Consider the following 70,251-nt stretch of genomic DNA (forward strand, 5'->3'; position numbering starts at 1 on the left):
TACATTTCAGCCAAATATCATTTTACTCGTCCTCACATAACCCCCCGGAGAGTTCACAGTCATTGTGTGCATGACAAACAACTTAAAGTATGCTGTCGTTGGTCTCCTGCTGTCTGCTTCTCAGAGGGGAGCACAGATGCCCCATGAGGCGGTGCCCTCCACCCCTCTAATGGCCCTACAGTGCACTCCAATGACTCAGCTTAGACGACATACCCTCAATGAGCCTAACTAAAGACAGTGATGAGTCCACACACAACTAATGTTTGTGTCACTGATTTCAAGTCTTTAATCCTCAGTATTTAAAACTTTGAAGTCCAAAAGACAACAGGAGAGGACGTGATCTCTGCTAGAAACAAGATTAGTAGACTTTAACTTAAAGGGACAGTTCACCCCAAAATCAAGAATACATGTTTTTCTACTTACCTGTTGTGCAATTTATCCAACTTGTTTTGGGGTGAGTTGTGGAGTTTTGGAGATATCGGCGATTGAGATGTCTGTCTTCTCTCGAGTATGATGGAACTAGACGGTACTCTGCTTCTAAAACTCAACAGTAATGTCTCTTTACAACAATCATCACCCAGTTACTCAAGATAATCCACAGACCTTGTTGTGAGCAGGTTCATGTAGGAACTATTTTCTTTCTACTGAACTATATCCCAACAGTATCATCGCACAGAAGAAAGCATCCCTCCACTCATGGACAAGAGGTTTGTGTTCGTGACAGCGCAGGATGGAAACATAAATGACTTCCTCCCAAGCCCCCAGAAAGAGTGCTAGGCTTTGAAGCCAGTTGTTGTAGTGGCCAAGCCATGTCATTACATCGTCACTCCACGCACTGTGGCCCAGAAAAAACTTAAATCAGTGCATACATTTTTCCTCTCAGCTCGTTTCACTATCATAGCTTGATCCATTTGGTCCAATAACATTTGGAGAGTCTAGAAGAGTCAAACGCTGCAACTTAAATAAAAACAGTCTAGATGGATAAATAGCAGTATAGGTAAGAGGAAAAATATGTACTTCTTATTTCGGGGTCCATTTAAAGGTCCAATTTTTAAGAGAGTTGATTTTTTTTAGTCTCATTCCCAACGCGTCAAATTCTGATGCTTTTGGATTGCAGGTCGGGTCGGCTTCCAACCCAAAGTTTCAGTATTTGAAGTTGAGAATGAGACTCAAAAATCGACTTTCTTACAAATTAGACTTTTAAACACATTTTTCCTTGAGCACAAGTCCAAACAGCAGCATGCTTATGTTCACAATGAACATAGGTCGTTTCCTCTTCAAGGGTTGATCTCGAACAAGTCCACTTGAGTTTTGAGAGTATTGGAACAATACTTATGGGAGATTCAACATGGGCTTGTTAAATCCCTACAATAACACACCACTGGACTTTGCTTGAGATGGGTGGGTCATGCACAGTCACATCCAAACACTTGAGGCAGAGGACCACAGAGACATGGGAGTATTTGACAGCATTTGGTTTAGTTTTTGCACTTTTATGACTTTATCTCTGACTTGCGTCTGGATTTCCCCGTGCATATCTCATCAGATCATTTTTATAAACTTTGAGATATGTCTCACACACATGCAGCCACAAACACACACATCTCTTCGTCCATACACACAATGTATCTCCCAGTTAGCACATTAATCAGCTGGAGTGTGTGGGGCAGTTAATTGTGCATCTGTTTCAGTACAAAGACCTTCAAAATGCCTCCATGAACTGATTAAAAAGGGAGTTTTGGCTTCACAGAGAACTGGGACTTCAGCCAGAAGAATCTTGTCATGATCCTGCAACACATTTATCATCCAGAGAAACTGCATACACTCCCATATGAAAGACGCATACCTTCTTTCATCCTCATCTTCTTTTATTTTCTTCACTTTCTCTTTGCTCCAATTTGATTAATCCAATCAACATTTATAAAGAAAACAACAATGATTTATGACAACTTGTGTTTTGCTTCTTTTATCCTCACAGTGTTCAGAAACATGAGGCCTTTTGGGGTCCTCTTGCATTTGATCGCTCTGTAAATAATGTACTTCTCTGTATGTGTGTATTCTAGCAAACACATTCTCTCATTACTTGTCAGGGTCAGAGACGGGACAGCCAACCTTCAAAGTATGTGAAGTCCTAGGACAAGGACAGGTACTGACAAAAAACATGAATTTCCAAAGCTTTTCAGAATCTAAAAATATCATTTTATCATAACAGCCATGTTACTTTGCCTTTTAAGAAGAAAACTTCACAGTCAAAAAACTTAACATGACCTAGCCTGCTTTATTCTCTCATAGACTGCACTGAGTAAAGATGAGGATTCTTGTTTGTTGCAAACTGCATCGAAGCCCTTATGCAGGTTACATGCTAACTACAGTAGTTACTTAGCGATTAGCTTCTCTGAAAAGTGCACAGTCCCACATTGATACACTGTGCCTTGTGACCAAACTAAACGAGAACCACAGAACTTTGTTTGTTTACTTATCCGTTTTCACTTTACAAAATAAAAAATGAATGTGAGCATGAAGGGTTAAACCTCAAGAAACACACACACAGAAACAACAGGTGTGCAGGTAAAGCCAAAAAAGAGGCTTATTGCGTTTGATGTTTTGAGGGAAATATATTTTAATTTGCTGTGTGCCTTGACCAAATGTTTTGCTGGGGTCAAGTCAGTTTTATTTATACAACCTGAATCTCGTGCAGCATACACGGTGTATGCTAAATGACATAAGGCTTTGCTTGTTGATTGTAAGTTGATTACTGATGCTAATTCCTCTTTTTTTTAATATAAAATACTTAAAGGGACAGTTCTTCCCGAAATAAGAAAATATATTTTTTATTGTCTGTAGTGCTATTTATCATCTAGATTGTTTTGGTGTGAGTTGCTGAGTATTGGCGATATCGGCCGTAGAGATGTCTTTTGAATATAATGCAACTAGATTGCATTCCGCTTGTGAAGGTTCCCCTTGTGCAACCAAAACAACTGTATGTTGGGGGGTGGGGCCTCCATGGATCAGACCTGCTCCAGCACATCTTACAGATGCTCGATCAGATTGGGATCTGGGGAATTTGGAGGCCCGGTCAACACCTTGGGCCCTTTATTGTGTTCCTCGAGCTGTTCCTGCGCAGTGTTTGCAGTGTGTCAGGGCACATTGTCCTGCTGGGGGGCCACTGCCATCGGGTAGCGTTGTTGTGATGAGGGGGTGTAGTTAGTCCACAACAGTGTTTGGATGGGTGGCACCCAAGGTTTCCCAGCAGAACATCGCATTGTGATGAGATGATCAATGTTATTCACGTCACCTGTCAGTGGTTTTAATGTTGTGGCTGATAGGTGTATATATATTTGAAAAACTTGAAAAATGTCTCTTCCCAGAAATCATGACCGGGTTCCTCAAGATAACCCACAGACCTTGTTGTGAGCAGTTTCATGTAGGAACTATTTTCATTCTGTATCACCACACAGAAGGAAGTGTGCATCTACTCATGAACTAGAGGCAAGCTGACCAAGTTAGCTGACGTTACAACCCCACCAAGAAGGAAGCCATTAATGTCAGTGATGACGATGTCTGGTCAATGAGTAGATGCAAGCTTCCTTCTACAGCATTTTGGTAGAAAGAAAATAGTGCGTAGGAAGCACTTAATTCCCCCTGATGAGCAGCCGGCCTCTACCATCAGTGTATATGTGTAAATATTTTATTGACTGAATATGTTGTGGGTGAGTACATACAAATACCAAAAACAACCATATACTAGGGAAAATAAAAGAGCAACAAATATGAACTCCACAGACTGAGGACAGTACACACCAAAACATCCAAGTATGCTTCAATAACACTTAACTTGTAAATTCAATCTTTAGTTGCCGTCACATGATGAGTTACGAGGGTTGAGGTCCTGTTTAGTTTGTGAGGTACCGATGTTCAAGTGCTGCTGTAGGCTCCACTGCTCATCAGATCATGAACTGGGAGCCAGAGAGGTAGTGGGAGTCTTTCCAGATGTTGGTCTCTCCACAGTTGGTGGTCCTCCTCTTACACTGGCAGCAGCGCCTGTACTCTTCAAGCTTATCTACCAGGAGCTGACCAGCGGACCTGACCACAGGGAGACAGAACAAAGCAGGAAATCATGTCGTCCTGTATGAATGACGAAGGCCGTGATGTACCATCTAAGTCAAAGTACAGTAGATCGCAATCAGATGAGTGTTGTGGCAGTTCTGACCTTCAAATTTGTCTTTTGAATTTGAACTTTGACTTTTAATTACAGCACTATGAATAGATGAACAGATGTAAATGCATGGGTAAATGCTGATGGTGGCTCAGGGCGATCCTACATCCACACACCTCAGAAAGCGCCTCTCCTCTTCCTCTCGTTGGTGTTTGAGCCTCGTAGTGCGACTCCACTCGTCCTCCAGTGACTTACTGATGTCCCTCCTCTTCTCAAAGTGATTAATGCGATCCAGTAGTAACCTGGACAGGAAACATATCAATCTACTATAGTTTACACATTCTCATTGGTATCTCTTTCACTTCCAACTTTCTTTACTCACTCCATTTTGTTTTGTTTCAGAATTTCTCTCGCCTTCTCCAGCTGCTCTTGACGGTTGTAAAGTTCTTCCTTTTTCCTCTGAGTGGCAGCACTGAAGTTTACCTGGAAGAGCTACCAGCATGTAGAATGAAACCACATCAATTTAAAGAAGCGTCTTAGTGGCCTGAAAATATTTGTTGGCCTGTTAAAGTACTCAAGTACTGTACTTATGCTGCTTGATGCTTCAAGGTCACAACATCTCGGAGTGAAATATTGTACCTTTTTTTTGTATATTGTACTTTTTGCTCCACTAAATGCTGGTTAAGATTTTATACAAAGCTCAGATAAATAAAATCTGATGGACGTTTAAAGATTAAGCCATCCCTATTGCCAAACCTCAGCCAGATACAACATGAAACTGCTGCTTACATGTTGATGCATCAGTGCTATTAATAGCAACAATATAATACATATAATAATATAACATGGTTGGCATAGTTTAATGTTGCTTTTGATACTTTTACTACATTTTGTTGTTATTACCTCTGTACTTTTAATTATGTAAAATTTCAAATGCAGGACTTTTACCTCTTAGAGTATTTTTACACTGTAGTTTTACTGCTTACTTAATTTCAGTTTAAAACATTTTGACATTATGTTGAGTTCATGGTTACTCTGGTGATATGCTTTTTTGAGTATGAAAAATCAGTCAATTCAGACATTTTGCACCTTTAAGTCAGGGATCCCAGTACCTCTTCCACTACAAAACAAAGCCGACACTTTCAATATAATTAAACATCTTTGACTGTGGTTATTTCTGACATCTGGATAAGGCTATGACTGAAAAACAATGTTTATGGCAGCAATCAGAAACAGAGGTGACCTTCTGCGCCCTCTCTCGGCCCTCGGTGTTACTGGCTGATGTCTCACTGCGGTTGAACCCACAGTTGTCAGCCTGACACTCTGGAGGGTCTGTGTACTTCTTATCTCCCACCTAAAGGACAGAACAGATTCATTTTAGATGTAGATTAACACAGAGCGGATCATGCAAAAAAACTCCCCCTGTGCTGGATGTGGCTTTTCTCACCCAAGAGATCAAAATAAAGCCAAATGAAAATTTTGTTGCTGTTTGTTGATATTCCAAAAAATATTGAGGAATTTTGTAAATCAAGTTCTCTGTGAAATTGATGAGACACACGCAGCACCTGAGCATGTTGAACATAGGACACAAGCATCATTTTGGTCCACCAGTAGAACAGCTGGCATGAATTTTATTCACAACGGACAGTAAATGGACATTAAAATCATTGCAGCACAATCCAATACATTGTTTTTATATAATGCATTCTTCTTCCTCAAAATCTGGAGCGGACATTACCCACAATGCAACTCCACCACCAACAGTGCAGTCAGAAGTTTGGGTTTGTTATGTTGGTACTGGTTTATGTATCCTTCAACCGCCTTGTGCAAAGAAGCAGTCTATAGAAGACCAGTAACTTCCCTGAAAGCCCTGTTGTTGTCGTTCAGAGAATTTATTTCTTCTTTCTTTCTTTTTAATGAGTTCTGTTGCCAGAACAAGATTATTTAACAGGAAGTTTAAGAGAAGCAATGACCAAACTCTAACACAGTATGCTGCAATAAACCAAGTAACCAGATCCTGTTTCACAATTTTCATAGTAGAGTTTAATGTTAAACTTAGAACCTAATATGTGACAGATCATATAAGACATACAGTATGTTCTAGTATTCGCGTGAAGGGCAACCCGCCTGCACTCCGGCCCTTGACTGGCAGGATGGGCGGTAGCTTTACTCTGCTGCCTTCCTTTGACCTACAACCTTCATCAGCCTGAACAACACAACAGCACATGTGGACATCCTTCATCATCCATATTTAGAACTGAGATTCTTCATAAATAAGCACTGTCAGAATATATATTTAAAGTGCCAACACCAGGCTTATTTTGTTAACCAAACAATAGTTATGGATAAAACATAAAAATGAAAACGAATCACTGTGTATTCTCCAATACTTGCTGCAAATTACAGTAAAACATGTTAATATTTAAAGAAAAAAACATTAAAGGAATAGTTCACTCTAGAACGAAATTCAGCCATTATTGACTCACCCTCATGCCGATGAGAAGTCCGGTGTAGTTTCTTATTCCTCAAAGTGCAGCTGGAGACCCGCGGGGGTACCCTCCGGCAGCAAAAATCCATATAACGGGCGTAAATGGTGTCCGAGACGAAAAGGTCCATAAAACTACACAAAAACTTTATAATATTCCTCCATACTGCTCGTCTGCTGCAATCCAAGTGTCCTGAAGTGACGACATCCAGAGTTTACTTGAACCGACGTCATTTAGTACATTTTTCTAGCCTAAACAGTCACTATACTATATCTGCCTGGAGGCATGCTCTGCGTTCACGCGAGTCTCCCTCACAGCCGATTGCACTACGGAAGCCGCGCCGGACAAGATGAACGAGACTCGCGATAGATACACACCGGTATTTATATCCTGCTGTGAGTGTCAAAGTTTCAAATCACTAGTGCAGGCAGATCCCTCTTGTGTTTGTGTGTCGCTCGGTTGCTCAAAGCAGGAAGTAAATACCGGTGTGTATCTATCGCGAGTCTCGCTCATCTTGTCCGGTGTTGAGATACAATAGTTTTTCTCCACCAGTCATACGCTACTTCACATTGTTCACTTAATGATGTCCCCATATAGAGCTGTACTTATCCTGTTGATTGATGAGATTGATACAAGCATTGACCCCATGTTATGAAGGGTTAAGACATTGGAGAAACAAGCCAAGACGAGAGAGAGAACACAGCTGCCTTTGTCTCTGTAACAAAGTTGCCTGCACATGATGACCTTGTAGTGAACGCTATCTGTCTGTGGAATGATAGCAAGTGTGACTTAGAGGAACTCAAAGTACTGCAGAGCAGTGCAGGATGAGACAGGAAGAGAACAGGAAGAGGGAGGGTCTTTCCACAGGGCGATGTCTTCACGGATTGGAGGAATCGTGTTGCCAAGAGGCTGGGACCCGCCTGTGCACCAACAAAAGGAGAGCCAAAGTCTAGACCACGGCCTCCTCACCTTTTTGACCAATGAGAAGTTACAACACCTCAACTGCAAAATACAACTGTTATTGTAAAGTGAATATCTCCATCTTTTTCTGGGCGATGGGTTACAGAGTAACAGCAATCTGCTGACTGTGATTTGTCTAACAGAGAAAGGTCCATGATCATGCTTGCTTAATGATACAATTCTAAATAAATAGTTAAACGGAACGTCGTTGTATGTCTTCACTCAAACAAACGAACACGCTGACAATTTTGGTGACCCCGACGTGATTTGAGAAAAGGAGACCCGACGTGATTTGAAAAAAGGAGACATGATCCACATTGGGCCTGAGACGAGCAGACTTTTCCGCCGTGTCAGAGTCGGACGACCGGACTCCTCAACACTCACAGGGGGCCCCAAACTAAAGGTAAGCAAGCAGAAACCTGTTATTATACTAAACCAAATTCTGCATATTGGCAATAAACAAATCAATGTGAGTGAGGAGGAGGTAAGGTTATTTGACATAAAAGTATATCGAAATTATAGAAAGCTATGCTGAGTTACATGTTGAAAGAATTGTATCATTAACGTCCTTAATGCCGAGAAAGAGTACAGGGCAAAGGTCCTTGAGTTTGAATCTCTAAAAAATTAGTGACCAGGTAGTCCCATTCGGGAAGTAAAACAGATTAGGTTTGAATTTTCCTCAGGGTGGAAGTCCCAAAAAATTCAGAGAATTAAGTTTTAGGTAGTCCCGTTAAGATCATTAGGATCTTGATAGGAAGTAATCAGATCAAGGTTGAAATTCCTCAGGGTGGAAGGCCCAAAAAGAACGAAGGTTTAAAGTCCCTGAGTTTGAGTCTCTAAAAACTAATCAATAGATAAGTAGTCCCGTTAAGATCATTAAGATCTTGACAGGAAGTAAACAGATTAGGTTTGAATTTCCTCAGGGTGGAAGTCCCAAAAAATTCAGAGAATTAAGTTTTATGTAGTCCCGTTAAGATCATTGGGATCTTGATAGGAAGTAATCTTTTTCTGGGCGATGGGTTACAGAGTAACAGCAATCCGCTGACTGTGATTTGTCTAACAGAGAAAGGTCCATGATCATGCTTGCTTAATGATACAATTCTAAATAAATAGTTAAACGGAACGTCGTTGTATGTCTTCACTCAAACAAACGAACACGCCGACACCGGCGCGGCTTCCGTAGTGTAATCGGCTGTGAGGGAGTCTCGCGTGAACGCGGAGCGTGCCTCCAGGCAGATATAGTATAGTGACTGTTTAGGCTAGAAAAATGTACTAAATGACGTCGTTCCGAGTAAACTCTGGATGTCGCCACTTCAGGACACTTGGATTGCAGTGGACGAGCAGTATGGAGGGATATTACAAAGTTTTTGTGTAGTTTTATGGACCTTTTCGTCTCGGGTGCCACTTATGCTCGTTATATAGATTTTTGCTGCAGGAGGGTACCCCCGCGGGTCTCCAGCTGCACTTTGAGGAATAAGAAACTACACCGGACTTATCGTCGGCATGAGGGTGAGTCGATAATGACTGAATTTTGTTTTAGAGTGAACTACTCCTTTAACAACTAGATAATTACTCTTTTTGTAACAAAAAAAGTGTCACACCGCGGTGAGGTTTGTCTTGTCTTGGGTTTTTTGTCTCGTTACTTCCTGTTTTATTTTGAAATCTAATTCTCCTCTCGTTTCAGGTCACTTGCTCTTCCTCATGTGTCACCGGTCTGATTGTCTCACCTGATCCCTGATCGTTTCCACCTGTTCCCCATTTCCCGCATGTGTTTATAGTCGGCGTCTTCCCTTTGTCTTGTGCCAAAGTGTTTCGTCCTAGTCCGTGCACCCAAGCCCTGAATCATAGTCATAGTCAGTTTTGCCAAGAGAATTTATTCTTCACGTAAGTTGTTTTCTGCTTCCTCTTTAAGAGTGATTTTTTGTTTGATAATATTTTCTAGTTTAGGGTTTGTTTTGTATTTTGTTGTAACTGTTTTCTGTCCTCCCGTTTGGAGTGATTTTGTGTTAGATAGTGTTAGATAGTTGTAGAGCCTCCTGTTTTGGTGAGCCGTTTTCTTTTGTCCCTTTTATCTTAGGTTTGGTTTTCCTCCTTCGGGAGCGTTTTGAGTTTTGATCTAGCCTTTTGTTTTCCTCCTTGAGAGAGTTTTTGATTTATAGTCTAGTCTTCTGTTTTCCTTGTTTCTAGTGTTTATTGTCCCTCCCTTTTATGAGTGTTTTCCCTCCTTTTGGAAGTTTTGTTCTTCCGTGATTTTCTAGCCAGGCCTCAGAGATATAGTAAGTGTTTCATAGCATATTCATTTGTCACTCTTCAAAGAAGGAGCCGAATTCAATAAAGTGTGCTTATAAGTGATATCCTCTGCATCTGAGTCCTCATTTTCGTCCAGGCCTGACAAAAAGTAACCAATCCCAGACTAAAAAGATGGCTGTGTCTTCTTTTCAATAATAATTCGAAACTGGTTTACCTATAACGTTGAATTGACAACTATTTTCTAATTGTTCTCTGAGAAATAATCTAACATAACCTACTCTGCTCGTACTGTCACTGGTGATCAACAGTGAGCGTATGGGAACACCATCATTTGCAAAATGTCAAGTCTGAAAGTCAGCTTTGTGTGGCATATTCTTGCCTGAGTGTCCAGAGCCCTCTTGTAGTGCTTAGTTCTCTCGTGTTTCTGCTGGAGCTTTTGAGCCTTCTGCAAAGCTAACCTAAAACACAAACACACACGCACACATACACACACAACAGATGACACACTAGTTATCACCACAGATGATTATCTGAAATGCCTGAGCAGTACCGTTGTCACAGACTCACTCCTGGACCAGCTGGACCTGGTCTAGATGCTCCATGAGGAGACGGGTCTGCTGGTCTCGAACCTCGTGTTGCCGCCGGCTCTCTATCTGACTCTGAAGCTCGTTCATGTAACGATGCTGCTGAATCCTCCTGACAGGAGTAAGGGGCCGAGTCGGGAAGATGAATGAAGTCTGAACACATGAAGCCCAGAGAAGACACTGAATTTTAACAAGCTGCTGTTACTCTAAAAAGATGCAGTGAGTGACAAGAGTTTTAAAGTATGGTTTAATGTTTTTAAAGTAATTTTACTATTAACCCTCGCACAGACTATCAGAACTGTATTCGGTTAAATCAAACATCCCACTGCTGCTTCTTCACATTCAAAGAGCTCTCTAGTATACACCACACAATCACAACAATTACCCAAATTCAAGCAATCCTTATGACCAGCGCAACCTTGTCATTTTGTCCGATCACTGCAAATTTGACCAACAGTCATAGCTTCCCACAAGTTTTTCCAATCATAGCGGTCCACCATGCAAAATGTTCAGCCATTCATGTACATCACCACACTCACTTCCTTGTTTCTGCTTGTGACGGTGCAGACATGAAATGAACGCCTGACATTTGCCAACGAAATTACTGTCAAAGTGACCATGCAAGGCAAGTCCATGATGTTCTGCACGAAAGCAGGGGCTTTCCATTGCGTGCATGCTACACTTATCTACCTGACTGACATTTGACACCGAGGTTAGCAGCAGCATGATGGTTAATCAAAAATGTGTTGTGGGACAGTTTTAAATGTTTCAGGAAGTATTGGAACAGGAAGAAGAAACCACATTTAGTTATTAGAAGCACTTACACTTCTCATTGCTGAAAGCTATTTGCACCGTGTGCAGCATGAAATATAGTTACAGGAAAAGGACAGTTGGCTTCTTTTGTGTTTGGCTGCACTGTAAACAGATAAAACAGTTGCTCTTCTGTTGAAAAAGACTGAAACTTGAATGTCCAGGTTCTACTCACAGGGTAAAGAGGACAGTAAGTCTTCTCTTTCTTCTCAGACATTTGCAGGTTGAATGTTGCAACCTGCTTTGCATGCTCACGCTGCTCATTCAGCATTGCCTGCCAGATGAACACAAAGAAACAGGCTCCTTTTACTCTATTTGTATTCATTCTAAGACATTGAGAACATAACACATCATCACAGGGTAAACAAAATGACTCTCTTTGGCTCCTTAATCAATTCTTAGGGACACTGATTTGTTTTAGAGGCTGTTTTATTGAATTTTGTTAATGTTGGCAAAAACAACATGCACTTAAAGTTGTTTAATTTTGAATGTATAATGTTCCACATGTTCCTCACTTCAGTTCTCACAAGGGGATAAAGCTGTTTGCTCAGCTCTCTGGCCCTGACCAGTGTGGAACCACCCTTTACTCCTCAATTTTTAATATGTTTAATCTTTTCCATTTTTGTTTGGTTAAGCAGTTTTTATGGCAGCTTTTACTTTTTCCTGACAAATCCCAGGGCACTCACAAACCACCTTTAGTAATCTGCAGCAGACAGCATGAAATAGGTCCTTACAAAGAGCCTATAAAAAATATAAAAAGGTTATATTTATTCAAGCATTTTACAATCTTTTAAGATATTTTTTTACGGTGAGAAAGTCCCTTGCCCACTTGGCAAACATAATTATAGTTTTAACCACACTAGCAGCATAGCTCTGGGGATGCTAATGTAGTTACATCTTCTGGTCAACTCTGGTCATCCCCATACTTTTTGTCGCCATCATCAGATCCAAATGTATTTTTATACAAAGGTTTGGTGTATGACCAAATGCCTGCAAAACTACTTACATTTCTACAGCACTCAGCTGTAGGCCTACTTGTGTTTGCATTAATTACCAAATGTTAGCATGCTCAATTTAGATGGTGGCCTAAATGCTAATATCAGCAGGTTAGCATTGTCATTATGAGGATGCTACTATGCTGACAATGGCATTGTTGACCCTCATCCTCCCTGCTGCCATTATAAGTGTCACTCCAGGTGTATATAACCCACAATGCATTTCCACTATAACAGCAACAAGCTGGTGATTTACAGTAGTTAAATGAGATGTTTGATGTCATGTGAGTATTTTCTGCAATCAAATTTTGTAAAAGAAATTCTATTGTTGTTCCATTAGGCACTGGTTTTTGCTTATACTCCTTAAACGCTTTATATTTTGTATCACTTAAATTTAAACTGGTCCCAGTGTGTGACCCTCACCCAGGGAACCCACTGGTTGTTACTGGTTGTACTACTGTAAGTTTTTTCAGAGCGGTTTCTGGCACAAGCATTTACTTAATGTTCCATCTATCTTACCTGTTCTTCGGCCATGTGCTGCTTGTCTCTCAGTTGTTCCTTAAGCAGTAAGAGTTTCTCCTGAGCTTTCTCCTCTGCCTGCTGCTGCTCCCTCAGGTACACTGGAGCATTTTTTTGGGCCCGCTGCATACACAGGTAGCACAGCTCCTATGAAGGCCACAGGAAAATTATAATTATAGTGGTTTAGTTATTTTTTATTATTTTCTGCACAGGCATTCTAATATGAATAATTTGTAGAGAATGCATTTGTGTGGTTACATCCCGACAGCTTCTTTGACAAAGACCTGTGCTCCTGTAAAAGCAATAAAGCTTTATCTGGCATTGTACTGTCAAGCTCTACTTGCATGGTCTCAAAAGGATGGTGCCTGTCAAAGCAAAGAGGTAGGTAGACCCAGGGCAACGTTATACTGGAGTAATATCAATAAAATCTCATTCTAATCACTCACTTTGAGTCTATTTTTTAAATTTTTTTTTAGAGTCTATGCTATCAAAGATAGATTGGATCTGCACTTGCACACAGATATATGACTGCACCTACACACACACACTCACCTGTCCAGCTCGGGCGTGGCCAGAGCAGCTAACACTCACACGAGGTGCCTTCAGTTTGGGAGCGACCTCTGTTGGTGAGATGGAGGTGCTGGGCCTGTGAGTGAGAGATTCATTACCACTGTATACTGTACATGTACAGTTTGGTGTCATCTTCTTTAGTGATTGAATGTAACTAAGTACGTGTACTCAAGTACAAGTACAATTTTGAGGTACTTCACTTGAGTATTTCCATTTTCTGCTACTTTAAACTTTTTACTCCACTACATGTATTTGATAACTTTTGTTACTAGTTACTTTGCAGATTACATGCTGCAACAGAGCCAAAGTAGCACTTTAATTATTTTTTTTAATTAAATTAATATATTTGATCAACAATCAGATAAAAAACACTACTTCTGATAATCAGTTGTCCCATAGTATACAGTGTATATACAGTACATAATTAACTTTACTTGTACTTTGGATACTTAAGTACATTTAACATCAGACGCTTTAAGACCTTTGCTCCAGTATGACTTATGGGTACTTTTTTTACAACACTGTCAGTTTATCACAAACATTTAACTTCAACACATCGGCAGGTGTGGTCTTCACTGGGCAGGAAGGTAATCTGAAAAGTAGCTAAAGCTGTCAGACAAATGTAGTGAAGTAAAAGTATAATATTTACCCCTGAGATGTAGTGGAGTATAAGTATAAAGTGGAAATACTCAAGTAAAGCACCTTGGGGGAGGCTGACGGTGCAGGCAGGTGATGACAGAGGAGAAATCTGTCCCACAGCCTGTTGTGCATCATTGATGGGGCTGGAAGCGGCCTCAGGCCAGTAACAATACAAGACCACCACTGAGCTCTCAGTTCTCACTGACTCATCCACCTGCAAACAACAGCTCTGTGCACTGCAAACTGAACCTCTCTGTTGATTGTGTGTCCTTGTCTGTCTCTCTGTGTGTGTCTTTGTGTGTGAAGTACTTGTCTGTGGCCTCCATTGGGGGTTTTGGATTCAGTTCTTTAGTCAGGCTGACAGCTTTCATCTTGGCAGGCTGCGGAGTCTCATGGGATTTAGATTCTCTCTGTTGGGGAACTTCTGTAGAGACACACAACACTCTGAGTGGGTTCACTGCTCCTAAAAGTAACTGCACTTATCTCGCTCTTATCATGCTCCACATCCATCATCACTGATCCTTTCATTCCTCACTCAATAGTTACACTTTCATTTCTGTATCTCAACCTGCTATATTGTGCTACTTATGTTTTGAAGAGAGAGTTTCAGTAGCCAGCTCCAAGTTGGTACAATGTTTAAGCCTTATCTAATCTCTTATCTAGCTTTCACAATTACCAGCTTTTTAGATGCAGCAAATAGAAACTTAAAGCTTTAGTTATGGTTTGTTTGAAACAGGGCTCCACCCCAACCTGCTGGTGCAACCAGTTCATCTTGAACTGCAAGATCACAGCTTAAATGAATAGTTGGCAGTGTTTCCTCTGTAATTGTTTTGCAGCAGTACTGGCAGGAGATACACTTTTATTTGTTCTATGTGTGTTTTTTTGTTTTGTTATCTAGATTGTACTATTCAATTTCCCATTTTATCTAGCTGCTGTGGTAATGCTCTTATTGTGGTGGTCCACCACTCCTGAATGAATGTAGAGGAAACACCGGTTTGACACTTTGGAAAATATTTACTTTCCTGATGAAGATAGATTACTGCCTTCATGAATGTATGACAAATGTAAAGCTATGGCAAGGAAATGGTTAGCTTAGCATAAAGGCTAGAAGTAGGGTAAAATAGCTGACCTGTGAATTCAAAAACCTCCTCGAGCCTTATCTTCAAAGAACCAGCAGTGACAAAGGCTGACTGTTGCGTCGCCTCATGTCACCTGTTCCTCGGCCAAATTGCTTCACTTAAACACACCGCAAAGACGACAGCTGAAGACCAACTAGCTCGTATCTTCTGCGCCTGCATGAGAGGAAATACCTCCGAAACCACCAGGTGGCAGTAGTCAGTATTCGTCATTCAAAAAGTGAAAAGGGTGGGCTCCGGATTACTGAAGCATTAGCCACTTGTTTCACACTAATCTCGCCACACAAACTGGGGTCACAGATGTTCCCCGACAGCCCCGACATTGGCCGACAGTCAACCGTTGGCCTGGTGTGTCAGGGCCCTGAGAAAAAGTTCTGCACATAACTCCCCGTAAAATCACAAATCGTCTTATACACTTATTTTCTTGGTACATATTAAACAAACAAGATAAAATTTCTTCATAAGCAAGTATAAAAGAGCTAATAGAGGGATTTTGTTATCTGTGGACGGAGCCAGGCTGGTTTTCCCCTCCTTCCAGTCTATGTAAAGCTATGCTAATTGGCCCTTGGATGTAGGTTCATATTTTAAAGAGAGATACCAGAGTCAGCTAACATTTCAGCGAGAAATCAAATAAAACTTATTCACCAAAATATCGATAATATCCACTCCTCCAAACAGCTAAAGCCCTTCGCACATATGGACATATGAACATGAACTACCATTTCCATCACATCATGCTTATTTCAGCTTCTACAGCCACTGCTGCTCAAGATCATCCTCACAGTGAGGAACAAATTACTTTTTTTCTTTTGCAGAAAGTTAATAAGAGATTTCAAAGGGTTTGGATTTGATTCAATACTTAATTTAGATTCATTAAAGTACAATCAAATCCCAAATTGTCAGCCTTGTGCAAAAAGCTCTCACCTCCTGCATTCCTCTGGTCTGGAGCTGGTGACAAGCTCCACAGATCTTTGTCACCAGCTTTGTTGTCTGGCGGAGGAGAGCAGACAGTTGGCAGGGTGATGGGGTTAGTAGTCTGTGGCCTCTGAAGCCTCGACAGTCCACCCGACATTAAAGACACGCTGCTGCCAGGTCTCTGGGGGGGCAAAAGTACACATGATCTGCAATAACACTTACTGTACATTCAGACAAACACACGCATGCACTTCTTTATACTCACGTTGTTAAAGGCTAACAGCAGTTTTCCAGTTCCATCCATGGCATTTATAAAATCTCTGTTGAACTTCATCCGCACCTTTCAATAACATCACATGAGATTAACGAAACAGCGGTCATAGTCGAAAACAATGTGAATCACAGCATGAGAAATACAGTATGAGCACCTTGTTGTTCTTAAAGGACAAAAGTCCGATTCCCTGTAAGGTGAGGAACACGTTTTGTTCAGAGGCCAAAGCTCTGAAGAGGAGTAGGAGAGTTTCTCTAACGCAGCCCTCCACCACATCTCGACTGAACGGAGTCTCTCGTGACACAGCTGCAAAGTTCAATTGCACCACTGGTAGATGTGTTGCTGCAAAGGAGACACACACAGTTAATGAGATTGATCCACCTCCCTTTAAGATTCATACAATTTCAAATGAGTATCTATTGTCATGAGGGCAGCTATGATTTTCCAGCATATCCTCCCTGTTTATAGTAAATGAAGGCTACTTATTTCCCTGTAGTATTACATAACATCTTCAGTTATTGTCAAGTAAGTGTGTAAAGGTGCAATAGGTGAGAATTTGCCACATGTTGAATCCATACTCAAAACAAATAGGGGGCAGCATATCACCAGAGTAACTGCTAACTGCTGCTAACTGTAGCTGCCGTTAGCTCAGAAAACAACACTTACAGCAGCTTCCAATAAAAAGTTTGACATTTAGCTTTAAATCTATTGAAGCTCTGCTCAGCTGGTCCTGAACCAGTTAAATGGTGATTTGGTGTTTTTAGACTTTGGTTTTGCACAGAATTGACAAACAAGAGACAATGCATTTATTAATAAGTAATGGTAGGAAGATTTTGTTATGTTTGGACCGTGCCAGGCTAACAGTTACCCCTGGTTCCAGTTTTTATGCTAAGCTAAGGTAGCAGGTGTTAGCTTAGCATCATATTTACCTTACAAGAAAGATATCAATCTTCTCATCTAAATCTCTGCAAGAGAGTGAATGACTGTATTTCCCAGAATTTTGAATTATTTATTGAAGTCCAACTGAGGGCTTTTGCCATGATGCCATCAACAGCTGTAAAGGGACACTGAAACATTTGAATTCTTAATAAGATTACCATCAGCAACAACAATAACTCCCCTACCAATTTTCCAGACAGGAACAGGGTCACCTAAAGCATTTTAAAACATTATTATACAGCCTAAATTACAATATATATCACAACATAGGCTGTAATTTTTTGCTTTTGTTATTGTGGCTCTTGTTTAAAAATGTGCTCACCTGCAGCCAGAGGTCTGACCTGCTTCAAACCCAGAGACTGGACCAGCTTCCCGGCCAGGAGGAAGATGGGTCTCTGGATCATTGTGAACTTGTTTCCTGTGTCCACCTTCTGCTGAGAGAAGGTGAAGGTCCCTAGTCCTGCCAGGTGGACCCCCTAGTACAAGGTAGGTAGGTAGGTAGGTAGTTAGACAGACAGACAGACAACTAGATAGATAGATAGATAGATAGATAGATAGATAGATAGATAGATAGATAGATAGATAGATAGATAGATGGATGGATGGATGGATGGATGGATGGATGGACGGACGGACGGACGGACAGACAGATAGACTAACCTTCTGTACGGTCATCTGACGTTCAATGTAGCCGGATACATCGCCCCAGATACAGTTAATATCTGAAAAAAACGCATGATGTTTGGTTATTTGGCGACATGGAGACGTCGTAAAAGGCACATGCGCACTTTCTTGGCTCTGTATACACAGAATATAAACTAGCAGCAGGTGGACGAACAGGTAAACAAAGTGTCATTGGTTTACAGAAGACAAAAGTTTTTATCGGACCGTTTTCAGACAGCTGGGAAAGAGTCGGTAAAGTCCGTCTGTCCGCCTCTGATACCAGCCGCAATATGTCAGTCATCTCTGTAAAACTCGTCGGAACAATCCTCACAGGGTGAAGCACTTCAAAACGACTCTCTGCTGTATTTGTCCTGCTTGTCTACAATCTCCGGAGCACCTGAGCGCCTCGGTATCCCTTAGCAATGCAATGCAATGCAGGGCTCTCCAGAGCGCACCGGTGCGTCGTAGAGTCTCTCTGTCACTGCGGATACAGCAAAGCTGTGTGAAGTACCCAGAAGTCACAGTGGAGTCACGGTAAAGATATCGTGTTAAAATATTACTGTGGTAAATGTGAAAGTCACTCATACAAATAGTACTAGAGTAACATTCTTAAAGCATCTGTTATTAAAAGTAAATTATGTATGGATCGATAATTGGCATGGCCAATTATCAGGTCCGATATTCAGCATTTTTCTTCTGATTAGTGGAATCAGAGTTTTCTTTTTATTCTGATTGTCGATAAACATGCACTCATTTGGCACTGATGCAGCATGTAATGAGAAAAGTAACTAGTAACTAATGTAGTGGAGTAAAAACTACAATATTTGCCTCTAAAATGCAGTGGAGGGGAAGTATAAAGTAGGCTACCAGAAAATAGAAATAGAAGTACAAGTACCTCAAAGTATTATAGTTAAAATTATTATTATAGTAATTATTAATGAATGAAAATAATAATAATGGCAATAATAATACTTATTATTAATAATAATAATAATAATAATATAGTCATTACAGGAACGTAATAATAGTAAATAAAGGAAAGTACCTTTACTCAAGTACTCTTAAGTACACTTCTGAGGAACCAGCTTGTCCTTAAATTGAAACTTCACTGGTTTTACACATAAATGTTATTGCATCATGTTACTGTCTGTGAGGGCAGCTGCATGTCTTCTACAGAACTGTCTGAAATCACCCAAAATAACCCATGATGATGATGCTCACCCTCATCATCATCATGGGTTATTTGGCAACCATTAGTCAACCATTGAGGAAATTAGTGGTGCTGTCTCGGAAGTGGCGAACCAGGTTGTTTTCAGGGGGTTACCCCAGCAGGGATAAATGTATGATATGGAGCTGGAAGGAGATGGAGCAGCTGCCAAACACTGCTAAGACACTAACAGCTTCCTCTTTACACGTGCAATATTCAGATACCATGAATGAAACTTTACATGAGAAAGGCGTCTTTGTTCATTAATGCTGAGCTATTGAGGCTTTTTGATGTGTTAGTGCCTGTTTGTAAATGTTTAATAAACACTACGACATTTACTGTAAACATAGGACAGGACATGTTTCTGAAGGCTTTTAAACTCAGTTGAGCAGAGGGGGAATGTGGTTGTGTGTGTTTTCTCTTCTACTTTCAGTTTCATTATCTTTCCAGCACTAAAAGAAAAAGAAAACAACACAACCTTTCAGAAGTGTGCCAGCTGGTTTGTTATAAAAGGCACGCCTCTTCTAAGCAAGCTCAATGACTCTGCTGGTTCCCTGCTGTGAGGCATCATCATGATGGCAGCAAAATTACTTCTGGCTCTTCTGCTTCTCCTTCTCACTTTACTGACAGGTAAGTGACTGACACCTTCATCACAGCACGTCATAATTAGACAGGTTGAATTCTGTGTAAATCTCTCAGCTGTAACAGGTGGCGAATCCAAACTATTTATGGTGTTAAATATTCAAAATTTAAAGTGGGTGTTAATAAATGTATAGTCCTATATGAATACACTTAAATATAAATATTCATTCAATATTCATTTGGCTAAACTTTTTAAGGTACTTATACTTTACTTTTCATTTGTATAGCATTTTATTCTACTTCTGAGAGGGAAATATTGTACTTTTTGTTTCACTACATTTATTTTATTAGTGTTGTTAGTTACTTATTTGATTAAGATCTTACATAAACATCATCACATTGTTAAAGATTAAACCTGTGGTTCCCAACCTTCCAACTCATTCCCCATTTTCACATTTCTACTATTTGTTTTCATTTTCACCAGAGAGACATCGCCCCTCTTATCTTCTCACATTGTAAACAATTCACCCAGACACACGCAGGGGAGTAAATGGTCAATCTTTCAAAGAAAAGCAGAGAAATGAGTAGATTTATGCAGCAGAACTTAGTTTTTTCCTCTTTCTACCCCTCGTTAATCATCTCACAACCCACCCAGTGTTATCTATCACTGAACCATTCAGCACTGTCCGTTGAAAACCACTTGACTAAAGTAACTTTATATAAGGTAGTTAAAACCGGCTCTACCTGGACTGCAACAGTGAAATGCTACTTACACATTGTATCAGATTAAAAGTCTGGTGATACATCACCGGCAGGGGTGAATTTCTTGCGTAATGACTTTAACATTTTGCTGTGACTTTGATGTAAATAGTAGTTCTGAACTTATAATGGAGTCATTTTTCATTCTTTTAGTATTTACCAGGGTATCTGCATCTGAATTCAACACTGAATTCAGTTCCCTTGAAAAATAGGCATGATGAGGTATTAAAAAGTCTTGAATTTACAAAAAGTCTCGAATATTTTTGGTCTGATACAGATCCAAATAGAAATCTGGATCTAGCAGATGTAATTATGTTTTATTTGATATTGGTTTAAGCCTAGTTGAATTAAAGGGGACTGTTGGCAGAAGTATGCTGTCCACTCAGTGCCATTCCAGTTTGATAATAACACAGATATTACACTGCAGTCATTTGGTTTAAAAAAAAAAAAAAAGTCTTAAAAAGTCTTTAATTTAGTGAACACTACAGACCCTGTTTACTTAATTACAGGATCTGATTACTTCTTCCACCACTGTAAGTGGATTATAATAATACTAATGTAGTAATAATACACTTAAAAAGGACTAACAATCATCAATTTTATGTGACAGAAACAAACTTTTTATTATGAAAGAACAGGCATTAAAGCAGATCTTGTGGTTCTGAAGAATGTTGAGCCAGAAAGGGGTTAAGAGGTCATCAACTATAATATGACAATATCAAGAAAAAAAGGTGTGAAATTAAAATTCTGTTGACGATGTAACTATAGCGCTATTGCTATGAATTTCAAACTAATACACACAATATCAACAACCCCCCATTGTGAAATCTCCATGTGGTAATGCAGCACGTTATGAGACGTGTCAAATAACATGAATAAGAGTTCCCTAGTCAGAGTACTTCCACATATGTTGACCTTATTCCAATCACATTGGAAATCACAAGACCATTAGCCACTGGAGAACAGGGATGTGGTCCCTTTGCTCACAATGTTTCCTAATAGTCACATCCTCATGGTATACTTTCACAAGGGGCCAACCTACACTATTCAGGGGCGGAACTAGACTTTTATACAAGGGGTGGCCAGAGGGTGGGCAAGGCTTCATCAGGGGGTCCATATACTAATGAAGGAAAATATTATGTCACCGTTAGTCCGGGGTCCAGCTACTGACCTCTCGGAGCAGTAGCACCTCGGCAATTGTTTTTATGTAACTTTTCTACCCTCATTTAAGGTGTCCAATATTCATTTGTTACTCTCAATGCCCCTTTTGGATTCACTCCAGGCATACATGGCATTCATGTGATGTTCTGACTTTTTGTGAAGTTTAAACCCGGCATCTTCAAACAAGACTTTTTTCCAGTTGTAAAACCCTGACTCGGACTCCAACCATGGATTGTCCCTACACCAAGAACTGTTGAATTCCTTCCTTGTTCCATGTTGAGTTCTTGGGAACATTTTCAGACATGGCTGAACAGGACCCTCCTCTCTGGATCTTGACATGTCTAGAATACATATTAAGTATTTATGGACACACATCTCAAGGGATTAAATACTGAAGTACTTAAATACAAGATAAAGTACAGTGGCTAACAGTGGCTAACTTATAGGCTTATGTGTAGACCATTTGCACAACAGTCATTTTGACATGAAAAGCTCCTGTTCATTTAAGTGAAGCTGAATCTGGACCTTAGGCTAATTAATGCCATTAGTAGCACCTGTGTTTGCCATACTATGTCATATCAGAATAGCTGCTGTTAAAAAGGTTCAGAGATAGGTAAGTAAGTATGGGCCTACCACTTGGTCTTTTAGGTGCACAATATGTGGTGCTTGATGTGGATGTGGGGGGTTCGGTGGCATCTCCTCCTAGCAGCTCTGGCTCACTGTCTTCCTCCTCAGAGGCAGACGTATGTATGTCACTAAGCGTTTTTATACTGGACAGCAACCCGCCAATTTGGCTGTCCTTTTTGTGGCTAGGTCCATGAATTTAGACATACCGCGGTATATTGGGAGTCTGTTTTGGTCTGCCAGTATGACGCCTAGGAGGGTACACTTTTTGCCACCTCCATTGCTATGTAAATCAAAGTCATTGATGTCCCTGCAATTGCGTGACATGGGCTGAGGTGTCGATGATGTGCACTGTCGTGCGACCCACAGCCAGGAGTTTTAAAAGCAGGAAACAGCTGATCACAGCAGTCAGTTCATCACTTCATCCGCGGACGTCAAGATGAGCAACTGGAAAGCCGCTGAGATCCGGGAGATGCTAACCATCACAGCCGAGAGAATCGTCAATAACCAGATCACTCGTCACTGTTCACGCCCAACTTCGTGCTTCACGTCATGTCACATGTTTACGCCTACCCCAGTGGCGGCTTTTTTTGAAAAGGAGGAATATTACACCTCCGTTTCACATAGACAAGATGGCAGATTGCAGCCTTTACCTGGCTGCAAATGTGGCCATTTTCTAACTAAAAGGGGCTACTCTCAACAATTGATGAAACTGCATTGTAAAAAATAAAGATACAGTCAAAATAAATAAAACAGCAACAAAATAACATCACACACAAAATCATCTATCATTACAAGCTGAATCAACATTCAATATTAGGCTTAATCTGTCAAAATCACCCTTTGTTACAGTGTGAGGCTACACTTTTCAATGTCTAAACTGGGCACGCAATTTACTGCCCTGTATGCTCTGACCTGGTGGTGGTAGACTGGGTCCTTGCGTCTGACCACATTGACTTGCCTGGCTAGCTCCAGGTTCGGAGCTGCCAGGGCTGCTGACATTGGCTCTGTCTGGGCCTGATCTGTGCCTTATTTGTGCTTCTTTAAAAAAAAAAGCCTCAAATATCTCCCTTCCTCTTCATTGTTATCTGTCCCTATACAAAATAAGACAGCCTGGTTACTCCTCAAGATTGTGATAGGCATAATCTTAAACTATTTGTCCCCATTCTCGTGCTATAGCTTAGTTTAAAATCAACTACCAGCCTAGCTACTATAAAATTAAACTGGATCATGTAGGCTAGTCAGCGCTAAGTAACTTGGTTATAATTTAGACCTTCACAATAGCAAACAAGCTACATGACATTGACATAATCTCTCAGCATTCATTACAGTTTATTTTGAGCTCTAGTATGAAATTCTTGCGAACTGAGTTGATTTAAAGTCCCTAAATACCCTTACTGAAAAACTAACTATGACGTGGTTTCCCCACATTTTCCTAATCTAGTGCTACGCAGCTGCAGGCTAACGTTACGTTAGCCGCTAACCTACTGTGCGAGTAGGCTAACAGTTAAAATCTCTTCTCTAAATGTGCAGTCAAATTGTCAATAGTTTAAAACAATTGCTCATCAGGAAACCACTTTAAAACTAACTTTAAAATCATGTATTTAAAGTAGGTCCTCTCCATCCATTCGTGTTTTGAAAGAAGTTTATTCTGCCTCCTGCGTTTGCCTTTCTGTAATGCGCTTCTTTCAATGAGACGTGCAGTGACCTGTCAATCAACTGGTGTCCAATCAGATTCCAGAGCTACCCCTGTAACTCCGCCCCTGATACTTCATGAGAATTCTTTTTAGGCCATCTCAGCCAAATGGAGGCCAATAATTTGAAAAGTAAAGCAATTTCAAAAGAAAAACCTGTGTGGTGACTGGTGAGTGAGTATTGGTTGTGATTGTGTGTCAAGCATATTAATTGGCAAAAAATTGGTCTTTAAATAAGTCTGGAACTCTTCGTTAAGCTCCTATGGGGTTTCCCTATCCCCCACCGCTGGGTGAGCCGTGCCAAACCCATGCCACATGGGACCCAATTCCCATGTTGCGCTGGGGATGAAATAAGATAAATCCAGCGGAATGCAGAGGCCGACCATGTGCTTTGCATGCCGGTACTGACTGACGGCCGGATGTTAAGTATCCAGTAGAATTGTTAGGAGGGGACATGAAAGAGATCACTCCTAACTGCTACTAGTGCAGAAAAAGACCACAAGTCTTGCTCTATAAGACCTGTTACGTGTAAACGGTTCAGAGGGGCGAATAACTTTTTTGGGACATCAGAAAAAATGATGCATCTGGAGGGAGAAGGCGACGCTAGATCTTCCGCCCCTAAAATTAGAGCCTGGAGGCAAGTACCCTATACATGTGGCAGGTGGACATAACTACGCTGACACTAAGAGCGCCTAAGACACCCCTTCTTTCCACAATAGGGGGGTCATCATTGGCAAAGGCCCAGCGGTTTAAATAGATGCAACTTCAAATGTTCGCAGACACACTCAGCCATTGACAAACGAAGGTTGCTGGTTCGCGTCCAGACAGGGACGAGACCGTTTCTGACCACAAGTTGTGCAGTGCCTGTGAAAGAGTCACACATATATTGGCTGTACAATATTCATGCAATTTAGTGAAAAGAGTCAAGTTTTTGGTTTTTTTTGTATTTTGTTTGAAATGTGTTTGATTGATTGATTGATTGATTCATTCATTCATTCATTCATTCATTCATTGATTCATTCATTCATTCATTCATTGATATGCATTTGTTGTAATCAGGTACAGTCAGAGCAGCTACAGTGTCTTCTTGATGCTGCCACCAGGGGGCAGCAAAGTCTATCAAGTGTAAATCTAAAGGCCTTTACGCACTGCCTTCAGTTTGTTTGTATGTGTGCACATAAAACAGACAGACGCCTCGTGCTCTGGCTTGAATGACTGTGATAATAGTATTAATATAAAAAACAAAACAAAAACATCACAATAATATCGATAATAAATCATCAGCATCATGACATTTGATGTTTTTGTGATAAAATGCTATAAATAATAAGATCCACAACTGCAACCAAATACAAGTTTGAATTTAAAAAGTGCATATCCTATGGATACGTCTATTACCTGTGTACTAGTCTATTATCACTTTTGTGTTGCTGAAATGTGAATAATGGTGATCAAACCTTGTACTGACTTAATCAAATCGAATCAAATCAAATCCATTTTATTTATACAAAATCACAATCATATTGCCTCAATGGGCTTTACAATCTGTACAGTGAACGACATCCTCTGTCCTTACACCCTCGATTCGAGTGAGGAAAAACGTGCCACGTTAATGGGAAAAAAAAGAAGATGGCAATAAAAAATGTAATAAATAGTAATGTTTATCAGAGATCAGGAGTGCCATTCCTGCATGCAGCATCTTGACAAACTGTAGCAACTGATTTAAGATGAAAATGTCAGATAGTAATATTTTTGACATTTCATTCTCATGACCACAAACCAGTTCATGTTATATTTTTACACAGTAACATGAACCAAAATATGTGACCTTTATTCACAGGTGTGTGTCCCCGGAGACCCCAAGAGAAATATGTCAGGGCAGGTGAGATGGTGGCGCTGCAGTGCCCCCGTTACAGAGGGTACGATCGTGGTGATGGCAAACTGATCTGGACCAGTCACACCACCCAGGAGATGGATCTGACCAGCAACATGTCATCAGTGGAGCAGATGGAGATGGGAGTGCTGGTTCATGGAAGGAGTCTTGTGATCCTCAATGCTTCTGTAAACCATCAGGGGAATTACTCATGCTCTCAGGGGTAAAGTACAGACATTCCCAAATAGATAAATACCATTCCTCTACTACAAGGGAGATAATATCTCCAGAGATTTCAACTTCAGAGGCTTTTGTTACTTTGTCATAAGCTAAACAAGACTATAAAAGCGGCATAAATGATTCAGATTAGGTTCCTTCAGCTAAAAGTTAAAGTCAGAGCACAAACATGCTAACAATAACAACGCTAACATGCTGATGTTAAGTGGATAATGTTTACAAAGTCTATCATCTTAGTTTATTTAGCTTTTAGCCTGCTGACTCACAAAGTACAGCTGAGGCTGAAGGCAATTTTGATTTGCAGGTATTTGGTCAAAGTATTGGAAAAATTAAAAATTTGATCTGATGATGAAGCTACTTGAATGAAAAGTAAGGGATTGCAATTCATCCTAATGGGGACTAATGTCATCGCAATTCTCCCTTACAGAACAAGCATATTGACATAGAATGAAAAATATGATGTAATATATTAAAAACTACATTTTAATATTTTAATACATGGAGTTTTCTCATGTGTTTGACAATACATGCTATACCTAATATATTTAGCATTAAAGCATGTAAGCCTATTCTAGTAGTAACCCAAAATAAAATTGTGAACCTGACAAAAAAAATGCCATTTAGGTCTGTTCTAAAATTTTGTTGGCAGACATCTACAGGTCTTGAAAAATAATACCAAAACTATCTGGATGTAGAAACAGCTCAGGGGCGAAGAGGAATTTTATTTTGGAGACTGATCCTTCTGTCTCTACTTCCAGGTTCAGAGCACCTGCAAAATGTTTAAAGTAACATGAACTCTTCATATTAATCTCTTCTTTAATGACATAACAGGAATGCCAGCAGACAGTTCTGGTTCAAGCTGATGGTATATACAACACAGACCAGAGAGTATGAAGAGATGACAACGTACCCAATGACGTGTTACACACTAGAGTCCTGCAAATTGACATGCCCTGATGTAAATACACCTTCTGAAAACATCAGGAATATTACCATCAACAGCATTATATGGCACAAGGTATTTAAACACAGCAAATTGTTGAGTGTTCATGAGAGTAAAAGAAGCTTATCTTGCATGATACATAATTTGTTTATATAATATTATGGTTTACCATAGTTTATGTAGAAATGAAAAAGCTGTTTTTTGTCAATTTTTTCATCTTGTAGGAAGGAGTGTCATCCCCAACAGCTAATTACTTCCCGAGTGTGGAGGAGAATGACCGTGGTGTCTACACCTGTACCAGATCTTACCTGTATCGTGGTCAAATATACAACATGACCTCTACGGTGGAGCTTGATGTCCAACCAAGCAGTAAGAGAAACACTTTTTGGTTTATCTTGATGGGAGTTTATATTTTCAATAAAAAGATGGATGTAAAGTGTTTTCTCTTTTTTCACACAGAAAAAAATGAGAAATCTGCAGTGATCACTTCACCGCACATGAGTGACGTATTTCCTGTAGATCTTGGTGAGTTTTAATCTTGTAGCGTAAATACACATACAAGCATTCACTACCTTTGTAAATTACTACTGTTACATCTCGTGTGTCTGCTTTTTCTAGGCTCAACGGTGGTGATTGATTGTCAAGCTGTTGTGTACTCAGAGTTTGATGAGGTGTTCTGGTTAATGGACAAATCATTTGTGGGGAGAAACGACAGCTTACCAGTTTTCTACAAATTCAAACAGTAAACACTTCACACAGATGTTCCAGCTCTTACAACTAATACTAACACGGCCACATCAACAGTCAACAGTATAGCTTACAGTTGTCCATCTGTATCTTCCCTTATCCTTTCCTTTCCAGGGAACGTAATGCTGAAGAGATAAAGCTGACGGCATCTCTGGTGTTCAATAAAGTGTCAAAAGAGGATGTAGCAAAGACTTACACCTGTAAACTGGAATCTGAGTCTCAACCCTCAAGCTTTGTCACCATCACCTTGGCCCAAAAAGGTATACAAGATACATGGATAGAGCTTTGGTTTACTAATGTTATTCTTATCTGTACATTCAAGTAACAGGGAACTTTCATCTGGCGCCTCCTACTTCAAATAAATTATCATTTTTAGGGATCCTTTTCTTTTATGTCCCTACAGCTTCTTCTTTCTCCCTCATTCTGGCTCTCAGCATTGTGATCATTGTGGTCGTGATTGTTCTTACAGTGGTTGTTGGTGTGAAGTTCAAAATGGACAATGCTCTTTTCGTGCGAGACACTCTTGCTTCCAATAGCAGCTTCTCAGGTGGGATTCATGATTTTGGCTCGTCAGTGAAGTCCTCTCTAGCTATATCAAAATGTGACAGCAATGTTGTTGTTTTTTGTCATTTGCTTAGATGGGAAGAGCTACGACGCCTTTTTGATGAGTTACAAGAGCGACACAGATGCAGGACTAAATGAAGATGACAGAAAACATCTGGAGAGTGTTTTGGAAGAGACATTTGGTTACAGTCTCTGTCGTGACATCTTACCAGGGAAAGGTACGTGTTTAAAATACACTTTGAATAAAATCTACCTAAAAATCTAAATGAAATAGTGTATAATCTGGACTCTGGTTGGTTGCAGCTGCAGAGGAGGCTGTGTTAGACTGCGTACAGCGGAGCCGGACAGTGATTCTGGTTCCCACCTCTTCAAATCCTGGTCCAGGAGCTGGAATGCTGAAGAAAATCCAAGCAGTCCTCGTGAAGCAACAGACTGGTTTGGTTTTTATCAAAACTGAGGCAACAGCGGCGTCGAGGTCAGGTTCATTATCAGAGGCCTCACAGCTTTTCGACAAGACTGGAAACTGTGTCACCTGGAGAGGCAAAAGCTCCATGTCGTCTTCCTCCTCCTTCTGTAAGGAGCTTCGGTCTTACCTACCTGCCCCACAGCATGCAGTAAAAAATACACTTTTACCTCAGACAGCTACCCAGGGTGATAACTGTTAAAATATTAAGCAATGCCACAACAACTATATCAATGTTTTTAGTATGCAACTGTAATTTATATACTGAATATACTGTTTTTAAGCTAAGTCACACTGCAAGATGGTTGACCTCTTTGCTATGTTTATAACAGAGAATTATTATTTAACTTTAAGATATAACACGTACATTTCTGCATTATTGTTACATATTGTTATGAGTTATGTGAGGTCACGTGTTTGAACTCAGATCAACCTCTTGCTGAATTAAGCACTCACCAGAGAATCCCCTTCTCTCTCTTATTTTCCCTCTCTCCTCTCTGTAATGTTCATGAAATAAAGTACATTGAATTAATCGTTAATGAGTCATTTCTTAATAACTGTGATCCGAGCACTATAAAGTAGATCATAATGAGTTACTAGAGAGCAGACTGGGAGATACTACATTAATGAATCATTGGATAATGATTAGTTCATAAATATCTGTGAATCGACATGTTGTTCCTGATTAATTATCAAGAACCCGCTGACTGGCACAAACTAGTGACGACTCACTAATTACTAAATCATTACTGTTTTCTTGTACCTTCAAGTAAAGTGAGACATGATACTGAGTAGATACCCAAATAGACTCATTAAATACTAACTACTTAATCAGTAGTTACTCTTTTTGTGTACATTCAAGCACAGTAATACTAAGTAGTTACCAAGTAGAATTTTAATTACTAATTACTTAATCAATAGTTACTATATTTGTGTCCCTTCAAGTAAAATGAAGTATAATACTGAGAGTGATCCATGTTACCCATTTACCAGCTTTGACCCAGACATTTTGGGGAACAACAACTGAGCCAAAAGGCCGGTGAGTATTGAACTTCTCTTCATCAGGTGACTGGAAACATGTTGTTGCTACATGTCTCCTGAATAAGTAGGTCATCAACTTTAAGAACCTTATAAGCAGATGACATGATGAGTGCAGTTTATATGTCAGCTTATTTGATGTTTGTCTGCCACCTAGTGGAAGAATCCATAAGTGCAGCTACAAAGAATGGATATTCTTTGAAACACAGGATATCCAGTTCATTTCAAGGATACATAGTAAATAATACATCAAAATCAAAATCTCCTCTGTCACAGGCCCGCACAAACGCTGAGTAGTTTCAATCCAACTCCTCTTGATTTAGTCAGGAGGGCTAAGCCTTTTTTTTCTTGCTGTGGGGAGGGTACCTGTAGATGGGCCTAGTTGGTCCATCCTAAATGATCAGTTTATATAAAAAATGTATTATTATAGATTTAACTGCTACTACTACTCCTACAGTGCGACACCACGGTCGTAAATACAAACCTCAGGTCTGGAACAGTCTGTCAGAGACAATGTAGGTGCTAACCACAAACAAAACTCTCTACATCATAACAATGTTATGTGTTTAAACTTGTATATTGAAGTAAACATGTAACGCTGTGATCCTACCCTCTCACTGAAGTTACATAGTGCAGAAACAAGTGATAGAGACGCCATTCACCCTGTTACAAGACACACTAACATCAAATTGATTTTGCAGCTGTTATTTTAAAGGGAAAAAATTACAAAATGTTGCTTTAAGTACATTTTGCTGATACTACTTGTGTACTTTGACTTAACTAAGAGTTTGAATGGAGTATTTTTTGAGGTTGTGCTTATTTCACTTACATTAAAGACATCAGTCCCTCCACAGCTGTATGAACGACATAGTATAGTCTTCTACCCCTCTCTATACTGGAGCCCCTTTCACGGACTGACTGCCACGAAACTACAACAAAGGAGATTTTATGAGTTCGACTTTCACTTTATGTCATTCATCGTGGAGGGGAAACATCGTTATCAAGAACGGTATATTTGAAAATAATGTGCCATCAGTCTATAAATAGGTAAGATGACTGAACTGATAGAAAAGAAATGTTGGTGGGGGAATCAGGGGGTGTTAATATTTCAGCGAGAATATGACGCTCTTCCTTAAGTTTCAATTTTCGTCATCACCACCCCATGTGGTTTCACCAGATTGGGGAAATGTTCCACTTTAATTCCGCGGAACTGCATCTGGGGATCGTGTAGCGCATTTCTGACGACGCTCCTGAGAGTTTGGTGTGCGGTGCTGCAGGCTGACATGATGGTGGCGATCCCTCTGCTTCTCCTTCTTGCATCTGTAACAGGTAAGAGAGTGCTCTTCGTGGTGTTAAAGGGAGGAAATGCAGCGTTTTGTCCGAGTTGATTCTGTCGTAAAAAAAAAAAAAAAAAAAAGAATTTAAAAAAAGGGAAAAGAAGAAGAAAGAAGACGCATTTGACGCACTTCTCTATGGACACAGCAAGAAAAATAGGAAGAAGGAAACCAAAAGACAGATTCAATCCAACATTGGAAATTACATGAAAATATATAATCCACTATAGACTACATTTAAAACAGCATTATGCACTACCAGAAGATGATGAAATAAATACACACGTTTCACCACAGTATAGAAATACTCTGTGAAACTACATAAAGTCATAAATGTAAAAGAACTAAATATGCAGAATGACCCATTTCAGAATAATTCACATTAGAGTAATAGATTATAGTTGTTGATGCATTAACGTTGCTTTACTCTTGCAAAACTGATAACAAACACACAGACTGCTGCTTCTATGCCACATTGTGGCATGAAGATATAATCACCAGCTCTAGTATATCACCACATGGAAACTTAAACACTCAGCACAAAGTCGACTCATTTTTTTCTTCGCACAGAAATCACAAGACGAGAGGCTCCTAGAAATTAGGATGTGGTTAAGAACCCCCCCAATATGCTTCTGACAGTGGCTTCTGCCCAGCTCCTTTCACAGATGACCCACTTAGTTCTTTCAGTCAGAAAAGAAATTGAGTTTTTGTTTTATTTCTTATCAGCTTTAAGTGTATTGCACATCTTAATAAATGAAGATTTATTTGATGTGAACATTGTTGTAAAATGTACCCAAAAGTCATATTTGAGTTAAAGTTAGTATATTGTGTTAAAATCTTAAAAGTGAAAGTCACACATACAAATAAAACCAGAGTAAAAGTCATTTTCTGGCACTAAATATACTTAAATATCAAAAGTAAATTAGACATATTAACATGTATGTAAATATTGTTCTATGGATTATCTGGTTATCAGTTTGGCAGATTGTCGGATTCAATCGTCAGCTTTTTTCTTTTTATCAGAATTATAGTTTTTTTATCTGATTGGCGATAAAATAAATTAATTTAAGAAATGCTCCACTTTTGCTCTGACGCAGCATGCAATCTTCAAAGTAACTAGTACCTAAAGTCATCAAATAAATGTTACGGAGTACACATACACTGTTGCTCCCAAAAAGTATTGAAGTGAAAGTATAAAGTAGCAAAAAATGGAAATACTCAAGCAAAATGCAACTACCTCAAAATTGTACTTAGTACAGTACTGCAGTAAATGTACTTAGTTACAATCCATCACTAGATGTGAAGTTGTATGATGGATTATTTATAAACTGATACCCTTTTTTTTTTGTAGATAATATCATGTGTCATGTTTGACTTTGCACTTCCTGTCTTTATCTTTCTATCTTATCTCTTCCCACTGGTTTTCTGTGGTTCACCAAGAACGCGAGCGTTCCCACAATACTGGTTTTAACCAGCCAAGTTTCTCTGTACGACAAAGCAATAACGATTTTTTAACATTTGCTTCACCAACCAGTTCATGTGATAGTTTTACGCACTAAAACTGGCGAACATGTGTAACACTTATTCGCAGGTGTGTGTCCCCGGAGACCCGAAGAGAAATATGTCAGGGCAGGTGAGATGGTGGCGCTGCAGTGCCCTCATTACAGAGGGTACAAACTGATCTGGACCAGTCACACAACCCAGGAGATGGATCTGACCAGCAACATGTCATCAGTGGAGCAGATGGAGATAGGAGTGCTGGTTCATGGAAGGAGTCTTGTGATCCTCAATGCTTCTCTAAACCATCAGGGGAATTACTCATGCTCTCAGGGGTAAAGTACAGACAGTCTAACAATGATCCTGACTTTGTTTTGTATCCTAATATCTTTAAATAATACTGTAATAATAATATTTTTGGTAAACTTATCCTTTAAATCTTCATATTAATCTCTTCTTTAATGACATAACAGGAATGCCAGCAGACAGTTCTGGTTTGAGCTGATGGTATATACAACACAGACCAGAGAGTATGAAGAGATGACAACGTACCCAGAGACGTGTTACACTCTAGAGTCCTGCAAATTGAAATGCCCTGATGTAAATACACCTTCTGAAAACATCAGGAATATTACCATCAACAGCATTATATGGCACAAGGTATTTAAACACAGCAAATGTTTCGATGTGCATGGTTATATAATAAGAAGCTCCAGATGTGCGGTCAGGTGATCTTCTGACTGTATGTTTTAACCATACCAAACCATACCAAGTTTTGACATTTAAGGCTGTTATTCTTTCACTGCATGCTTAAAAATTCTACATCATTATCCATCTTGTAGGAAGGAGAGTCATACCCAACAGCTAATTACTTCCCGAGTGTGGAGGAGAATGACCGTGGTGTCTACACCTGTACCAGATCTTACCTGTATCGTGGTCAAATATACAACATGACCTCTACGGTGGAGCTTGATGTCCAACCAAGCAGTAAGAGAAACACTTTTTGGTTTATCTTGATGGGAGTTTATATTTTCAATAAAAAGAAGAAGTGTTTTCTCTTTTTTCACACAGCAAAAGTTGAGAAATCTGCAGTGATCACTTCACCACGCATGAGTGACGTATTTCCTGTAGATCTTGGTGAGTTTTAATCTTGTAGCGTAAATACACATACAAGCATTCACTTCCTTTGTAAATTACTACTGTTACGTCTTGTGTGTCTGCTTTTTCTAGGCTCAACGGTGGTGATTGATTGTCAAGCTGTTGTGTACTCAGAGTTTGATGAGGTGTTCTGGTTAATGGACAAATCATTTGTGGGGAGAAACGACAGCTTACCAGTTTTCTACAACACTTCACGCAACTCCAGGTTTGGAAGTTAAAATGTGACACAGGGCCACATAAACACTCTTCACACACAAAATAACTTCTCTTTTATAATCCTCCGTTATTTCCTCGGTTTCCTTTTCAGTGAAGGTGGTACTGAAGAGATTAAGCTGACGGCATCTCTAGTCTTCAAAAAAGTGTCGAAAGACGATCTGTTAAAAAATTACACCTGTAAGCTGGAAACCGAAAGCCAATCCTCCAGCTTTGTCATCATTACCTTGGTTCAAAAACGTATGTAAGATGGATGGACAGATCAAAAGTGTTCAATACCTTAAAGGTGCAAAATGTAAGAATCATATTTAGGGGGGTAGCATCTCACCAGAGTAACAGTGAACTGCTGCTAACTGTAGCAGCCATTAGCTAGTTAGCTCAGTTAGCTGTGCAGCTAAACCTACGGACAGGGAGCTTGTTGACCAGGGGAGAATTGTTTTTTTACACCGCAAGCGCTGGAGCTTGGACCGGGACGGGCCGGAGCTAGCTGGTCAACGTGCTAACTTCAGACGATATCTCTGCAACACAATATACAGACATCATAACGTCAAAACTGTTATTTCTTCACATTCTGTTTAGAATTGTACTTGATTTCTAAACTAAAATTCTTACATTTTACACCTTTAAATCTCAAACCTGATCAATCATCTTGCCTGGTTTCACTTTATTCTCATTATTGCTTAATGTGTTTATTAATTTATTTTCAGAATAAATAATTGTGTATTTGCAAATGTCAATGTTGTTTATCAATTAACTGACTCACCATTTCATCACGATACTTTATCCAGCTTTAATTCACACAGTGACTGTCGTCTTTTTATCTACTATCATTAATGAGTGTTTAATTACTATTTCATAAATGTATTCTCTCTGTTATTTCCCTACAGCTCGCCCTTCTTACGGTTCCCTGGCCCTTGGTATCGTCTGCACTGTGGTGGTGATGGTTTTGACAGTAGTTATCTACGTGAAGTTCAAAATTTACATCACTCTTTTCCTAAGAGACACTCTTGGCTGCCATAGCAGCATCTCAGGTATTTGTTTTATTTTGCTGAAAACGTATGTTTAAAGGTCAATTGTGTAGGATATAGCAGGATCTATTGGCAAAAATGTTATATAATACTCATAATAATGTTTGACAAGTGTTTAATCACCTGAAACTAAGAATCGTGTTGTGGTTGCGTAGAAGGAGCCTTTTACATCTACAAAGGGACATATAACCTCAACCTCACTTCTAGATGCTACTAAATCCTACACACTGGACCTTTGATCGATACATATTCATACTTTTTTGGACAATGTGATATCAGTGAAAATGCTGTTGTTTGTTGTTGTTTGCTTAGATGGAAAGAGCTACGACGCCTTTTTGATGTGTTACAAGAGCGACACAGACGCAGGACTGAATGACGATGACAGAAAATGTCTGGAAAGTGTTTTGGAGGAGAAATTTAGTTACAGTCTCTGTCTTTTTGATCGTGACGTCTTACCAGGGAAAGGTACGTGTTTAAATGTACTACAAGGAACTCTTAACTGGTTAGAAACTGTCACGATTTAATACTGTTTCCTCTAAGCAAATAAGACCATCAGCAAGAAGACTGGCTATTTTTGTAGAGTTATTATAGTTCTTCTTAATGCCTGTCACTTACAGTTGGATAAGTCATAAATCACCATTACAAAAATATTTTTTATGGTGGAGTGCTGAGGATGAATTGAGGGGTCTCCCAGTCTGAGGAATGAAGCTGTCCTGTAGTCTCATATTATGGTACAGCACTAAAACATAGTTTACTTTGTTTCCCCATCGTCATATTACAGTTATTAATCTTACATAGCCACAAATATTTACATAACTTCATCAACATGTATCCTGTAAACAGACTTGTTTGAAAAAGAAAAATTGTATAAAAATGTGTTGCCTCAGAACAAATGCACACGCTAGCCAGATCAAGATCTTTACAAAAGAAGCTCATACCACTTTTATCCACAGGGGCTGCCAGAAACAACAAAAAAAATTAAGTCGTAGCAGCTTAAGGATATACTTTGAGGAAAATCTACCTAAAAATCTTCACGAAGTAATGTGAAATCTGTACTCTGGTTGGTTGCAGCTGTACAGGACGCTGTGTTAGACTGCGTGCTGCAGAGCCGGACGGTTGTTTTGGTTCCCACCTCTTCAGATCCTGGTCCAGGAGCTGGCTTTCTCAGTGCTATCCATGAAGCCCTGGTGGAGCGACAGACTGACCTGGTTTTCATCAGAACTGAGGCAACACAGGTGTGGAGCTCAGGTTCATTATCAGAGGCCTTACAGCTCCTCAGCGAGGCTGGAGACTGCGTCACCTGGAAGGGCGTGAGCTCCATGTCGCCCTCCTCCTCCTTCTGGAAGCAGCTTCGCTATTACCTACCTGCCCCACAGAATGCATCAAAAATAAGGCTTTTACCTAAATAAATACCAAATTCATTTAAAGGTCCGATGTGTAGGATTTTTGTGCTATCTAGGGGTGAGAGGGCAGATTGCAACCAACTGAACAGCCCTTGTATCTGTGCTAAAAATGTGAAAAATGTGGAAGGCCCTCAGTAGAGCCAGTGTTTGGTTTGTTCTGGGCTCCTGTAGAGACATGGCAGACTCCATGCAAGAGGACCCGCTTCCTTTGTAAATATGAAAGGCTCATTCTGAGGTAACGAAAACTAAACGATTCTTTTCAGGTTTCAGGTGCTTATATGGTAATGAAAACATGAAAATGAAACTGCTTTTTGTTATAACATCAGGCTATACACTGTTACTACAGGCATATAATTGTTTAAAGGTCATATTGATTAATTTTTATGGAGATTAATCTTTTTCTTTTGTTTTACTACATCTACAGAGCATTTAGAAAGGTGAAGAATAAAAGCATCTGTTTAAAACATTATCAGGAATGTGAATTAATCATTTTACAATGTTTTCAAAAATGTGTACAAAAAGATTGTGTTGTTGTGTTGTTGTTGTGTATGTGGAAGAGTTCTAACAGTAGTATAAAAACCCCTTTGGTATTATAGTTCTACAGTACGCACTGAGCGTACTGTACTGGCCTAACATTAGCTAGCATTATCTACGTTTACATTAGCTAGCGTTAGCAATGTTAACTTTTGTTTGCTTGCCAGCGTTAGCAACGTTGGCTAAGGTAGCAACGTATAAACTTTAGTCTCTAACATTAGCAACATTTGCTAGCTAGTGTCACATTTGCATTAGCAAAGGTTATCGATGTTGACATTAGCTAGCATTATCATGTTAATGTTTGCTTGCTAGAATGAGCAACGTTGGCTAAGGTAGCAACGTATATAGTCTCTAACTCTAAGTGTACAAACTGGAAACCACTTGATGAGGCAGATGATTCGAACAAGAGCGGTGTTGTAGCCTGTATTTGAAAGATGTAACTTGCTTTTTTGTCTTTATCATTGTACATTTCTTGCCATACCACTGTGTGCAAAACTTTCACTTGAATTTGTTCTTGAACATGCGAGCTCTGCTCACTGCGTTTACTGTACCATGATGCCACTGTGATGCCCGAGGGCAAAATATTTTAAAGCTGCGCTTCAAAATAAACTTTATCTTCAATCGTAACACCACCGAAATTTTGTCCAGACTGTATCTCTTAAAAGCTTTTTAGCCTCTTTGAGCTCTGTGTTTTGGTTTTGCTAACCCTGCTTTCAACACAAACGTGCACATTTGGGTTCATATGCCATTTCCAGAAAAGGGGGGTCTCATAAACCAAATGTAGACAGAAGATGTTACTGTGCAGCTCACACTCAGAATGACCTTTTCAGTAGCTTTGGAGACCTTGACAGAGCAAAATGCCTCTAAAGACTGGATTTATACTTGTCAGATGGTCAGAGACAGAACTGAATGAATGCTAAAACATTACAGAATGAGAAGAAATTACAGTTGACGTGTCAAACAAAACCCCCGTTTCCGCTGGGAGATGTGAGCAAGCTACGAGTTTGCTACGTTCCACAAGCTCTTAGTTTTTTAAATAAACAAAATAAACCGACAAAGTGTCGAGAGGAAATATAATCACCCATTATCCTTATTAAAGTGAAAAATACAACCATACATATTTTTAATTGAAGAACAATTTAAAAAACGTGTCATTCAAACTCGAAAGAAACAAAAATTGAACTTGCTGAAACCGTCTTCGCTGGCCAGTTAAGGGTAATGAGAAGTCAAGCAGTCAACGATGGTATACAACAGAACATTCAATATATTTTTTTCTCGAAGGCCCCTTCTGGCCTTTTCTGTTCCTTGAGTGAAACAGGCCGGGTCGCACCACGTCAATCTCCATCGAGAGGCTGACAAACACAGGGCAGGGGCAGAAAATGAATGTATGACTATGTATGTACTATTACTTTATGCCACAGCTTTATGCAAGTTTACGCTAGAGTGCGAATCATTCTGCGTTGTTAAAATTAAAATTATTTGGTATAAAAAATGCAGCTGCATTTTACTTATTATCAGAATGCAGGAAACACAGCCCTTGAATGTCAAGTTTTTCGGGGGTAGGACGCCCAGAACCCCCACTTTGGTTTAGAAAATCTCCTTATTTTTGAGGTCTCAAATTTGGCAAGTAGGGATGTGTTGTATGTACGGAGATTTTTTCAGAAACAATGCTCAAAGACTTTCGTCTGGATATACGGGAGGAGATACAGGCCAATGAAAAAACAGGTGTGACCCAGAAATTCAGGGTGTAAACCACATTCAGGTTAAACCTAATTACTACCTCACTTTCAGTTTTTAAATTTATGTTTAGAAAATTGTGTTTGGGTCTCTCTTTAGTATAGTCTCCTGAATTTTATTATATTAAAAAGCATTTAAAAAAGTACCATATTTTCTGTGCATCCCATCATCACTGTAGCCTACTTAGTATTTAAAATTTTTATGCTTAAAATCAAAAAAGGAAGTTTTGCTACAGTGTTTTCTTTCACAACACAGTCAAAAGTTACGCTATAGCAGTTCACACAGGAAGCCCCTGACAGCTAACGAGAGCACTGTTCTAGAGCAGGTTCCAGCGAAACGATGTTCAAACCCAACCAAACAGGAAACCCTACGCTACCACCGACTAGAACATCTATATGTTGTGTGAAAACATTGTGCACCTCATATTACCACCGAAGAGGCGAGGAGCAAACATTCACCAAAAACTCCGAATGTGGTTACTTGACAGGAAAAAATGCTGAAATGTGAAGAAAACGGATTTTATCAGCGTGGTCAATCAACAAGCAGTGTTTACATTTTCAGGGTTACAGGATGCTGCCTGGACACATTGTGATTTTTTTAATCGTTCCTGTTTTCTCGGAGGGATGCTGTGCGGGAAACTTTCAAAAGAAAAGAACAGGTATGTCATTTCAACTCAAATTGTATTTCAATATTTTTTTTTTTTTTTTTAAAGTTTTTTTTCAATGTGACTGTTCATGTGTTTAAAAGGAAACATAAATGTAATTATAAAGGACGTCCCACACATTTTTACATTGTACAACTAAGATGAAACAGACATACGACTGTACCAACTGCAGAACTGATCATTTCTGTAGGGCTCGAGCAGAATATCACACACCAGCACTACAGAGTTGTGGAGGGGGAAAGCTTCATGATGCCATGCTTAAAATGTGTGAACCGGAACATGGCGGTGGTGTGGTCCAGGACTCGAGAAGGCAGAGATGGAAAAGAACAGCCATCTTTTCACTGTGGGAGGGAGTTCCCAGCTGAAGCCAAACATTCTGGAAAGTACACGTCACTCACATGGTAAATAATCATGTTTCACTGTCATGACTAATTAAAAATAAAAGGTTATGCCTTTATTGATCCCAAGAGGGTGAAATTCAGGTGTGGCAGCAAAAGAACACAAAGAATACAAATTAAATAGAGAAAAGCACAAATTATCTTACTACATGTGTGTACAATGAAAATAAGAATTGACACTAGATAATCAAGTTGAGTGAAGTACTAGCACCCACACTGAGAAATCATCAATTCTTTATTATTCTTTTTAAAATATTTACATATATGTAAATATATGTTACATATATATATATATATATATATATATATATATATATATATATATATATATATATATATATATATATATAATTCTTTGAGAATGTCTGATACCCACTTTTTTTTTACTTCACCTGTGATAATTAGCTTTACTGCGATTGCCAGGCTGCTGCTGTTGTATTTATATGTCCTGATGAAGACTGTGAGTTGAAAAGCGTGGCCACTGAGCCTATTCACAAAAACAGCCTTTTTAATTGTTGTTAAAAAATGTGCCTTGTAATTTTTTGGTAATGACTTTCTGATCGCAAAGCAAGGTCTAAACTCTGTTTTCTGCGTTTCAGTGAATGACGTTGTTGATACCTGCATACAGGAAGCAGCAGTCCTAAACCAATCCTTTAGATTCATTCATTTAAATTGCCCACTTAAAACTTCCTTTAACTGTCTCTCTCCATGAATCACATGATGATCTGCGTTTTGAACTTCTGTTGTTACGACTCTCTCTATCGAGGCCGCTGCTACTTCCTACCTCTCTAGTTCCAGCCCCCTTGCTATTTTGGACAGGTGTGATGCTATCACACTGATAAAAGTCTGACATACTGTATATTGACAATACACAGACATATATTCATCTAAAAATACTCAAAATTGCTGAAATTACTGTTATTTCCAATTGCAAAAGTTGTCTCCAGGACCTGTAAAGTCTTTAAAAAAAATATTAATATACATCATGTGTTGTCCATGTTTCTGCCCTCCAGTGGCAGCAATTTGTCCGTCCATCTACAGGTGGTGGAGAAAAGCAGTCTGAGATGCTTCCAGCCTGAGGAGACCAGTACAAGCCTGCTCCTTGCTGCCGGGGGGGAGATCCCCTGCCCAGGTCTCAACTGTAGTGACAACACAGATGTCAGGTGGTACAAGGTAGACTAAACATAGGTAGAGGATTTTTAAATGGAAACATATAAACTACAGCACAAGTTAAATGTGTGTGCTTTCTTAAAGGGTAACAAAACAGTGTGTGAGCGAAGAGACTGCTGTGTGAAGAATGGCCGGCTACATCTTTGCCAAGTCAAGAAACAGGATACTGGTGTATTTTTCTGTGACAGACAAGTGAATGAACGAGGAGTCAGGTGGACCTTCAGGAGGAGCGTGAACGTCAGAGCAGTACGTAAGTGCTGTGTGTCTCTGCATGTGTAGTGGGTGAGGGGAAGTACTGGGTGAATTGTCATCACTCTTTTGGAGGGACTGCAGTGGAAATGTATGTTCCCTTATTACCATTAGCTTAAGCTGTGGTTGGTAAGATTGTAGAAACCAGCCAGAGCAAGCTGGAAAGCATCCAACAGAAAAAAATCCCACTTCGAAGTGACATGAACACGCACTGCCTGACTACACCGACACAAACTGCCCTGTAGCTCTCGTGTTAACAGATAGTTTGCTACATTCCACAAGCTTTTTTAGTCTAATAAATACAGACATAAACAACTCCGCAAATCAGTCCAAAATGGGCAATTATGTACGTGTGTGCTTTGTGCTAACGTTAGCCACTAAAGGAGCGTGTTGCTCTATTCTTGAGCTCAAGGGCCGCGTGCTAAGTACTTCTGGGTTATCTAGCTGGCTCAGGTGCTGTGTACTGTCAAATTCTTTTCAGGAAAGTCTTGCCACTCGGCAGCCATATTGGCAACGCCCCCATGCAGTTATTTCGTGCTAATGTTACGGGTCTCAACACAGTAAGTACCTCAGTAACAAATGATTTTTGTTCGGTGCCATTCTGGTTCCTGAAAAACACAGGTGAAAGTTCAGAGGAATGGAGACACGAACCGATGCTTTCTCTTCCCAAATTTCCTCTGGGGAGGGGGCGGATACCCTCGCCGTAAAAAAACCTGGGCGCAACAACACCTGTGCTCATTAGTTCCGCTCTTCTCTGTCCTCATGAACTAAGGCTTTTTCTCACAGATTGTGGAAAGAATCATTTTGGTTATTAGGCTTAATACTCATATTGTGTTTTGTTTTTATAAATAGTGAAAATAAAGACTTAAAATAATATTAATATCAATAAACAATATTACAAGAAATATTTCACATTTTGAGTGCACCACACTAAAAAGGGAGGGAGAGAGAGAGCTGTAACTTCACTTTCAATGGTCACCAGGATATAAAAACTGCATGTATACAATCACATCCAGTATCCAGTCAAATCTAATAAAAAACCCTTGTTTTTACCACCTAGGTGTACTACTAAGCATGCATACAGTTTAATGACACCAACTTGAATATATATCCTGAATATATACACGCAAGCTTTTCGGTATTTGTAACTGAGTCATCCTTGCTGAACCACAATATGAGTAAGCAGTTGTACATTTTCAGTGCAGAAACAAACCTACGCAGTATAATCCATCCTGTCAACCGTATTATTGTCTTTTTTTTCCGCTGCAGATGAGCGCACAAACAACTTGGACTTCATGTGTGCCCCCTGTCGCTGATCAGTCATGTAGTGCGCAAACCACAAAAACTGCAATACTCCCGATCACACGATAGAAAGTTGTGTAGTGACAATGGCATAAGAGAGTGTCGCAGTAACACCTTTGATGTTTTCTTTAGCTTTCACTTTTCTAATCATTACTGACGTTTCCTGATGAAACCCTGTTGTGATTGTTATACATATTGAATGTATTCCACTTTAAGTGTTTGATTTATTAATGTAGTCATTTTAAGCCCTCAATTGAACTTGCAAATGGCAAAAGTTTCTTTTTTTCATTAAAAGTTGAATGTCTTGATTCTTTGAATCATATAAAGTGTTACTTTCTTACACGTGGGTGTAGCGAAGTAGAGGTTGGTTCTGATTCATACAGAATCAATGTTTTTCAGACACACTGTACACTAGACAGATTATAATACGGCACTGTGTGACTTTCTTTCCCCTGCCCCAACAGCTCATTTCTCACCAAGTTACCGTCCCACAATTTCGCATCCTGTTGGCAAAACAACAGAAAAAGTGGAGCTTGGTAAGTGTGTCCAAACGTGCTATGATACTGTTGTATCTGTAGCTCATACTTATATATAAGTAAGATATTGAATGTCACTTTTATCAGGACATTCAGTGTAAGATTATAATGGCCATGTTTTTGTACTTGTTCTAGGTCGGAATCACACTCTTACATGTGAGATTTATTTTCCTTTTGAGATGAAGTTCTCACCAGAGGTGCTTTGGTACATGAACTATGGTGGCAACACGAACAATGCGACCCCACTGCCCTTGGAGCCGCATAAGTGAGTCACTTAGTCGGTTGTGAATTTGTAAACGTGATGCTTCAGCTCGGCTTGCATGATAACATTTCATTAGGTTTTGTTTCTTAAGTTTCATTAATTACCTGAAACTCTTTCCGTGATTCAGACAAGAGGAAGTAGAACCTCGGGGGTTCAAGGTCACACAACGAGCCATCATAAAAGATGTGACCCTACAACACCTGAACAACACATATACCTGTATCGCCAGTAATGCTGTTGGAAACAGCAGTGTCACCATCAAGCTCGAGAGGAAAATTAAAGGTACAATTGTTTCTATTTTATATTCTCCTCTTTGTTTAATTCATACTATATTTTCTACATACAATTGTTAAATTACAATGCAAATAGTTCTTTAAATATAGATCAAAGATATCAACATTAAATGACAATACAGATAATACAAAAAAATACAATCTAAGTCCCCTCAGGTGGTGAGCCGAGTGCATCTCCCTGAAAGTGCAGATGCTTTACCCATTTTACACCACGGGAACACAAGTTGAAGGTGGGGTTGTTGCCTCAAACCAGTAACTGAGGCAGCTGGATGTGTCTCTGCGCAGGCAAATCTCATTGCTGTGAGCTATGAACCTGAAGGCTGAACTCCTGTTTAATCTCTTGTGGTCGGAAAGAAGGCAGCATCTGACCTATTTTCATATCTTTACTCAAACCAAAAAAGTTCCACCTGTCGAGTTCAAAGATTATGAAACCAATCCAGAGGCTCAACAGTGACACCACAATAACTGTAGCTATTTTCAAAACATCCATGTGCACACAGTTATGTCGGCCAATGGTGACTTTGAAACATTAGGTTTAATTTGTGCAGTGAACACTTAAAGCTGCACAAATCAATATTTTTATATTTACAAGGGATCAAATGACCATGCATAATGTGAAAGGAAACACTCTTTTGGTCAAATTTGGTGAATTACACCACAAGTGATGCAAACTGTCCTCCTTGCATCAGCATGGGTTTGATTGCATGATCATTTTTGTTTACTGGCCCCAAACAGCCAGAACACTTTACTGTACATTAGCCATAAGCTAGCTAGCAACAGCATGCAGTGAGGGCGTGTGTGTGTTTGAATTCAGATGAGCATCTCAATGAACTCAGCACTCACCAGAGACATCAAGATCTCTCTCTTCTTTTTCCCCTCTCCTCTGTATGTTCACAACTTAAAATGCATTTCCCCCTCCTTCCCACTTGGAGGGGAAATTTAGTGTGTTTGCATCACTCGCGCTGCATCTATTAGCATCTTTGCATCGACTTTGTATGTAAGCTTGACTCTTCTGCTTCACTTTCATTGGGAACACACCATTAGAAATTGAGATTTCAAGAGAGATGTATTGCTCCCTCAGCCTTTTAGTGTCTCCCAGCTAATTTTTTTTTTTTTTCTGGTTCAGTCTCACGAATCATTTTCTGACACAGCAAACATTTTTCAGCAAAAAGCTCAAATTAACCAACTGTACTCTACTTATCCATCACAATTGGCACACAGACATACTAGCTACGATTAAGATTGTCTTTATTTATCCCACAACGGGGAAATTCACATGTTACAACAGCTCGAGGTGCAACAGTACAAGTAGAATCAGAAATCCGCTTGTGAAGAAAGTGCCGGAGGTGGACTCCAAACGCAACTCTGAATTACTGCGAATGTTTCGACATGTTTGCTGCAACTGTTTGCTCAATAACTCCATAAGGTGACATGTCAGTTTTGTGTTTACAGCTTGTTTCCACCACCCCCAAACCAATTATTGCTGCTGTAAAGACATCATACAATCTAATGAGTGTATTTTGGACTGGGTTTCAGTGAAATGGCCGTCGCTGGTTGGCTATCCCATTGTGGCTTTGGTGCTGGTAGGTGGGCTTGGAATTGTTTTGCATGTGAAGTGGCTGGAGCTGCAGCTAATCTACAGATCCCGCTTCCAACATGGAAAACATGACATAGGTGAGAATGCACACACACACACACGAAGATAAAGCTCTACAACAACATAAAGATTCAATCAGTTACATCAATAAACTAATTGAAACATTATGATAATTGTTTGAAATAGTCTTAATCCTGTGCATGTGCTTGATAAATGTGGGTAGCATACTATGATGCTGCGCTTAATGTAGTGGTGACAAAAACCAACTTATCACTAACTTATCACTTGTTTAAAGTGTTGCCAAAGCTGCGTGTAGAATGAAAGAAATACATTTAAGAGCCCAGATTTAAATTTCTAATGTTTTGGTGTCACAATCGTCTTTTTCATGCACCAACACCTATCAGACGAGAAAGAGTTTGATGTGTTTCTGTCGTACGTGTGGAGCCCCACATCAGCAGACGTGGAGGGACTTTTGACGCCTTCCTTCTCATCAAGACCTGAAAATTATGCCGAAGGTAGGCCAACAAGCTCACTGTATTGATTCATTTTCATGCAACTACACTCGTAAAATACATTAACAATCACTTTTATTGGCAGCATGTTCGTCCAGCATGGACCCACTGAACTGCGAGGAGGGTAAAGCCACCCAGAGACCACTAGAAGTGCTGCTACCCAGAGTGTTAGAGGACCGGTGGGGGTATCGCCTCTGTCTGCTGGAGAGGGACATGCTTCCTGGAGGAGGTCAGAAGATCGATCGTGTGTCTCTGTGTGTGCTGACTGCAAGTTATCCTGATGGTTTCCATTTTGTTTTTCAGCATACACAAATGACGTGGTCCTTGCAGTACAGAGAAGCAGAATGCTTATCTGTCTCCTGTCAGCTGACTACCTGTCCAACAGCAATGCAGTGTTTGAACTGGAATCAGGAGTTCAGGTAGGACTATATTTCCCAGGCTGACGACACTTTCTTGTCACATCAGAGTAATCCAGAGTTTCCGACCTGCTTGGTAAATTCATATTTTTATTAAAGCTTCGATATGTCCACTTTGTTGATTCATTAGTGCCAGAAAAAGACTTTTGCCAAAGACAATCATTCAATGCAATTCAATGCGTGTTTAATGTTTTTTTGTCGTCAGTCCACAGGTTTCTGCAGTGTTCACCATGTTAGGTTTTTAAAGGACATAGAATGTATTTTAATACCTGTTTTATAGTCATATAGGCCAATGTATGAAAGTTTCCAGTAAGGAAGATATGGCCTAGATGTATTGTTATCTCAGTTTTTTCAGTATACTTCCCTATTGATATAATTAACCATTGTGTGGTGTTCATACTTTTGTTATTCAGCCAGTGTTCGTGGGTCTGGTGGACCCGCTGCATTTTGGGGTTTTTAATTCAACACAATCAAAAAATGTTATGTTAAATACTCAACAGATGTTTACTTCATCCCAATGACAAGCAATATAAACAGCATATATGGTTCATATTTGCCCTTTACTCTTGTTAGATCACATTTATGAAGTGCTACTCCACAAGACAGAGGGTAAAATGTGCGGGAATGTGAGAGCAGACGGTGTGGGTGCTTGAATTTTGCAACAATGTTGCAACCTTGTGCAGGAACGGCAGGGGCAGAAACACAACACACACACACACACACACACTCACACACACGCACACACACACGCCCTGGGTCCAGTGGACCCGAACATCCTGTATGTAATGTAAATGTGTAGGGGGGGTGTACAGTGTGTGGTCATTGAAAATGTGTTCTGATATATGTTCTTCACAGAAAATGAGCAAAGGCCAATGAGTCTGAGTTTGAAAAAATAATTAATCGTATCATTTTTCTTTCGATAAAAAATGAAAACGGGTCCCACAGACCCGAACACCATACAAGGGTTAATGACTTTAACGTGACCAGGACCCAGATACGAGGCATAAAATGGATGGATGGATTAACTAATTAAAATTAATTTGTGTTTTACTCTGCCTTTTCGTAGTACTGAGAACAGGATTTTTGGTCAAATTTGGATTGCTACGGTTGATTTTTTGCTTTGGGAAGTAAACAGGTCATTTGAGTTAGCCGTGTTGTTACCACAGGGATGTGCTAAGAGGAGGGAATTTAAGGATTTACTTGCATATTTAGCGCATTAACTACAGATCGCATACACTTTACTGTCAAACATTTTTCTGTCAGTTTCTTAACCATTCTGATATTGTACATGCCACGTTCTGGTATTCGTACTGTTTCCTGTTCCTGTAACTGTTTCTATTCTAAGAAACTGTTGTCTTCTGGGCTGCAGTTCCCAGTAACAGTAATCCTGAATGCAAGCCTAAGACAACCACATTGGTTTCATTTTAAAACACTAATGACAACAAACAACACAACACGATCTGTGGCTGATAGGAAAGTCGTTCTAGAAAATAAAGCCACAAGCAAAACCATATCACTTCAACTTCTCACACAGGAGTTCTGTTGACTGGTTCTGTATTATTTTAAAGAACTGGTTTAATATTTCACTCATAAAAACACAGTTCATTAATGATTTGTTATCTGGTCCATATCTTTAGGCTCTGCTGCAAAACTCTAGCCTCAAACTCCTGCTAATACGGACCAGTAGAGCCTCAGCATCTCTTGTCCAGCCGAAGCCTCCGCTGCCCATTCTGGTCCAGAGGGCCCTTAAGGTGCTACCCAGTCTGGACTGGACATCAGGAAAACCTGGCAGACCCACCAGCAACTTTTGGGAGACTTTGAGGAAGAGACTTCCCGATCATAGAGTTCAGCTGGTTCACTCAACGGACCAATGATAAGACTGCATTAAACATTTTCTCCTAACAATACTCACAGCCTATTTATTGTACAATGCAGCTTGTATTACTACATTCTTCACTGAAACTGTTTGCAGGCATGTGCAATTACAGGAAATTCCCATGAGGGAGGGGCAGAGACACATAATCATAATGTATTAGGGGTGTAACGGTACACAAAAGTCACGGTTCGGTACGTACCTCGGTGTGGGGGTCACGGTTCGGTACGGTTTCGGTACAGCGGAAAAAAATTAACAAAAGCTCACACATGTACAAGACTATCTTTTTTCATTTATTTTGAGCAGACACCAATTGACTGCAAAATGTAAAACCATCTCCTGATATAAAAGTAATAAAAATAAATAGAATAGAACATATAACAAATGCATTGGGAATTTCTCATACCATTCATTCTGTTCATACAGAGGAAAAGAAAAAACTAAATTTCTTGTAGGGCTATACTGAGGTAGTCAAGTAGCAACTGGCAACTTTGGTAACTTCATTATAAGGAAACTAACACTTTCAGTGTTGTATTGCACAGTAAAATGTAAGCACGGGATGGGACACTGTATCGTGGCTCAAGCACTTTCAATAAATATTTGAAGCCAGGCTCCTCTACTACGGCATATGGGCGCATTGACGAGGATATGTATATGCCAATCGCTTCGGTAATGTTTTTGGCCCTGTCAGTGTTATTGTCAAGAGGCTGCTTAAAAGAAGCGGGGATAAGTTGTTGTACACACGTTTTTTTCCTCGTACCAGTGATGGACATGTCGGGATGGTGTCGTCTAATGTGTGTTAGCATGTTGGATGTGTTTCCAGCGACGTAGCGCACCTCCGTAAAACATCGCCGGCAGACAGTCTTTGTCCGGTCAACCACTCTTTCGCCGTCGCTGTTATGTTGCACCGGGAAACCAAAGTGTTCCCACACGGCTGACTTAAATGAAGCCGGCGGCTCTTGCAACTCCACACTCGCCATCACTCTTCTTCTTTTGTTTGTTTTTGTTTCTAACTGTTTCTTCTTCTGTATGACGGTTGCTGGCAGCTGTTATGCTCATTACAGCCCCCTGGATTGGAGTGAGGACTCGACTTTTTTTTTTTTTCTCTCGACGTATTCGTCGTGTGACTGCGTGCACCGAACCGTGACCCCCGTACCGTGACGGGACGGGACGAATACATATACCGTTACACCCCTATAATGTATCATTTTCAAATGTAGGGGGGAAATGATTCACTCTTTGGGCCAAACTCATCATCAGGTAGTGAACCCGCTCTTTAAATAAACTGCATCAGTTAAAGTGTGGAATAATCAATTCATTTTTAACTCTACTGTTAAAAATATCAAGAAGAATCAATCTCACTGATTTCTAGTACATTTATGAATGACAAAATGTACAGAAAAAGATGGACACTATTAACAATAAATCTTAAAATAATTAGTTTTAGTTATTAGTTAACCAGCTTAAACGCAAACAACTTGTGGGGTTACAGCAGACACATCAGCAATGAAAATTTGACACACAGTTTCATCCATGTGTTTTATTATTATTGGCTTTTAAATATCTTTTCAATAGAGGTATGTTTGATAAATCAGGTTGGGGCAGTGGAAATGTATTCATTTAGGGAAAGCCCCTTCTCAACAGTACGGTAACCTACAGGGGAGTTGAAAGTTTATATTTTTGATCAAGGGGATCTTTCACAGACATACCACAATTACCTGAACCAAAAGGATTGGGGCTTTATTTCTGAAGCGTGGACTTTCTGATGAGAAGCAGATGATAAAGAGTTTTGAGTGAGCCTTATCATTGCTAACGTATATCTTAACCACCCAGAAATCATTGAACATGACCAGCACCCTGGTGTCAGCATCACAGCTGTATGATTCTGTTCTTCACACAGTTGTTAACTAAAACTAAAAACACACTATCAGTCCTTCCATTTGCCAGTTTCAATGAAGCAGGCAGAAATCTGGTACTGAATAAGCAGAACCAGAAATACTGGCACAAAGCTCAAACATAAAAATCAAACAAGAATGCCTATGAGGTGGCACAGCTGGTGAAAACGAAGGGTTGTACATTTAGAAACTAAGTGAAATAAAACAATTTGTACGTCTAGACTATGCCCCCCACACACATGCACGTTAACATAATACCCAAATGCACACTCCCATTTGTGGATTTAAAAATAAAACATCATCACACTTGTATGTACATTTTTACACAAAAATAAGACAAGCAACACTAAGAGCTCGCTCAGGACCACAGTCACCAGCTTCAGATAGGAACAAGCAAGTCACAAAAGGGGCACGAGGGCTCTAAAATACTATGTTTTCTCATTAGCCAGCTGAAAGCAACTGTAGCAAATTCTACACAGTTTGAACAATATTCTGGCTAATTTCTATGTCCCATCTCCCAACTCGTCTCCTCTCATCACAGAGGTTTGACAGTCTGGTACCTCTCCTCTCAGTTAGCATCAGCCCGTAGTGGTTAAAAACGTAAACGTGAGTCAGTCATGGAGTATCATGGGAGGCTTACATTTTTCTTCATCTCATGTCCACAATGCTGAGAAGGTGTCAAACACAAGGCTACAGTGAGAAATAATTTGAGCCTTCATAGGTATCGCTCACATGTTGTCAAATTATAGAAAATGATCCATTAGAGACAAAAATGTGATTTTTTTTTTTTTTTTTTTTACAGTTTGTCTGCTTGAGCCTTCATCTTCCTCTCCCAAAGTTTTTGATGATCAGAGAAGCCCTGCTTGCCCTTGTTAAAGGAGTTGGGTCCTGCAGATGTGGGTGTCTCCCTGAAAAGACAGCAGATTAGTCACTCCAAACTTAAGTAGAAACACTAAGTGTGAAAGAGCGATTTATTTAAAAAAAATATTCAAAACATTAATGTTTTGATAAAAGAAGAAAGTGAGGAAACACGTTTGTATGAGTGTGTTTATACCTGCCAATGTTCTTCATCCTCATCTTTGCTTCTGGAGGCATCTCCTCAGGTTCACTCTACATGGGGGCAAGAGAAAGTTAAGGTGAGCCTCTGCATATTTATTGTTTATGGGTTTATACAATCATGACGTCACTGTTTGCATGCACACTTACATCATCATCTTCATTAAAAACAGACGCCAGCCCTGTCTTTTTTGGAGGGAGTGATGGTACAGGCTCCTTGGGTTTCTGGAACAGGTTGGGGATAACAACACAGCACTTCACATCTTCACTTTCTTGAGATAATAAAATGCAAATAGATCAAATGTAAAACTTTCTTTTACACAAGGTCCATTGCAACACACTCACTGTTGCTCCAAGTTTGATGGATATGGGGTTGGACTTCTTTCCCAGCGGACTGCTCATGCTAAAGCCTATCTTGGAGACTTTGCGGGGTGCTGGTGGGTCTGCTGAGGATTCATCCTCATCCTCGGGCGTGAGATGCTGGGATGTGCGTTTGACTGCTGTCCCTTCTCCTCCCACATTGCTACAAGAGACAGGCTTAGTTTTCACTCTGCCTTCCTCCTCCTGCGGCCCTGCTTGAGGCAAGACAACTCACCAAGGTGAACAACAGTTTCCTGTGAACTGGAGAATAATATAAACCATCTATATCACCTTTACCTGTGTGGCTAATGTTACGTTTCTACCCATCAACGAAACAAAGATAACCTGTGTCCTGTTTTATAAGTCAGCCAGGGGACTATGTGTAAAATCTACCGACAATATCTGCCTTTAAGTTAACTTAGGGGTACTGTACGTAGGGTCTGGCAATGATAATAACGTTGTTACTCATCCTTATGGCAATAACCTGCGTCCAATAGCTTAGGCTAGCTACTTGCACACTAGCTAGGTTAATGCTAAGTTAGCAGGCTAACAAGATAACTGTCTGCTGCAAGCAAGACTTTGCTTTATTGCCAGGCTAACGTTAACAGTAACTTAAACCAAGTAGCCAGGACCAGCCACATTTCCACATACAGTTTAAAAGAAGAAACGTTAAAACTGTGTTGAGTGTAACTTCGCTAGCATTGGCTAGCCAATGATAACGTTACATAGCTAACATCGAGTTAGCTAAGTGAAGTTTTACGAACGTTTACTCTGACATTAGTTTTAATGGGTCAGTTTTAATGGATATTCAGCAAATGAAACTAACAGGAACGACTGCGCTTTTCTTAACCATATGTTAGTCGTTAAACCAGCACAAATATCACCTCCGTCTTCGGTGAAACTCCTTCTGTTATGCTTGTAGTCCGCCATCATATCTCCTCTCAAACTTGCCACCTCAGTGAAGTCATCTCCGCTAGTCTTCTTTTGGCGCTGTGAGCCAAAGACGCTGAAACGTACACTGTTTAAACAGAAGAAGAAGAAATGCCAACATGGACAGGTACGTATTGTGAGGAAGGATCGTTATGATTATAACGTCCTTTGTAAGGATTGGGATGTTCATCTTGTTTTGTGGTGGATAATGTCTCTTATTATTAAAACATTTGTGAATCTGTCAATTGAATCACAAGATTTTCATGTGAGTCTACTCTGAAACGAAAGGTGGCGCTAATGCGCCCGAGAGCTTCCTCTGGCTGCCGACGGCCACTTAAACCAAAAGAGACGAAGAAGAAGGAGGCAGAGGAAGAAGGAGGAGAAAATATGGCAGTAAGCTAATTTGGCATACAGACAGCTAGCTGGTAAGATTAAAGACGTAAAACCTGATGTTACAGAATTGGTGTGCTACATTTATCTGCTCATTTTGTCAGGTACTAATTAAAACGTCACAGCGCTTGAGTTAACGTTAAAGATGACGTTAATGTCGCAGTTGTAGCCTGAAAGTTGTTGTGCTTACGTTAGATGTGGGTGATATGCTGTGTTAGCTAACGTCAACAGGGGAAGTTTGCTTTGTGACACTTTGTTTGCTATCTTACCATGTGTTTGTCTTGTTGATTTGTTTGTTTACAATGGGCCCATAGCTTGTCTCGCAGTTTCTTAATAATGGCTTTTAGCTAGTAGCTAACACTGGATCACTGCCTGTATTTCACTGGCTGTGTCTCTAAACTTTTACTTGTCTTATTTCTCCCAGGCCCTTAAACAATGTGTACCAGTCAAGATGGGGCAGACCCTGTGCATGTGCTCCCGTGGCTCCATCACCATTGACAACAAAACATATTATTTTGTCCAGAAACTAGATGAAGGGTGAGTTTTAAGCTCTACTTAACTACACCTTTTAAGGTTCAGTGTTTAGTTATTTGTTCCCATAAAAAGACCAAAACCAACACTGAAGTGATCCTACGAGTCCTGTCTGTAGAGCCTATGCTTGATTATAGTTTACACCTCTGACCTCCACCAAAAAACTGAGTGTGGGTGACATCTGTCTTCATTAGAGTAACCATGGACATTGAATGTTTTTTTTATTCAATCAATCCTACATATGTTGCCCTTTAGACAAACAAGCATACGAAATCTTAGTTGAAAGTAATCCCCCAAGATACACTACTTGTTCCACTTTGGGCAACATGTATTTCAAGTCTTGTGCCCCCGCTGTTATAAGAAATCATTTACCTTTTGATAAATAATGAAACTGTATATTTGTGATCGATGTCATCAGAAGGAACAAATGGGTTTGGGGCTGAGACAGGCTGGGGAAATAGTACAGTGCTAATAGATGTTCATATTGGTATTTCCTTAGATTTATTGACAATAACCAAAATATGGAATATCGCCCGTCCACACTGACTCATACGCTCCCCCTGGACTTAAATCTCTGTGTGTCCTCTCTTCAGTGGGTTCAGTTTTGTCGATCTGGTGGAGGGAGCAAAGGATGGGCGCTTCTATGCCCTGAAAAAGATCCTGTGCCATGACCGTGAAGGCCGTCAGGAGGCTCAGACAGAGGTGGAGATGCATCAGACCTTTAATCACCCCAACATCTTGAGCCTGGTTGCTCACACGTTTGTTGATCGTGGAGGCAAGACTGAAGCCTGGTTACTTCTGCCTTATATGAGAGTAAGTTGATGTTGGGGTGTATGTCCAAAATAACGTCCAGGTAAATGATCTGATTCTGATAAATTGATGTGTTTGTGTGAACAGAAAGGCAGCCTTTGGTCTGTTCTGGAGAAGCTAAGAGACAAGGGCAGCTCAATGCCTGAAAAACAGATTTTGCAAATCTTGCGTGGCATCTGCTCTGGACTCAAGGCCATGCATGAAAAAGGCTATGCACACAGGTAATCTGTCTCCTCATACACACACATACAACAAACATTTGCACAGGACACATATGACCAGCATAAATACTCTTGTGCTGGCTATTTGTGGGAAAATGCCCAGAGCTAGTAATGTATCAATGAGTGCTCAAAATGGACCTCCAAATGTGTTATTCTAGTGCTAAAAACAATTTCTGCCAAATGAATCTAATTGCCCACCGCGAGACAGTGGGGATAAAAATGTTGACGTTATATATGAACGTCAAATGTTATACTAAACATTGGACCACTGTTTTGAAGAGTACAATAACACGTTTAACGTTTTGTAGCCCTCTGCCATGTTGTACATTGTCTTGATCAAGTGAAAATTGCATATTTTTGTAAACTTTAATAGAGAATTGCATGAAATTTGTTTGATTTTATAAAATGCGGTTAATTTAAAATAATGTGGAATGTTCAGATATTAAGGTACCAAGTTTGGCTGAGTAAACTGTAAAACCATTCATGTGACATTGAAGGTATTCGGCATAATGTGGTTGATCATTTAACTTGAAAAAATGCATTTACTGTATAGTGTCAACAGCAACAACATCATAATGTTAGCTCAATGAACAAGATTGCATTTTTTAAACTGTCATGTAATCATTGACTTAATTATCCAAATGGCAACTTCAGTGTGTTTCTTGTTTTTTAATATTTGCATTATTAAATTGCATCTGAATGCTATTTGTCTGCTCTGATTTGACAGAGACCTTAAGCCCACAAATGTGCTTCTGGATGAGGATGACAGGCCGGTTCTGATGGACCTGGGCTCTATGAACCGTGCCAGGATCGAGGTAAGGGTGCAGGGTCTGCAAGGAGTGTGTAATATTTTACTGATTTAAAAAAAAAAAAGAAGCTTGGTTAGCTGCAAGAAAGGGGTCTTAAAATGAAAATAAACATCCAGGCAAATAAAGACAAATAGTCTGCAATGTTGGGAGATGGCTAATCTCCACATACTACAACGTAACAAACAGTGGCCCCTCATCAAGTCCATGTGCAGATAATGTTTTGAGAGTAAGTGTTCACTATGCTTCACATTGTTGTACAAAATATGTCCAGATTTCTGCCTCTAGATGGCAGAGTAACCTTTTTAATGTCGATGAACCACATATCCAATATGTCATGCTTCACAATCACAACATTAAACCATCCATAGGTAGCAGCTTTTGTGGAAACCTGTGATAACATACTGTATCTTTGAGAGTGAGAGATCGAGCAGTAGAGTGGTCAGGTAGACATTTAAACCCACAAAGAGCAGCTACCAGGTATTGTCTAAAATGTCTGAGTATAGCTTTTAACTTTTCCCGTGTTTTACCAATGTAAAAAAAAATAAAGAATGTAACAAACAGAAGAACGAGTGATGTTATCAGGAGATATTATTAAAGCACAATTAATTTCGTAGTCTTATTGTCATAATTTGCTCTTTTGCTACCTAACCCAGGAAGTTTGTCACGTTTTTGTTTTTCTCCCTGTTTACAAGTGACAAAAATGCAAGAGCAAGACCATGGCAATTGTTGCTATAGAATAAATGTTTACGTAACATTTCTAGAGCGGGCAACATACCTGTCTGCTGAGCATCACATATACATCCAAAAAAAGTCTGTTTGTTTCCGGCTGGCTGTGTTGTTTAGGGCCTGTCCTCTAAATATGAAACATTAACTACATGATCCTTACCCTGTAGTAATTTTAATAAAACTTGGTTCATTTCAGGTCAGAGGATCCAGAGAAGCCATGACCATTCAGGACTGGGCAGCCCAGCGATGCACCATTTCCTACAGGGCTCCTGAGCTCTTTAATGTCGAGAGCCACTGCATAATAGATGAGCGTACTGATATCTGGGTAAAGTCTTGTATTCCTCATCCCCTTACGCTTGTGTATTTTGTGTATGTTGCATTGTCAAGTGAGATCACTAAGTCTCTGAAATTAAGTGATCAGTCCTTCACTTACTGTTTCTTTCTCTCGTCTTTTGATGTCTTCCCATACCCCACCAGTCACTTGGCTGTGTGCTTTACTGCATGATGATGTTGGAGGGGCCGTATGACATGGTATTTCAGAAGGGGGACAGTGTTGCCCTGGCAGTCCAGAATCCAGTGTCAATCCCACAGTCTTGCAGGTGAGTCTTCACACACAACATTATCCTGCAGTGTAACAGTGTAGCAGCTGGAAAAATCGGCTCAGTTCTTTTCTCCATTGAGAAGTTTAGGAAAATAATAAAATGCTACATTTTTAAAGCAAGTAAGTGTAACTAGTTTTAAGAACATGTATATGTGTATCATACCAGCAGCCACAAAATTAACTCCATTAAAATGTAAAATAAAAATGTCTAATTCATTCATTGTAGAGAAAGATTTTTTGCCACTAGAATTTTGAAATGGCTATCTGCACGATGCTGTGTCAGTGCTGGAGAAATGGCTGGCTGGATCAATTCTCATTCTGGTATAGGGGAAGAAAACATTTGTATTTCATATAAGCAATCACAATCGTCTTGGGCAGCGTTAAACCCAGCTGCAGCAATGGTGCCCCACAAAAATCGTGTCGTTGGGATTTTGTGTTGCACAAGGGGAGGCGAGTCCTGGGATTAAAATGGTTAAATCCTCACAAAAGAGAAGGTAGGAGCAGATCGCTCCTTTGGGTTAGTACCATTTGTAGGATGATGCAGGTAATGCAGAACCAAAGCTTAAAAACTTCTAGTGGTGCACCATTTCGATGGCGTCACCCAGATGAAAAGAAACTTATCCTTATGCATTTGGGGGTTTTTTCTCTTCCAAACTTGCACTGACCGTTCCCTTTTTAATTGAACAATATTGCAATGTGAAAACTCAAGTTGGTATATTTTGTAGTTTAGGTTTTTTGTGTATTAACTCAGATCTGTTCTGGAAACCTCACTTCATGTTGTTCTGTTTAGTATAAAGAGATTATTCATGTCAAAAAAGTCCTGTAAATTGATGTTAATGATGCTTGCTTGTGCTTAAGTTTAAAAGTCACTCATTAAGTTTTGTCTAACTAAATACAGATCAAATGTCAAGCTGTTTTAATTTAGTGTCGGCTTGTCTTGTGCACAGTTACTCGCAGGGCCTTCAGATGCTGCTGAGCTCCATAATGGTGTCGAATCCCCAGGAGAGACCAAACATCAGCTGGGTTCTTGACCAGGTACAGGACCTGCAGAGTCGCAGCCCCAACACCCAAACCAACATGGTCTGATCTTGCACGGTGCACTGAATATGGGAGACCTTTGCACACATAAATAAACATCTCTAATTTTAAGCTTGAAAAATATTCCTTTTATTTATTGACTTTACTGTAAAGGCCTTGGTACAGACTTTCACTCAGCTTGGGAAGCTTGGCAACCGTATCAACTTTTGGTTTGATTGACCTGATCCAGCCAGTGTACGATAGTGGATTGTCATAAACTTAGAGATATCTAAAGAATCTGAAGGGCCTTAAATGTAATTATCCAATATGATGCTTTTGCAATGGTCAAATGTTGCCTCTAATAATGAAATGCCTTTACCGTGTAATCTTAAAGGGATAGTTTGACATTTTATAAAATGTGATTATTTGTTTTCTCAGAAAGTTAGATGAGAGGATAGACATCACTCTCATGCCTGTGTGTTCATTGTGAGGCTATAGCCAGCAGCCTGCTAGCATAGCTTAGCATGAAGACTGGAAAAAGGGGGAACCAGTTAGCCTGGCTCTGTCTGAAAGTAAAGAAATCCCCTACAAGCACCTCTAAAACTCACTTATTATCTTGTTATATCTTGTTTGTTTAATCTGTACAAAACCCAAAATGTAAAGATGATAAGTGGTGGTTTTAAGGAGGTTTTTTTGTGGGGTTAATTTTTTACACTTCAGCTTTTGTGTAGATTAAACAAAGAATATATATCGTGATAATTAGTGAGCTTTAGAGGTGCTGGAAGGGAGATTTTGTTACCTTTTGACAGAGCTAGACTAGCTGTTAAATGCTGTTTTCAACCTTTATGCTAACAGGCTGTAGCCTTCACAAATACGTGTATGTCTAGCATATTCTTAAAGAAATAAAAACATCTTAAAATTGTAGTGATTTATACAGTAAAAGGGATTACATAAAAACTTTGCCAAACTTTCCAGTTGATGAAAGCTAACCGAGTTTAATACATATCAGATTAGGTTCCCTACAATGAAGGAATATGGTCCAATTCACTTTATTATTTTTAACTGTATTCCTAAGTTTTCTGTGTGTAACATCTTGTTATAACACGTGTGTCACAATAACAACCTTGCCACCAGCTTTTCTCCACCCTCACTGTCACAGTTTGTCTCTACTGGGGAAAAGTTGAGAGGCAGGTTGCTCCTCACCTGCAATGCTGCTTTTGAACACACAGAGGTGCTCCACCATCACATTCCCCTGCTCCACATGTTGACGTGATGATTGACCATGTTTCTGCCTGCACAGTTGATTATGTGTGATTGGGCTCTTTATAAAACAAGGTGAAGAGTATCTGCTTACACACAGAAAAAAAAACCTTTAACAAGAATAGTGTTACTGTTAAAAGCCTAAACAATAGGAAATTAACTTTTAATAAGTTAAAGGAATGACTTAGAAATATTTGATTAACTGTAAGTCAAAGGTATTGTCATGTCTCCTATTGCAGTTTAACCCTGTTTGTACTTCACTTTTCTCTGTATTGTGTTTTTAAACTTTTCTCCATTCCAGCCTTGCTTCTGTTGAATAAGTTCACCCAAAAATGAAAATTCAGTCATTATCTACTAACTCCCATACCAATGAAAACAGGTGAAGTTTGGTAGTCCACAAAACATTTCTGGAGCAGCGTTGCAGCATTCGCCTAAACTGCCTTGGGACATGTTTTAAAACGTAAAATAAGAACAGAAAACAAACATAAAATGGCTCCAAACAGCAAGTTCGGCGCAATCCACGTCTCTGGAAGCCTCAAGATTGCAAATGGATTTAAAAAAGATGTTATTAACACCCTCTATAAAAGTGAAATCTTCACTGTAGCTGTGATGTTACAAGTGTTGGCGCAAACCCAGTCTGAAGTGGGTGCAGGAGCCTTTTTATTGTTTATTATTATAAATGTCCTCATCTACTTCAGTTATTTAGGAGAATGCTGCAACGCTGTTTTGCTGTGAAGCTCCAGAAATGTTTTGTGGACTACCAAACTTCACTTGACTTTCCATCTGCATGAGGGTGAGCAGACAGTGACTGCATTTTCATTATTGGGTTCCATGTCATGTGTGAATGTGGTGTCACACTTTTGTTCTCTCAGGGTTCATCCACATCTCAAAGGGTCTGACGGTCTTAAGTAGTAGACCTAAATGGTACCATTTAAAACTGTTATTAGATTAAATTATGCTTTGGGCATTTAAGTGAAGACAAATGCTTTGATGACTCTGTAATGTGGTGATATTGAACCATATTAGAACCAAAATATTCGATTGATGGACAGTTAACTTAAACAGTTAATTGTTGGAATGGTAATTGACATACTGTTTAAATATATTTTCTTTTTAATGCATTAAGTTTGTAAAATGGCTACGAATATTTGTGTGGTTGTTAATGGAGAACTAATGCTGTTATCACCTGGCTGGTAAATTAAGGATTTTTTTAAGTGTACTAGTAAAGTTCACAGATGATATTATATGCAAGAGTGTGTTATTTGATTATGGAAAATTCTGTTTAAATTATGCTTCATCTCTTATTCACTGCACAGTAAAGGATGAATGAACGTTATATATGTAGCAGTCTGTACACAGTTTTTAATATGATTGTGAAATAAAATCGCACCCCAGATGAAAAAGTATCAGTCACGTAAAATATGTGAATCAGTACTCAAAAACAATTACCAGCATTTGATGAGTTAAAAATGACACTCAAAAGTCAACTTCTCCTACAAAAAGGACCTTTTTAAAGTACTCCTAATTGAAAAAAAGAAGACCCCAGTGTATATTTTGTACTCTATAACTGATGCATTAATGTGTAAGTAGCATTTTATTGTCAAAGTTGGTTGCGGTGGAGTTAATTATAAGAATTTAGTCCCATCGGGAAGTTTCATCATGCATGTTTTGAATGTAAATTCTTAATCTGTAAAGTTATTAGGAACCTGAGCTTCATTTATACTTCTGCATTTTGAGTTACACCTTACCTTCGGTGGCTATGTGCGTATGATCCGAAACTACAGCGAAGGCTACAGAGATAGAGTTAGAGATAGAGATACCACAGGGCCGGATCACGTAAGAATTGTGTGACGAGCATTGCAGTAGATGCCATCAACAGGTGAACTCTGAACTAACTGCTTCAGGTACCTACAGCAGGACTCCTTTTCAGAATAAATCGAGCTTCACTTGCTCAAATAAAAGTTGGATTTAAAGCACAATCGTTTTACTCTGAAATGTCGTGGAAATGGAATTTAAAAGGTAACATAAAATAGAAACACTCGGGTCAAGTACAAGTACCTCAGATTGCTAATTAAGTGCAGTACTGGCGTAGATGTTTTTAGTTTCTAACAGCAAAGGCTCAGAATAGGACTGCTGAGTGCTGAGTTGTGCAAAAATCATTGCTCCTCTTTCAACACTCACTACTCAATACTCACCGTATGTAGTGCGTAAACACACCACCACTGGAGCTTGGAGCAATCGAAACATTCGGGTGATGAATCACACTTTGGTTGGACGAAGAGGAATAATTGTCTCATGCTGTTTTTTTTGGTTTGTTTGTTTTTTAGCGCTGCTAAAGGTGGGATTCATTGCTTGAAAACACATTAAAATGTGTATTCTTGTGTTATTAATAGGGCTCAACCAATATGTCATTACCGTATCTTTAATTTGTAATGGCGATAACAGTTACTAGAAATCAAGGAGACTGAAAACCGATATTTTGAACCTCTTTGTAAAAATGAAAGTCTTTGTGTCAAAATTTTGAACAACCATTGATGGAATTAACCTAACTACAATTTACTCAAGTACTGTTCTTAAGTACAATTTTGAGGTACTTTACTTGAGTATTTCCTTTATCTGCTACTTTATACTTCCTCTCCACTACATTTATTTAATACATTTAGTTACCAGTAACTTTTCAGATTCAGATAATTCAGTGTTTCAATGCTGTCAATTGTAACGTGTTACCAATCAGATAGTGCTGAGGCCAGGACATTGTGTGAGAGGATGCTGCATCAGAGCCAAAGAAGCACATTTTTTAAAATTAGTTTATTTTATCGGCAATCTGACAGAAAAATCACCGTTACTGATGAACGGAAGAATGAGAAGTAACATTTTGTTTATTTAAAGACAGATTGTTGTTTTTGAATCATTTAGGTGCAACACTGTTAAGTTAGAGCTTTTAAAGGTTTCTGATCAGTAAGGCAGTTTCAGTTTGGCTCCGTCTTGGAAGAATCATCTCCAATGGACGACAAGCACAACCTTCATGTGACTGTGCACTGGTGGCCACTCTCTGAATCTCTCTTTGTGTGTTTGTATTTGTGCCCACATGCTTGGAAACAAATATCAAACTGTTCATGTAGCGGGATTTACTACCCTTACGTCCACTCAGATCAGTGAGATGTCACACTTCACTGTTGTCCCAATTACTTTCCGACCTTACCCGGCACACACACACACACACACACACAAATGACCAGTCATAAAGTATACATAACACACCACATATTTACAGTGCGTACACCCTTTTATACACAAACACCCTAAGGATTCATTACGCTTTAATTAGATATCCCTGATGATTTCTTCCTCAGGCCCACCTTCAAACCCCAGACTCCCCTGGGACTGTGTTCAGGACGGAGCTGCGTTTATGGGTTCAACATGTGCCCACACACTCCCACTGTCACACTCTGTCCCCTCCTTTTATATTCACCATCATCTGGCTGTGAGGGGCTGAAATGATGTCATACAACACAAGCTCAAGGTCAACTCAACGTTCGCCTGCATTTTAGCACCAATTTCACTTGCTTTTGCTTATCATTCAGTCAGGGGGGTGTGCACTGGCAGTTTGGAGTGCGTGTGTGTTTCATTTGAAATCCCACCCCAGTCCTCAAACACAAACACACTTTAGCTCTCACACCATAAACCATCTGAAGGCTTTATTGATTTGGCAATGAATCAATTAGTGAATTATTTAATTAGCAAAGCATTATGGGTCAGCGCAGAGCTGCTCCCACCCCGCAGTGTTCCTAGGTCTCTTTAAATCATTTTACACATATGTTTGGGTGTGGGCATGAAGTCCTGTCTGTGCAAAATGACCATACAAAAGTTCTAAGCAGAGTGAATTCAGACCTGATCCCAGTGGGACCTTGTAAAGTGGGCCCAGTAAAGTTTCTGCAGTCACTTACCAGACGAGGGGTCTTATTTCTTTAAAGCTTTATGTGTGCAGACCCAGAACTTTTGCTGTCACTCAAGTCCAAATTAGTCTTGGCTGCAGCTGAAAGAGGGAGAAATATGGACATTACGTCTCCCCCGTTGAGTGGATGAGTTATGCCTTGTGTTCGTGATCGTGGCGTCCTTTTCCATCCAGCAGCTTTTCTTTGTGCTCATTAATTCATGGGAGTGTTTGGGTTAAAATGCATAATGAGTTCATTAAGGGGGATTGGCGTAATCAGGAAAGGTATTGCCTTAATTACTGGCTCAGGGCCAGACCAATCTGTTCTCGGTGAGATCGGCAACCCACCCTGTCCACAGAGCTCACTAATTTAATTAAGTGTACAAAATGCTACACCCTAACGTCGCCCTTGGGGGCAATTATGGCACGAGAGATTGAAAGATCTCCGCCGGGGGTATTTTACTTACTGGCAGGAGATTGCCTGTGTCAGTTAGCTGATTGCATTGATTATATTGATTTGTAACAGCTTTTCGGGTAATTTCATCTGCAAAGGTGAGAGCAACACGTTGGCCCAGGGACTTTTTTATTTATTCTTTCTTTATTTAGACCCTGGACTCTTTTGCCAAGTGATTAGATGAAATGGAGCTCCACAATAAGTCTTTTAAAGTGGGAGTTGGGGAGGGAGGATCGATAGTTTTTATTTGCCGTATAAGGTCAGTACAGGTTGGATGTTATGAATTCTTTTAAAGGCATCACAACTCTTTTACCTAAAGCGAAAGTGCTGCATGGTTGTGCTGAAGCAGCGGAAAGTAGCTTAAATTGGAAGCTAGGACAAGATCTTCAGCTCAAAAGTGGACAGGTCCAGTGTACCCGAATCACGTAAACCAGCACGTAGTGATGGATTCCTTAATTTCTGCGCTTAACACTATCCTGAATTTTACAGAGCAGGAAAGATATTCTGTGCGTCTCCTAACAGTATGAATACATGATACTCAAGTGAAGTAAAAGTATCTCAAAATTGAACTTGGCTACATTCCACCACTGCCTGACACCAGTAAGCTAATTGAACTCAAACTGGAAACAGACAACTTTTTCCCTCTCCCTCTTTCAAGCGGTATTGTTAGTGCCGCTGTTGCAAAGAGAACAAGGTTGTTTCTGTTTTCTAACCAAGCAGCGCAGGACAAAACATGAGTTTATTCATTATTTTAGTCTATAATGGAGACATGAAGGTAGGTAGAAATGGTGCCAGCCTGAGTAGATCACAAGAAACCTGAAATTGAGGTTTATAGGGAACCAATCGCATGTCAGATTGCGTTATAATTCTTTAACCATTACATTGTGCAATAAACATTTACTTCACAATGATACGTTAAAGCAAAAACTTGTCTATTGCCAGTTTAAGGTATCTGACCGTATCAAGCACTAGTCGATAATGGCACTCTCTTTACCCCCTGACTCATTGGGATTATTTACAAGGATGTAACTTCTCGTGGAAACAATGAATTTTATAACAACACTGACAAAGAAACTGATGTCCACTGATAATGACTGCATAATAATGACTGATATCAACCTGCTGTGTCTGCATTCTTACTGTGAAATTTTACCCTGACTTTTGCCCACATAATTCCCTCGTTTCTGTCAGTTATTCTTGTCTGTGTGCACCAGTTAATTAATTTTTTAAGTCTCAGAAGGTGATAAACTTCACTATTGGTGTACTAGTTTATTATTATTTAGCCTTGGTCAAGAGGGAAGTATAATAGCGAGGATCTTAACTGATATGTTTCTACTTTTTCTACTTGATGATAATCTGTAATATAGTGATAGTGATGTTCACCATCTCAGCTCTATGTTAACATGAACAATATGCTTTGTAGAATTTGTCAGCAGATTAAAAAATAATGATATTCTTATTGTAAAAATGATAGATTTCTTTTTAAAACATTTTATAAAATAATCCAATTCTTGTAAAATTGATTATTGATAATGTTTGTTTACGCCTACGATTAATTTGACTGATTACTAGTGTCCTCAAATGTGTTTACGAGGAACTTATTCTATGGAAAATATAATTGTCTGATAACAGGAAGGAAGCATTTGGGGAAAAACTGATGCAAACTAAGAATACTGAATGTGCAACATTTCTTTATTTGCTTTTTGCTTTATCTGTGGCACAGATCCTAATTGTGTTTATTCATTCATTTATTGGGGAGACGTTTTCTTCATTTGCTTGTGTTTTTGATTTAGAGTCGAGGTCTCTCAGCCACTGTAGGAATGCCACTGAAATGCCTACAATTCTGCCAATTAAAGAGAGAAATGTGACCCAACAGATTAGTTTTAATCACAGGCCTTTAACCTTTGCCAAGGCAAAAGTCAAAAGGAGGCTAATAGTTTGATGAGCAGTTCATCAGCGCTGATTAAGAGGATGGGACGACAAGATAATCCTGAGGTGGCACGGTCATTAACTGGGGCCGGAGAGGAGCAAATTAGCTGATTAAACATCGTCCCGCCCAGCCAATGCCAAGCGGTCAGAAGGGAGGGGCTTCATCGTGATTGATGGTTGAGGAGGTGTGGAGGAAGTGTTTATGTGCTTGGCAGTAGAGTTGTCACTGAATGAGTGAAGTGTCTTCATCAATTTGGAGCCATTACCATGTCAAAAGGAGAGGATGGTGCTTGAGGGAGGGGAACAGATTGGGGGAGGAGAGAAGCAGAAAGGCCATCTGCATACTACAAGCTTTATTCATTTTCACACACACACACACACACACACACACTCCTCGCTCCTCCAGACCCTCCCCCCACAGGCAGGCCAGTTTACCGTAAGGCTGTTTAATTTTCCTGAAATAGGGCTACGACAGCTGTGTCATGCTGATGAGAAGGTGTAGAGAAGAGTGGCAGCCTGTCACATCTCATCTATCTCTGCTCTCATACTCCTGAACAACCTCCTCCTCCTCCTCCTCCATCTCTTCCTCTTCTTCTGTTGCCTTCACCTCCTCATGTCTCTTTACACCTCCTTCTGGGATGTCAAACCTTTTCCCTTAAATAAACGTAGCAGTCCCAGTCTGTTAAACTGTGTGTGTGTGTGTGTGTGTGTGTGTGTGTGTGTGTGTGTGTGTGTGTGTGTGTGTGTGGAGGGGAGCAGAGGGGCATTGATTGACGTCGGAAAAGGACAAAAGTAATAACTGGGAGCTGTTTTTTATTTCACCTGCATTGATTGTTATAGGTCTCTTTATCATCTGACCCGGCTCAATTATGCCAATTGGATAGCGCAGTGACACTGTGAGGTTGCCGGGACAATAAAATGAAACACAGAAAGTGAGAGGGGGATTAAAGCATGTGCACGTGCGTGTGTGCGTGTGTGTTTGAGAAAGGTGGAGTAAAGATGAAGTAGATGAGAGTAGAAATAGCTCGGCGGTGGAATATGCATCACTTAGGATGTATTACTCTGCAGAGAGAAGGACAACGATTTAAATGTTAGTGATGTCATTTCCACCTGTCAGTCATGTCAGCGTGCAATAAATGTGGAGCCATTACATAAATGAGATGTTGACGTGAACCTCTGTATGCATGCATGCGGAAACACACTGGTATCTCTTTAGTCACATGTAAATAGAATACAAATCTAGAAAATGACCTGAATCCATCGTGTTCACCGCTACGACAAACACTTTCAATAATTGTGCATCTATAATGTTTTTTTGCAATGCGATCACGCAATCAATTTAGTTATTGTAAAGTGTTTTCTGCATGTTCGTCTTTTACTTAAAGGATAAATTGAAAATTCAGCCATTATCTACTGACCCTCATACCATGAAGTTTCGTAGTCCACAAAACATTTCTGGATCTTTGCAGCAAACAGCGTTGCAGCATTCTCCTAAAAGTAGATGGGGACTTGTTGAACAGAAAACAAAACAATTAAATGAAAACTAAAATGGCTTGTCCGGTGTAATCTTATTCTCCGGAAGCTCACAAATTGATTTGAAAACACGTTACTTGCACCCTGAAATCTTCTCTGTAGCTGCAGAGCTAAAAGTGTTAGCATAGACCCTGTCTGAAGTGGGTGCAAGCTCGACTGCGTGGAGAGGATGTAAATAACATCTTTCCAATTGATTTGCAAGTCCACTTTCATTCCAGTTGTTTAGGAGGATGCTGCAACACTGTTTTGCTTTGAAGCCCCAGAAATGTTTTGTGGACTGCGTAATCTCTCCTAACTTTCAGTCGGCATGAGGGTGAGTATATAAGGACTGAATTTTTAATTCTGGGTGAATCCTTTAAATTGTGCCTTCAAACTACATTTCCCAGATCACCTTTCAACGAACCACAGAGGCCATTCCTGAAGTAGTTCTGAAGATGAGTTCATTGGATGGGAGCAGGTAAACATTAGCAGATGCGCCTTAAACCAAACATAGTTTAAAACTGGGGCCTGAATGACAGTTGCGTGTAGATTAAAATAAAATCTTTCAATGCATTCTTCTAATTGATATGTACTTTTACTTGTGCATACTGTATAGTTGGTACCACTCCTTCTGCTACTCTACATGCTGCTATTTGATCTAAACACAGCTGCTACTGGCACTCCAAAGGTCTTCTGTGCATTTGACATTCAGCAAGAGCCAATGCAGTGCACCCATTTTGTAGGTTGAAAGTGTTCGTATAGTAATAGCTCAGTAAGAGAGTGAGAGCTTTTCAAGGGCAACCGACAGCTGCAGTGCACACTGTTGTGGTTGTATTGCACTGTAGTAAACTGAAGAAATTAATTATCTGCCCTTTACTCCCCAAGACTGTGATTATTGTTTTTTCTTTATAACAGTTCTTTTACAGCACCTCAACATTGTCAGTTAAAGGAAATGCTTCCATAATTTGTACATAACTTGAAATATCAAACTTTGGATTTTTTTATTATCAAACTAAATTTTAAACTATCATTAACCGCTTAACCATAATTTAAGCTCACTAGATCTGGGATCAACATCAAATCATACCAACCACCAAGATCCATGCATTATATCCTATTCCTCTCCCTAACAGACACGGATGAAGTAATATTGGGAAGAAAAATGAATAGATATGTTGAAAATAAAAAAATAATATATTGCTCTGAATTACAACCCAGATCAAAACCTCAGTCCTGTAATTAAGTAATTTTTTGGGTACTTTTTACTTTTATGAATATTTTTTCAAGTCTGTAATTTTACTTGTACTTAAATATGCATTACACCAAGAAACCTACTTAGTTACTTTTAAAATCACAATTGAATTAATATCTAAACCTTTCATCTGTATTTATGTAGCCAATAAGGCTATCTGATCACAAACGGGCTAATAAAAACTCAAAACTGTGCAGCAGATGCAGGTTTGGAGAGGTGACCGTGACCACTGAGCAGAACAGCGAGTTGGGAGTAATTTAAACAGAAACCCCTTTGATTGAATGTCTGCTATTGATAATGCATTAAACATCAAGAGGATTAAAAGTAACTAATACTCTGAGAAGTGTTTGAGAAAAATATTTAGTATTTTTACTTTAATATTATTTTAATACCAGTGGTTGTACTTGTAATTGAGTAATATTTCAGTAATGTAAATGTACTTGTACTGAAGTACAGATTATCTTCACCGGTGCTGACAAGTGCGCTGTAACTCCTGAGCAACCATAGATACAATATCAGTTTTTATCTGAACCTCTTAAGAACAAGCCTCTATTTTGTGTCTTTGCTCGATACCTCACAGAGTCTATCTCTGCAACTACGAGGTCTATTTGAATAATCAAGGTAGCATAATAAAGGGAACACTTGAAATATTTGTTCAGGTGTGTAAGTATAAGTATATATGTTACTAGGTCCGAGTAAATTAAGTTGGCACACAGCATACCACAGCAAAACATCTGAACATTACCTTTGCCAACGTTTATGCTAATAAGGTGAATCAGAACAAATTAGAGAGGTTTTAACATAGAGCACTCGGGCAGAAGTTCCAGTGCCATTTAAAATTTCTCAGGTACCAAACTATATATTTCCCGGTTGGGCCCCGCTCAGGTTTAACAGGTTAATAGCCAGGGTTTGGTCCAGAAGAAATGTATCCTCACAGTTCCTTTACTGAGGTAGCTCACAAAGTTAGCTTGCCTGAGAGCCTGTTTGAACCTTTAGTGATAAGCACGCTAATCATCAGCCTTTTTTCATGATGGATCTTCATGTGTCATAGTCGAACATCAGTGATGAATGTGTGGAAAGAACTGTGAGAATAATTTTGAATTTATCACTGCTGTGAGAGAGAGTTCAACACTTTGACGCCAATAAATTTCATGTACTTTGTGTTGATAAACTTCAAATATTACCAAACACAAAATGGGCCAAGAAATTCAACACCACCATTAGTTAAACGAACAACATTGGATTTCTTCTTCTAATTTGTGCACACAAATCCAGATACCTGTTCCTACACGTGGACATGCAAAGTCATGTGTAACCTTCACAAACAGTGGATGGAGCCGTTGCGACTACGCCTCAGCCCGGAACTGTATTAATGATGCCAGCCGCTTTGATGCTGTCAGCCAGACAGATTACCCTGCTCTTAACCCTCTTTTGAACCCAGAGTGCCACACAAAAGCCAGCTGTGAGCGTTCATACCCGTGCAAACACATTAATGCCACTTTATTCACTGTCATTACTCCACAAGTGAAGGAAGGACGCATTTGTTTTGAGTCAGCATTAAGATCATGTGTCACTCACACTGAAAACAGGCTGGATTAGAAGGAGGTCAACAGTTCAGTGAAGGCATACAAAGTTGAAAGGGGAAAAGCATCATCATGTGTTGATTAGCTCAACAGTCCTGGGAAAGCAAATAAAGTTATGACAGCGAAAACTCAAATCGATCCATGTATTTTTAATGTATTACACAGCTGATCACAATGTTCCTGTTGTTAGAATTTAAATGGATTAATTTGCTGTTTGCTGGCCACAGTTGAATCACTGTATTCAGTCTAGAATGATGTTTATGATTGTATGTAGACATGTACTGGGAAGCATCTTAAAGGTCCACTGTGAACCACTTAGAGGGACTGAGGAGGATCTATTGACAGAAATGGAATATAATATTTATATTTTAAGTATGTTTTCATTAGTGTAAAAAACTAAAACTAAGAATCACGTTACCTTAGAATGAGCCTTTTATATCTACAGAGGAAGTGGGTCTTCTTCCACGGACTCCGCCATGTTGCACCACCATTTTTCTACAGTGGCTCAGAACAGACAAACCAGACACAGAATTTTGACTTTCACACATGAACAGTGGTAAAGTATAAACCATGCTAGTAGCTCTGTGATGCTACAAAATGCAAGTTCACAATGACTACACGCTGATGTTTAGGAGGTATAATCATCTTACACCACTTTTACACTGAAGTTGGCGTGTATACGCAGGTTTTTTTAAACAGGACTAAACCTGCTAATTATCAGCAATTTACTCCTGTTACATTGCTTTGTTTTATTAAGTCTTTATTAATAATATTCTAAATTAGACATATTTTTTTCTGGAGCTGATAACAGATGTTGCTGTTGCTTTCTGATCTCTGATGAGTTACGCATGCACGGTACCGATCAGACAGCTGACGAGGCTCCGACCACACAGACACAAACAGCAGTTACTTTTAATATCTTTTACTTCACTCTCCCTTCGAAACTCATCGCCGACTGGACAATGTTCAAGTGCTGCTTGACAGAGACGGATGGAAAGATATAAACAAGTCAACGGCTAA

The 70,251-nt window shown here is 39.6% G+C and overlaps 6 protein-coding genes across 7 annotated transcripts; 4 read left to right on the forward strand and 2 right to left on the reverse strand.

Moving 5' to 3' along the window:
- Positions 1 to 3,674: 3,674 nt before the first annotated feature.
- On the reverse strand, positions 3,675 to 18,233 carry LOC140994908 (coiled-coil domain-containing protein 81-like). Its single transcript, XM_073464746.1, has 16 exons — positions 18,119 to 18,233; positions 17,891 to 17,952; positions 17,553 to 17,706; positions 16,449 to 16,633; positions 16,286 to 16,360; positions 16,030 to 16,201; positions 14,279 to 14,393; positions 13,313 to 13,406; positions 12,761 to 12,907; positions 11,422 to 11,520; positions 10,420 to 10,589; positions 10,232 to 10,310; positions 5,400 to 5,510; positions 4,539 to 4,648; positions 4,333 to 4,458; positions 3,675 to 4,083 (listed from the first exon to the last, which is right to left on the reverse strand). Exons 1-16 carry the CDS (start codon positions 18,192 to 18,194, stop codon positions 3,945 to 3,947), a joined length of 1,914 nt encoding a protein of 637 aa, XP_073320847.1. The 5' UTR covers positions 18,195 to 18,233; the 3' UTR covers positions 3,675 to 3,944.
- Positions 18,234 to 19,636: 1,403 nt separating this feature from the next.
- LOC140995060 (interleukin-1 receptor accessory protein-like) lies at positions 19,637 to 29,283 on the forward strand. 2 transcript variants are annotated; one of them, XM_073464957.1, is made up of 10 exons: positions 19,637 to 19,730; positions 25,761 to 26,016; positions 26,862 to 27,048; positions 27,198 to 27,342; positions 27,433 to 27,498; positions 27,592 to 27,715; positions 27,835 to 27,980; positions 28,190 to 28,267; positions 28,359 to 28,502; positions 28,588 to 29,283. In XM_073464957.1, the coding sequence occupies exons 1-10, from the start codon at positions 19,673 to 19,675 to the stop codon at positions 28,947 to 28,949; spliced, it is 1,566 nt and encodes a 521-aa protein (XP_073321058.1). In that variant the 5' UTR covers positions 19,637 to 19,672; the 3' UTR covers positions 28,950 to 29,283. The 2 variants fall into 2 exon arrangements, with proteins under 2 accessions (XP_073321058.1, XP_073321057.1); XM_073464956.1 differs by having other exon boundaries at positions 19,673 to 19,730; positions 28,124 to 28,267; positions 28,588 to 29,026.
- A 1,685-nt stretch (positions 29,284 to 30,968) lies between these two features.
- Positions 30,969 to 37,585, forward strand: LOC140994981 (interleukin-1 receptor accessory protein-like). The gene is made up of 10 exons (XM_073464852.1): positions 30,969 to 31,114; positions 32,711 to 32,951; positions 33,090 to 33,276; positions 33,459 to 33,603; positions 33,688 to 33,753; positions 33,847 to 33,979; positions 34,082 to 34,227; positions 34,875 to 35,018; positions 35,328 to 35,480; positions 36,087 to 37,585. Exons 1-10 carry the CDS (start codon positions 31,069 to 31,071, stop codon positions 36,422 to 36,424), a joined length of 1,599 nt encoding a protein of 532 aa, XP_073320953.1. The 5' UTR covers positions 30,969 to 31,068; the 3' UTR covers positions 36,425 to 37,585.
- A 1,576-nt stretch (positions 37,586 to 39,161) lies between these two features.
- Positions 39,162 to 48,113, forward strand: LOC140994233 (interleukin-18 receptor accessory protein-like). Its single transcript, XM_073463800.1, has 12 exons — positions 39,162 to 39,347; positions 39,544 to 39,754; positions 40,765 to 40,924; positions 41,006 to 41,171; positions 42,937 to 43,008; positions 43,144 to 43,273; positions 43,398 to 43,552; positions 45,100 to 45,237; positions 45,565 to 45,675; positions 45,758 to 45,901; positions 45,976 to 46,091; positions 47,726 to 48,113. Exons 1-12 carry the CDS (start codon positions 39,260 to 39,262, stop codon positions 47,960 to 47,962), a joined length of 1,728 nt encoding a protein of 575 aa, XP_073319901.1. The 5' UTR covers positions 39,162 to 39,259; the 3' UTR covers positions 47,963 to 48,113.
- Positions 48,114 to 50,157: 2,044 nt separating this feature from the next.
- On the reverse strand, positions 50,158 to 52,239 carry LOC140995095 (PEST proteolytic signal-containing nuclear protein-like). Its single transcript, XM_073465013.1, has 5 exons — positions 52,157 to 52,239; positions 51,258 to 51,484; positions 51,063 to 51,137; positions 50,911 to 50,966; positions 50,158 to 50,764 (listed from the first exon to the last, which is right to left on the reverse strand). The coding sequence occupies exons 1-5, from the start codon at positions 52,203 to 52,205 to the stop codon at positions 50,653 to 50,655; spliced, it is 519 nt and encodes a 172-aa protein (XP_073321114.1). The 5' UTR covers positions 52,206 to 52,239; the 3' UTR covers positions 50,158 to 50,652.
- Positions 52,240 to 52,534: 295 nt separating this feature from the next.
- stk16 (serine/threonine kinase 16) lies at positions 52,535 to 59,973 on the forward strand. Its single transcript, XM_073464386.1, has 8 exons — positions 52,535 to 52,627; positions 53,017 to 53,129; positions 53,717 to 53,936; positions 54,021 to 54,154; positions 54,882 to 54,969; positions 55,886 to 56,014; positions 56,167 to 56,288; positions 57,238 to 59,973. The coding sequence occupies exons 2-8, from the start codon at positions 53,044 to 53,046 to the stop codon at positions 57,374 to 57,376; spliced, it is 918 nt and encodes a 305-aa protein (XP_073320487.1). The 5' UTR covers positions 52,535 to 52,627; positions 53,017 to 53,043; the 3' UTR covers positions 57,377 to 59,973.
- Positions 59,974 to 70,251: the final 10,278 nt, after the last annotated feature.

Source organism: Pagrus major, chromosome 4 (genome assembly GCF_040436345.1).
Source record: "Pagrus major chromosome 4, Pma_NU_1.0".
NCBI lineage: Eukaryota > Metazoa > Chordata > Actinopteri > Spariformes > Sparidae > Pagrus > Pagrus major.

Bases quoted from the DNA above. Each gene is read 5' to 3' on its own strand.
- stk16 (XM_073464386.1), top strand. From the start codon at position 53,044: ATGGGGCAGACCCTGTGCATGTGCTCCCGTGGCTCCATCACCATTGAC. The intron at 53,130-53,716 runs GTGAGTTTTAAG...TCCTCTCTTCAG, and splicing joins GTCCAGAAACTAGATGAAGG to TGGGTTCAGTTTTGTCGATC. The intron at 53,937-54,020 runs GTAAGTTGATGT...TTGTGTGAACAG, and splicing joins TACTTCTGCCTTATATGAGA to AAAGGCAGCCTTTGGTCTGT.
- LOC140994981 (XM_073464852.1), top strand. From the start codon at position 31,069: ATGATGGTGGCGATCCCTCTGCTTCTCCTTCTTGCATCTGTAACAG. The intron at 32,952-33,089 runs GTAAAGTACAGA...ATGACATAACAG, and splicing joins AATTACTCATGCTCTCAGGG to GAATGCCAGCAGACAGTTCT. The intron at 33,277-33,458 runs GTATTTAAACAC...TCCATCTTGTAG, and splicing joins ACAGCATTATATGGCACAAG to GAAGGAGAGTCATACCCAAC.
- LOC140995060 (XM_073464956.1), top strand. From the start codon at position 19,673: ATGATGGCAGCAAAATTACTTCTGGCTCTTCTGCTTCTCCTTCTCACT. The intron at 19,731-25,760 runs GTAAGTGACTGA...CTTTATTCACAG, and splicing joins CCTTCTCACTTTACTGACAG to GTGTGTGTCCCCGGAGACCC. The intron at 27,343-27,432 runs GTAAGAGAAACA...TTTTTCACACAG, and splicing joins GCTTGATGTCCAACCAAGCA to AAAAAAATGAGAAATCTGCA.
- LOC140994908 (XM_073464746.1), bottom strand. From the start codon at position 18,194: ATGACTGACATATTGCGGCTGGTATCAGAGGCGGACAGACGGACTTTA. The intron at 17,953-18,118 runs GTCCGATAAAAA...CGTTTTTTTCAG, and splicing joins TTCCCAGCTGTCTGAAAACG to ATATTAACTGTATCTGGGGC. The intron at 17,707-17,890 runs GTTAGTCTATCT...ACCTTGTACTAG, and splicing joins GTCAGATGACCGTACAGAAG to GGGGTCCACCTGGCAGGACT.
- LOC140995095 (XM_073465013.1), bottom strand. From the start codon at position 52,205: ATGATGGCGGACTACAAGCATAACAGAAGGAGTTTCACCGAAGACGGA. The intron at 51,485-52,156 runs GTGATATTTGTG...TGCCTCAAGCAG, and splicing joins GAGTTTCACCGAAGACGGAG to GGCCGCAGGAGGAGGAAGGC. The intron at 50,765-50,910 runs GTATAAACACAC...CTGTCTTTTCAG, and splicing joins AGGATGAAGAACATTGGCAG to GGAGACACCCACATCTGCAG.
- LOC140994233 (XM_073463800.1), top strand. From the start codon at position 39,260: ATGCTGCCTGGACACATTGTGATTTTTTTAATCGTTCCTGTTTTCTCG. The intron at 43,009-43,143 runs GTAAGTGTGTCC...TACTTGTTCTAG, and splicing joins AACAGAAAAAGTGGAGCTTG to GTCGGAATCACACTCTTACA. The intron at 43,553-45,099 runs GTACAATTGTTT...ACTGGGTTTCAG, and splicing joins GCTCGAGAGGAAAATTAAAG to TGAAATGGCCGTCGCTGGTT.